General features: G+C 45.6%; 3 protein-coding genes across 6 annotated transcripts; 1 reads left to right on the forward strand and 2 right to left on the reverse strand.

Annotated features, from left to right (window-relative positions):
* Positions 1-254: 254 nt before the first annotated feature.
* Positions 255-12,449, reverse strand: MYADM (myeloid associated differentiation marker). Its single transcript, XM_035134714.2, has 2 exons — positions 12,279-12,449; positions 255-3,319 (listed from the first exon to the last, which is right to left on the reverse strand). Exon 2 carries the CDS (start codon positions 3,306-3,308, stop codon positions 2,403-2,405), a length of 906 nt encoding a protein of 301 aa, XP_034990605.1. The 5' UTR covers positions 3,309-3,319; positions 12,279-12,449; the 3' UTR covers positions 255-2,402.
* Positions 12,450-16,563: 4,114 nt separating this feature from the next.
* On the reverse strand, positions 16,564-41,363 carry ODAD1 (outer dynein arm docking complex subunit 1). 2 transcript variants are annotated; one of them, XM_035137051.2, is made up of 15 exons: positions 41,198-41,363; positions 38,168-38,247; positions 34,472-34,571; positions 32,868-33,057; positions 32,376-32,498; positions 32,175-32,288; positions 31,495-31,562; positions 29,122-29,309; positions 27,407-27,532; positions 27,108-27,190; positions 26,279-26,447; positions 23,245-23,408; positions 22,510-22,613; positions 19,310-19,388; positions 16,564-18,037 (listed from the first exon to the last, which is right to left on the reverse strand). In XM_035137051.2, exons 2-15 carry the CDS (start codon positions 38,232-38,234, stop codon positions 17,930-17,932), a joined length of 1,683 nt encoding a protein of 560 aa, XP_034992942.1. In that variant the 5' UTR covers positions 38,235-38,247; positions 41,198-41,363; the 3' UTR covers positions 16,564-17,929. The 2 variants fall into 2 exon arrangements, with proteins under 2 accessions (XP_034992942.1, XP_060137619.1); XM_060281636.1 differs by lacking the exon at positions 41,198-41,363 and adding an exon at positions 40,554-41,172.
* An 11,783-nt stretch (positions 41,364-53,146) lies between these two features.
* EMP3 (epithelial membrane protein 3) lies at positions 53,147-62,662 on the forward strand. 3 transcript variants are annotated; one of them, XM_035134616.2, is made up of 5 exons: positions 53,147-53,484; positions 57,357-57,449; positions 60,169-60,271; positions 60,384-60,524; positions 61,155-62,662. In XM_035134616.2, exons 2-5 carry the CDS (start codon positions 57,372-57,374, stop codon positions 61,322-61,324), a joined length of 492 nt encoding a protein of 163 aa, XP_034990507.1. In that variant the 5' UTR covers positions 53,147-53,484; positions 57,357-57,371; the 3' UTR covers positions 61,325-62,662. The 3 variants fall into 3 exon arrangements, with proteins under 3 accessions (XP_034990507.1, XP_034990509.1, XP_034990508.1); XM_035134618.2 differs by lacking the exon at positions 53,147-53,484 and adding an exon at positions 56,586-56,889; XM_035134617.2 differs by lacking the exon at positions 53,147-53,484 and adding an exon at positions 56,955-57,199.
* The last annotated feature ends 2,650 nt before the right edge of the window (positions 62,663-65,312 follow it).

A 65,312-nucleotide genomic window follows, 5' to 3' on the forward strand; every position in this document is an offset into this window, starting at 1 on the left:
TAAGGCAATCCTGTGAGGTGGATTCAGCTGAGAGGGAGTGACTGGTCCAAGGTCTTCCATTAAGCTTCATGGCCAAGGGAGGATTTGAACCCTGGTCTCCAAAAACTCTAACAACACAGGCTTCACCATATAACTCTGAAGACAGACCCACCTGGTGGTGGTGGTTTCCCCCCCCCCCCAGGTGCTCCAACTCTAAATGTCTGGATGTATTGTGAGCTTCTTTGCAGACACAAAAGAAAGGGGAATCGCCACCGTTTATTATATCATTGCTCCTTTATTTTATACACATACTGTATATTTAGTTACATTTTTTTAATAAAAAAACACACCACACATTCACAAACAACAGCACCGCAGTTAGGGTGAAATGGAGCAGGGAGAGCCTATATTTCTGTCTCTATGCTATATATGACATCGAGAAGTATAAAAAAGGCAAATTATGAAAATAATATTGTAAATTCATTTCTTTTAAGTACATGAAACTAAACTCTAGTGCTGAGCAGAAGGGAAGAGAATGTTGTTGTCTTTTTAGGCTGCAGGATGTGTCCCCTGGTACGTATTCTCTTTTTAAATACTGATTCAGTAACCAAAACAGAGGCATAATAACATATTTAACACTCCACTGAGCACACATGTTCAATTGTTCTATCCACCCCACCCCCCATAAGAATATATTGCTATTTTTTTTCTCAGCACAAACACTTAAAGCAGATTATTAGGCACTCAATAGCAGGCAGTTTTCAAAGAAGTATAAAAAATAACAATTAAGCAAGCTTCTTTTTCAGGAACAATATTGGCAAGGATTTTTAATCCTTAGGTGAATAATTAAAGGTGCTTTTACAATGTAGATGCTGTTTTTCAGGATAGCAAATTGTTGGCTTTAAGCCCCCCAAATAGAGTCATTTTGCTTTCAACCTCCAAGAAAATACTGCTTATTTTGCTAAAGGCAACTACAGCCAACTTCTGAATGCAGAAGAGTGAAGTCCCCTTTAGGGATTCAAGGCACTGCAATGGTCAACAGCTCGCACACAAGCACTTTTGAGAACGGTGTGCCTTTCTGTCACCAAAAACCATCAACCAGAAGCAAGCACATTGGCTTTAATCTCTCACCGAGCAGGCAGAGAAGTCTTTAATCCCCATAAATCAATAAGAATAAACCATAGAATAAACTCTCCATGGAGGTGGCAGAGGCAACTTTTGGAGAACTAGCCATGCAGCCCTGCTTCTGTGCAGCTCCTGTTCGTTCTAACATAAGCCACATGCAGCAAATTGCCCCTTTGTTTCAGAGACTTCTACAAACACATCTCAACTACCTTTCAGGCATCTGTGTTCATTAGCAGCCAACAGCCCCCAAGAGACATCTTGCAAAGTGAGACAATGCACTCGTTGCCTTTAAAGCTCATCAAAAACATTTCTTTTTTAAACTGCCAGGCAAATATGTTAATTAAAGGAGAGCTTTCTCAAGCCTTCCTGTCTGGCAAGCAGAGAGGTCTGTTCTCTCAAGGCTCTGGCAATTTTAATACCCTCAGCCCCAACCAGGATCCCCTTGCCCTTTGAAAAGAAGATGATGGTTATACACATTTGAGTAAGCCAGGATCCTCTCTCCCTACAAACACGCACACACACCCATGCAACTATCAGAAATGCAAGCTGGCAGCCTGGACAGAGAGCAGTCATGAAGGCGGCGGATTTCGTGGCTGGTGAAGGAGCATGCATGCAATGGAAGAGAAAGAGGTGTCTTATGAACTGTGCAAGAAGAATGCAGGAAGGTCTTGTGTTCATATGGCCGGGGATCAACATGGGAATACTCTGGCAATTTCCTTCAATCTAGGATAATGCCCCCCAGTGTACTTCCCCACTCACAGGGATGTGCACCTCCAGTACCACCATTAGAAAACAAACAGCACCACCCTCAAAACCCTGAACGTTGGAGCTCTTAGCTAGCCACGCCTTGCGAATGTACAGGGAGTGGCAAAGGACAAGCATGCAAAAAGGAAACGATGCTTGTGCAAAGGGCAGGGAATGAAGGGGGCAGAACGAGCATGGGAAACTTGAAGCGTGTGAGGTTTTGAAACAGACACACTTGTGCAAACAGCGGGGGGGGGGCGTGGAGAAAAGATCGAGCGTGCAACAGGTGACGAGCACAAGGCGAAACCAAAAAAGGTTAACTGGGAAGGAGGAATGTAAAAATGAGAAAAGATTAATGGAAAGAAAGGAAAACGGAAGAAAAGAGTGGAAAAGACAAAAGCAAAAAAGAAGAGGGTGAGAGCATGGGAAAAGATGGGAAGGCAATGCTTAAAATATGCCTTTGCTTTCCTCTTCTGCTCCCCTTCCCCATCTCTTTACATCCTCCCTCCTTCTTGACCTTCTCTGTCCTAACTCTCGTTGCCACCAGCTGTTCTCTACCCTTGGATGAATATCAGTCGTGCGGAATATACCAGGTCAGCCAAGTACACCAGGAGATTGATGGCTGTCAGGACAGCTATAACAACAAGCTTGTCCCAGGGACACATTGTGGTTGAACGGCAATAATCGGGTCGAGACGAAGTGCCACGATGCTTACTGTCGAAGTTATAGATGGGCCAGATGATGGTGGCTGTTGCGTACATGAGCACAGCCAAGAGCGTATAGCCACTGAGGAACTTGTTGAACGGACACGGCAGCCAGCCAGTGCATTCGCCAATGCAGAGGATAATGACCAACAGCGAGAGGATGAAACAGATGCAGTAGACGGCCATGCACCACTGGAGAGCTTCTGCTTTGTCATAGGAAATCGGAGAGCTGATGAAGACGAAGATGATGCAGGCAATAAAGGTCTCCACCACCTTGAGCAGCCCAGGGACGGTGGCCATGTAGCCAGTGACTTCTCCTGGTTTGGCTTTGGTTATGCCAACCTCTGTGGAGTATGCCAAGAAGGAGAGGCATGAGAACACCGTGGCAGAAATGAGGTACGGACGTTCCCTGCGGGAGGGATTTTGGTTCTGAATGAAGGTGACCGGGTAGATGATGGAAGCCGAGAGGCACATCAGGGTGGCATACATGGCAAATGTGATGGGGAAGTTCTTCCAGGAAACTGGCATGCGGTGCTGGAGACCAGCAAACTCCACCACCAAGATGACAATAGTGATGGCGAAGGAAGCACACCACGAGAACATGCACCAGTCGCCATTGCGACCCTGCCACCTGTCGATGTGGACCACCAGGCTGAAGGTGACACACGTGAAGAGGGCCTCCAGCAGACGGACAATGCCCAGCTGAGAGGTCAAGGCGGAGGTGTTGCCCACGGACTTTGAGCGGGTTACCGGCATCGTGCAAAGATCTAGGGGAAAGAATGCAAAACACACAATTGCAAGATTACAACAGAGCAGTTCATGGCCCAGTAGTCAGGGTGATGATCTGGAAAGTATCTCATTACACTCACTGATTCACGTTAGTTCGGGATTGGGGAACCTGTGGTCCTCCAAATGTTGCTGGGTATGGCTCCCATCACGGCTATCCCTATCTGGATCCCTACAACATCTGGAGGGCCACTGGCTCCCCATCTCTGCCTTTGATGTTGCTGTCTCTCGGAAAGCCAGTGTGGCGTAGTGGTTAGAGTGTCAGACTAGGTCCGGGGAGACTCAGGTTCAAATCCCCACTCACTGAGTAAACGTGGGCCCACAATGGTCTAATAAAAATTTTAAAACCTGGCAAGAGGACCATGTGCACCATTTCTGAGCTCCTTGGAGTAAGGATGGGATGTAACTGGAATACATACCTGTCTCGTCCTGTTACCCAATCTGTGACATGTATGTTCCCAACAGTGTTACTGCCCCTCTCTCATGATAGAAACCGAGGTCACCCCCACAAAGCAGAGAGCAACAGTTTTGGTCTTGCCATGGAATAAATATTAATGAGAGATGAACATCTTTATCAAAATAAACAATGGCAGCTGGATATATGATGCCAGACACAAATTGTGATCCACCAATGTTCGCAGGAGATATCTGAGCTGACTTCAGAGCATCCAGATCGGTATCAGATGCCTGGCCGGATATCACAGACCTCAGAACCACCACTCGCCTATGGCAAGAAAGAGGTGGCCTAAGTAAGGTTGAGGTAGGCAATGCTTGTGGTATAAAATAATGCTGGCTGTTACCAGGACAACAAAACTGTTTAGCAACGCATGAGCAATGAGGAAGCAGATGTGGGGGAAGAGTGCAAGGGGGCTACCAAAAGGCGGGTCCCTCTCACATCCGGAGCATCACCACAGGAAGTGCAACAGGAAGTACCTCAAAGAGGTCGTCGCTCCTGCTGCACGGTCTTATCGTTTCCATCATTGTGCTGCCTGTGCCAATTCTGCTGGCGTGTTTGAAAGTTAGCAGCAATCGCAACGGGGTCAGCAGTGCACAGGCATGGCGAGGCTTGCAGAGGCTGGGCACAGTCACTTCGCCAAGCCTCTCTCTCTCTCTCTCTCTCTCTCTCTCTCTCTCTCTCTCTCTCTCTCTCTCTCTCTCTCTCTCTCTCTCTCTCTCTCTCTCTCTCATACACACACTGGTCTATCCAGAAATACACCTCAAATTTATCATTTGGGTGTATTTGTCTTTTAGGGTACTAACCCTTCCAAGGCGGCTAGCAAAGAGTCCATAAACAACGTGTAACAAAATGCTTAGACCTTTAAAACTACCCAAACTGTCAGCAGTTAGGGCAAACATAAAAGCAAATGTGGAAATAAGGTGGAAGAATTCCCCCTGCCCCAAATCCAGTTAAAAGCAGCCAGTGAGGGGACTCAGAAATGGGCAGCATACAAAGCTGCCTTCTTTGGGTCCATCTGGCTGAATATTCCACTGACTGAATGTGCAACTGACTGGCAGAGGCTCTTCGGGGTTCTCCCAGTCCTACTTGGAGATGCCAGGGATTGAACCTGGAACTCTCCTACCTGCAAAGGAGATGCTCCACCACTGACTTAAGGCACTTCCCCAGGCAGGAATTCAAGCACACACACTCAAAATAATGTAAGAGTTTTAATCATCCTGTTCTCCTACTCCCAAACAGCGTGGTTAAAGAGCATGCCTTTCCAACCATCTGGCTTTCAACTGACTTTCTAATCTCCCTTAGTGACTGTGTGCTATTAGGAGAGGGGCTTGTCTTCAGCAAAGCTACTCCAGAGCCCATTGCGCCAACTGCACTGCCCTCCAGACGACGGGTGTGCTGCCCAGTCTGGCCTAAGATCAGTGAGACCTAGGTTCAAATCCTCACTCATCCACTCATCCAAGAAGTAACTTTACTTTAAGACTAAAGTAACACTTAGCAAGTCATAGACTTGCAGTCTAACCTACCTCACAGGGTTGTTGTGAAGGATAAAAGGTGTGGGGGGGAGGACCACATGCCTAATCCTGAACTCTCTCAGAGGAAGGACAGGTTTAAAACCACTGCCTTTTCAAGTCCCCCAGAACTATTTTGGAAAAATTGTCAGATACTAGATAGCAAGGGGGTGTGTGGGTGTGGGAGCACAGCTATCTTTCAAAATTCATGTTTCTCTTAATTTTGCAACGCCATTCCAAAAATAACCATATAAAAAGGAAAGTGTACGAAGATTGCATTAGAGAAAAATGTACAGAAATTGCTTGTATCAGTGAAAACAATATGCAAAAAAATGCCTGTTTGGGTAAAATGGCATACAAAAACGCTCAAAACAGATCTTTGCATGTCTTTTGCAAAAAATACAAGCTGATGTGAAAGCATGGCAAACTGTACATAAAATTATAAAAATGAAAAGGGGGGGGTGTTTTAAAAGAAAAAAACACCCCAGAATCTTTATAGACCACAGACATGCCGTTAGAGAGTGAGATAACTCTTATTTATTTTTAAACTACTTCAATGTTAAGTTCTCCTGAAGACAAAACAAGATGATGGGGAGAGCCACAGTTGCACCTCCTGAGTTTGTTTGAAAAATAGCTACTGCAGCCACAGGATATGAAGATAATTTGGATCATGACTGCAATGCAGAGGAAGGAGGATTCTGTAGTCTCCCCTCGTCTCTCGTGGAGCTAAGCATTTATCCCCCTTGGTACGTCAGCCTGTTTCAGTTAAGTCTAGCTACGAAGGACTTAGGAGAAGTTCTTCCTAAATTTTAGGCATCAAACATAAGCTTAGGGAGATGGGAACAAAACACACAGAACGTTACCATAGGGATATGTTTTAAAGGATAAGAATTTATTTTCCTTCTCCCTTGGAAGGAAAAAAAAAGGCTATAAAGTGGCCTGGCATCAACATCAGTATCCTTTAGGTGCCAGGCAGAAAGATTATTATGTACCCAGACATTTGAAATGTTAGCATTAGTCCCTTTTGAGGTTTTCTCCCCTGGCTTCCTGCTCTTTCGCCTGTTTTTTTATATTATTATTATTATTATTATTATTATTATTATTATTAATATTGCATTTCTCAGCTTTTAGGTTTTGCACATCACCCTGAAATCTACCATGACAAAGGGTGGCATATAAATGTTTTAAAATAAATAAGCATAAATAAATAATATACATAAACATAAACAAATAATAAATTAGCATCAAAAAGGTGTGTGTGTTTGTGTGTTGCTAACCCAGCCTTTGCCATTGAGGGCATCCCACGTGGTCCTAAACCACTAGAGCAGTGTTTCCCAACCTTGTGCCTCCAGATGTTTTGGGACTACAACTCCCATCATCCCTAGCTAGCAAGACCAGTGGTCAGAAATGATGGGAATTGTAGTGCGAAAACAGCTGGAGGCACAAGGTTGGGAAACACTGCACTAGAGCAGTGTTATGCAGGCATAACCAGGTATCCTGCTTTACAGAAGACGTCCTCTCTGTCTGGTTTAAAGATGAAGATATAAATAAAGACACATAAAAACAGAATAAATGCAATGCAATAAATAAATGCAATGCAAAAATTCATTTCTTTAAAAAAATCAACAGGGAGCCTCTGGACAGCACACTGAGCAGGACACACAGGAGGTCAACCTGGCCACAGTGTTTCCCACTAGGGCAAGACATTTCTCAGACCAGCCTACCTCACAGGGTTATGGGGAGGATGTAATTGAAAAGTGTGGGGGGGGGAGTCATGCACACCATCTTAAGCTCCTAGGAGGAAAGCTGGGGTATCAATGTAGTAACAGATGTACAAATCAGTAAATAGCCAGTACAGTATATGCAAATCTTATGCAAACCATCTCCTTTTATCCTTTTTTTAGCAATGCATTTCTTTTCATTTCCTCTTTTTTGGCAACACAAACAGTGGTCAATCCTAACTGTGACTTCCAAACAACTGGGTGAGAGCAGATGGGAATTCCTAGGGGAGGAGGGTCTGGAAAAGCATCTCAATTGCGTTAAAATTAGGTTAGAGGCTTGGGAGCAACATTCCCTCTCTGTCTGTCGGACAAAGGCAGAGCTGCTCTTGGCCTTTCATCAGGGGAAGACACTTCCTCATCTGGATTTCCTGCAAGAGCCGAGGCAAGGCCAGCAGGCAGAGATATTTGCCTGGAGGTGGGGGGGGGGTGGCGGGTGGGAGCCATTTGCACTGTTATCCATATAAGGCCAGGAGAAAATCCCGCTTTACCCAAAGTTGGACATTTGGTTTCAATCATGCGCTGCTGCTTCCCAGCTGGAAGGGAGGAGGAATGCTCTGGCTGGGCTCACAGCCATCTCCACTGTCTTCCTTCTGGGCCATCTCTCAAAAAGTCACAATTCCCTTCCCTACCTTTTAAAAGCTGGGGACAGTGCCCCCCCTCACCCCGCCTCCATCAGCAGCTACAACTTCCTTTCCTTGTTTCTGTTTTGGAAGCCAGAGTCCCTTTTTGTCTAGGCACGCCAAGATGCTGGTTTGGGTGGGCAAGGAGGTGGAAGGGGAAAAGGAGAAATGGCAGAAAGAGAAGGGAAGCAGCTGTGGAAGGAGAGAGGCGACAATAAAAAGGCATTTCAAACCCTGCCAGGCATGTTGCAAGAACCTCTTCTGAGCTACCCACCCTCTTCGCATTTGGGTCATTGATTGAGCAAAGGGGGTAATCAAAGCAGTTTTGCAAGTTGTGCCACAAAAGTAGGGTTGCCCAGTAAAATCTAACCAGCCTGCCCAGACAAATGCAGCTATGACAGTTATTTGGGGGAAGAGACCAAAGTGGGGGGGAATGAAGATAGAGAGCCAGCTTCTGTGACACTTTCCTGCCCAGTTTTCCAGCAGTAATGCACAGGTCCAGTTTATACATAACAGCAGAATCAAGGGGGTGGGGACCTTGAAGGACCTGCCACTGCCACACACACCCCTGGATTCCTTGCATTTAGAAAACTAATGCCTCATGGAGAGTTTAACCCTAGCAGGCTGGTTTTCTGTGTGCAGGGGACCTCCCCCCCCCTCCAAAGCAGCAGCCTAAGATGTTACTCCCTACCTGCAACCTGAAAAAGTAGGTTCCATATTATTCCCCTGTGCATATGAACTGAGTGACTATTCACAGTCCCAAATTATTCCAAGAGCATTTGCTTTACATGATCAAAACCCCACCACTCCAGCTTTCAAGGCTTTGAAGAGGGGAGGGCGCCCAGAGCTGTTTACATTAACATTATCATCACACCAACAACAGGGAGTGGCTAACCTTTTTTTATGCTGAAGGCTGCACCGCCTTTATTGTAATGTTTCTGGGGCTTCCAAAGAGTGGGCATAGGCAGCTCATGCCCATCACGCACTGAGTCCCCTGATTTGAGCAGCTAAAAATACTAAAGTACCGCCATGCTGTTGGAGGCTTTTCCAAGAACAAGAACTGGATTGTAATCTCCATTTGGCAAATGTGAGGCAGCTGAGAGGGCAGCAGGTTACTTAAGGCTGCCCTCAAAATCCATGAAAGGAGGAGTGTTTTCAAGCAGGGTTGGGGAGCTTCCTTCAGCCGGGGGCCACACTGTTGCAAGGAGAAGCTTCCTGGGGCTGCATCCCAGCGATAGGTGTGGTCAGAAAAAGGGATGTGATGCTCAGGGATGTGAAAACTAGGCTACATTCCAGGCATGCAAAGCAGGACATTTCTAGCTTCTCCGTCCAAGCAAGTAAAAGGGACTGGTACACCTCAAGACGGGGGTACAGCGGGGACGCGGGTGGCGATGTGGGTTAAACCACAGAGCCTAGGGCAGGCATCCCCAAACTGCGGCCCTCCAGATGTTTTGGCCTACAACTCCCATGATCCCTAGCTAACAGGAGCAGTGGTTGGGGAAGATAGGAATTGTAGTCCGAAACATCTGGAGGGCCGAAGTTTGGGGATGCCTGGCCTAGGGCTTTCCGATCAGAAGGTTGGCGGTTCAAATCCCCGTGATGGGGTGAGCTCCCGTTGATCAGTCCCAGCTCCTGCCAACCTAGCAGTTCGAAAGCACGTCAAAGTGCAAGTAGATAAATAGGAACCGCTACAGCAGGAAGGTAAACAGCGTTTCCGTGCGCTGCTCTGGTTCGCCAGAAGCAGCTTTGTCATGCTGGCCACATGACTCGGAAGCTGTACGCCAGCTCCCTTGGCCAATAATGCGAGATGAGCGCACAACCCCAGAGTCGGTCACGACTGGACCTAATGGTCAGGGGTCCCTTTACCTTTACCTTTACACCTCAAAACCACATCTCAAGACGGGCAAAAAAGCATTTGAGGAGGACTGGTGTGGAGTGCAGCCTGAGGAGAAAGGTGTGGCCTCAAGAGACTATTGAGGACCAGACTGAGAAGACTTGAGGGCATGGGCGTGGTCAGAATTTATGGGGGGGGGGGAGAGAACCTCAGTTAAATAAGTATTTTTATTGATTTACTTGATTGGGGGGCAGCTGCCCCCCTGGCTATGCCCATGCCTGAGGAACACATTTCACCCCTATGCCTGAGGCTCCCCACCCCTCCGATTTAAGGCAAAACTTCACATGATCCATTATCTACATGCAATGAAGCATGACGCAACCGCACACAGCTCTTAAATGCTACTATAAAGGCTCTCTGAAGAAATGGCTCTGCGGTTCCGCTAAGTGACACAGATCATTATCAAGAAAGTATTAGCTAACTCTTAGCTAGAAACCTTGAGCATACAAGGATGAAATGCCCATGGTAGGGAACTCACACACACACACACACACACACACACACACACACACACACACCGGTACTCCACTCCTGCCCACTTCAAATAAGGAAGCTGGAAAATAGTCGAGCTGTAGGAGAGGTGGCTCCTCCACCCTCAAAGTGCCACCCGGGGGGAAAAGAGCTAGGGTCTTCATGACCAGATTGTTAAAAACAAAAACAAAAAAAACCTCAAATCCCGTGAGCAGGATGAGAGTATAATGGGAAGGCAAGGTTGGGAGTTTGGGATTCTCTGTTCAAGGCATCTAATGAGATGAAAGAGATCAAGAGGGTATGGGATGGGGTGTGTGATTTGAGGTTTACATAAATAAGGCTCTCTGGGAATCTCTCCTTTTTAAGTATTAACAGCCATGAGACACTCTGAACACAGGCACCCCCAAACTTCAGCCCTCCAGATGTTTTGGACTACAATTCCCATCTTCCCCGACCATTGGTCCTGTTAGCTAGGGATCATGGGAGTTGTAGGCCAAAACATCTGGAGGGGTGCAGTTTGGGGATGCCTGTTCTGAACATTTCATCTTATAACTTCCCAAACACGATGATTTATTGATCAGCAAATCAAGACACCGGATTTGAAAAAGGGATCTTTCCATGCAACTGGAGGAGAATGGAAGAAAACCAAAGGTTAATATTTTAGAAAGTTAGTTCCAAAATCTGTCAGTCAAGGCAGTTTTCTTTTGCACTAAAGTGTGTAAGTGGAGCTACAGGTCTTCAGTATGTGCCACAAGTAGCTAACAACAGCATCCACTGGCTAGTAAAAGTCACTGTGCATTAAAACAGCCTGCAGGCTTTTGTGAAGTCTCCTTTACAAAAATGCATCGCACACTCCGAGGCATGCTCGCTCACATTGCAAAGCACGCAGTACTGTCATAAATGCACATCACACATGTATCGCCCCCAAAATGGCACAAGCTATCATTTGAGGGAAATCGGCCATCCTGCTGTGCACGTCATGCATGACATGTGCAGCACACAGACGCTGTTAAACATGACTTCCATCTTGAGAAATGCAAACACTCCCATTGTGGCCACACCCCATGGGCAAACCTGGGAATTATGGAGACGTATCTGTTACAGTTTGTGCAGAAACCAGCCCCACTGTGACAAATGAGGCTTGCTTTTGAGTATTCGGGATTGCAACTTATCCGGGATAATTTCCTGCATGCGTTCCAGTGAGACAGCCATGGTTCTCTTTGGTTTCTTCCTTTGCTAATAGACTAAAAGCCTTCTGGCAACAAAGGTGGACAAACTACCCCAGAAGGAGTACGGCACATCCCCCCACCAGAGGTACTGACCCTCCCCTTCTGCATGGACTTGAGTATATTTATTTGCCAGGCTTCTTCCTTTAATTGTTTGTTTTATTTTGTCCCTGAAGTGTTTCTGGTGCAAATTGCTTTCACTGTCAGAGCCCTGTGGCACCTTAAAAGTCTTGTTGTTGTTCATACCGATATCCACACCTTCCAGAACACACCCAGCCAACATGCCCTGCACTGGCATCCCTACACACAAACAGCTGCCAAAAATTATGTTCACGAGGTATTCCATTGTTTCTATTATTGCTACTATTTTTAAAGGAATGAGGAGGTGGAAGCAGAGGCATCAATCAAATCCCATTAAGTTCCAAGTCGGCCACACCTACCCCTGCAAAACTAACCAAACAGTAAGTACTGTAAGTGGATCACTTAAAAAAATTCAAGACGGAGAGGCGTTATTGGCATGGTGTGGTACCCCCAAAATGGTGATGCGCCAAAAGTTCATAAACAGAGCAGCATCTTAAGGAAATCTCACGGGGGTCACGCCCTTTTCCCAAGTTGGCAGAAGCTGGAATACACACCATTCCTCAGGAAATCCAGTAAGCTCCCAGCCACCCACTCCCCCATATATCCTGGCTCCCGGCGCTTCTTGGGTTTAACTTCCCACGGACTTTCCTAATGAACCCAGGAGTCCGGGCGGGTTCCCTGATGCCCCCCCCACCTTGTTTTAACCCTCTGGAACCTCCTCTCGGCTCCCCATCTCTCTCTCTCTCTCTCTCTCTCTCTCTCTCTCTCTCTCCCCTTCCGTTTCTCCTACAGAGAACCCAGGAATTCTGGCTCGAAGCCCTTCGCCCCCACCGCAGCAGCGCGCCTCCCTCCCTTCCTTCCTCCAGTACCCAAGACTTTCCTTTCCTGAAGAAGCGACTTACTTCCAGAGCGGGGGGGAGGGTGCACGTCTGAAAGGAAGCCTGAAGGTAGGTGGGCACGCACGTTGCAGCAACCGAGGCTGGGAGAAGATGCTCTGGTCTGATCACGGGAAAACGGCAAGGCGAGGGACTCGTGGCTGGGACAGGAGGAGAGAGGAGTGGGGGACACGCCCACACACAGACAGGCAGACGCAGGAGGTTGGGAGGGGGTGGGCCGTGGGCGGAGACACGGAGGTAGTAGAGGAGGAGAAGGCAGGCGACGTTGAGGGGGGAAGATCCGGGAATGCGGAGAGTGGGCGTTGTGTTATTGCTGTTGCTGGGAGCCAAAAAGTACACAACGATACACACACCACCGGACCCGCAAGGAGGGTCCCCCCCCCGGGCTGAATCAGACAGAAACGATTCACGGTTGACGGTTCTCAACCCGGCTACTCATTACTCAAAGCGGCCGGCCAGACGCGTCCAATACGCTGGTTCAGCAGCTGCAGGGTCTGCAGGCTCGTTGCGCTCCCAGCGCTCAAAGCAACAGCGTTTTGCAGGCACGCTGCGCCTAGCCATGGAGGTTCCATTTAGCCCGCGCGGACGAGAGATCCAGCCCTCCCTACATTTTGCTTTACTCTTTAACCACGTGGCAGTAAGTTCCGTAAGCCACCTGGGCACGCGAGACGCAGAGATGGCATTTCCCTGCTTTCCTCCCCCCCCCTTTTTTTACGTGTTCTGACTCCTGACCCTCTGCCTTTAACACCGGGATGATTTAGCCAGCGGCGAAAGCCCTCGATCCCCAGTCGCCGTGGAGACAAAAGTACCGAGAGGAAACGTCGTCTGCCAGATCCGGGTGTTCAAAAGGCTCCCTACGCACGCAAACACGCACAGCAAGAAGGCTGGAATCCCCCCACCCCACCCCCGCGCCCTACAATTCCCTTCACCTTCAAACCACAGTTCCCATGATTCCTTTTGGACCGTGTGTGCTTTATATCCAGGGTGCATGCATAGTCCAAAGATCTTCCTTGCCTTATAAACAGATGCTTCTAAAACGCACCCAAAGTCAGGAAAGCAAAAGGCAGTCGCCCCTCTCCCTTTGCACCCACACCCGCTGTCAAAAGAGCTTCTCTGCAGAGGCAGACTGAGAGATCGGTGTGATAGGGAGGACCAAGTTAAAAAAATTCATTCTATCTAAGCTAGTGGCACGTCCCCGTCATATCCTGAGGCAGCGAGTTCCATCAGTTAAATATGCATAATTTAATCCCTTGTTCTGAATCCGCTGCCACTAACTCCACTGGTTGGTCTCGAAGCTCTTACGTTATTATTTTATTAACTTTATCACCACCACTCATTGTTTTATGAACTTTTCTAATACCTCCCCCTTTGGTAGCCTTCCCCACTACCCCACCCCCCTGCCCATATTTATATCCTTTCCCTGTCATGCTCCAAAAAAAACCCTGCCGTGATTATTTTCACTGGCATTTTCTGTTTCTTTTCCAGCTTTGGGCTTCTTAAAAAGTGCCTGCTGAAGGTCTGGCTAGGCTGCCACGCCCCACTGTTACAGGCTGATCCCATTACAGCAGGCCTGTCTCCTCCTCCTCTTCCTGCCATATTTCCACTGCCCATCTCTGCAGAACAGAGGGTTCTTTCACACCTAACCTCTCCCCTCCTTTTATAGAAAGGGAAAATCTAATTAGATGGCCTCTCCCATGTAAACACAAAAACAAAGAACAGCCTTTTTTAGGGCTCATGCAGCATAGAGGCAAAGGGAGTGCTAGCATCCCATTTGAATATCACCTCTGCCATGAACTCAGTACAGTACACAACAAACAACAACAACAACAACAACAAACATGGTGTTAGGGCAAACTACCCTTGGCTGCCTACACTCCATACTTTTAAAGCACATGGCTTTCATTCAAAGAATATTGGGAACTGTAGTTTACCCCCAGAGCTACAGATCCCAATACCCTTAAAAAAACCTATGGTTCCCAGTATTCTCCTTTTTGTGTGTGCTTTAAATGTGTGGTGTGTATGTGGCCTCAGTCCTCCCCACACCATTTGCAACATGGGGGATAATAATACTACCTCATGAGAATACTCCCTGGAAAAGACCCTGGTGTTGGGAAAGATTGAGGGCACAAGGAGAAGGGGACGACAGAGGACGAGATGGATGGACTGTGTTATTGAAGCTACGAACATGAGTTTGACCAAACTGCGGGAGGCAGTGGAAGACAGGAGTGCCTGGCGTGCTCTGGTCCATGGGGGTCACGAAGAGTCGGACACAACTAAACAACAACAAAATCTTACAGCGCTGGTCTTCCACTGGTGGGACACAGCCTGATCCAAGCTGGGTGGCCACAGGGGCATCATGAAAATAAAAAGAATTTGGAATCAGAGCCTTTTGCGAATCACCTAGAAACCTACCTGTAAATTCCTAATCTGTCTTTTATTCATCCTTTGTTCAACCCCCACCCACAGAATGCAAACCCCACTGCAGTGCAAGTTCATCTAAACACAGGTTACGACCATAACACATTTTAGCTACCTTGCCAAAGGTCTCTCCGCACCTATGCCAAAAACACCCTTATTAGCAAAAGTGAGGATTCTAATATGCAATAGTCCAGAACAAACAGGTAGCACTTATTCTGGATCGATTCATGCAGAATTCAGCAGGGCAATTACGTATATGCATCATTACAAAAAATCCGGGGATTTTATCTACTGGACTTCACCCACTTCGACTTTCCCAGTAAACCCAGTCTCTCAAGCTCCTTGCCTTATTTATTCCAATCCCCAGCACCCCACTATCCTCCCATGGCTCTTCCCTTAATGGTATGCTTTTCCTCTTTTTGGGACACTGCTGACACCTTGTGGCAAACAAATGGTTCCTTAAAAAGCTTAAGTAAGACTTCCATGAAGGGACGCGGGTGGCACTGTGGTCTAAACCACTGAGTGTAGAGCTTGCCGATCAGAAGGTCGGCGGTTCGAATCCCTGCGATGGGGTGAGCTCCCGTTGCTCGGTCCCAGCTCCTGCCCACCTAGCAGTTTGAAAGCACTTCAAAGTGCAAGTAGATAAATAGGTACCGCTCCAGCGGGAAGGTAAACAGCGTTTTCATAGTCATGCTGGCCACATGACCTGGAAGCTGTACGTCGGCTCCCTCGGCCAGTAAAGCGAGATGAGCATCGCAACCACAGTCGTCCACGACTGGACCTAATAGTCAAGGGTCCCTTTACCTTTACCTAATTTAAGACTTCCATGAAGGCTGGTTGGGCTTTTTCTCCCACAACCAAGTCTCCAAGGCCAGCTCTACCATTAGGCAGTGTGAGGCAAAGCGCTTCAGGCATCCCACTCCTAGCTGGTCCACTGGCTGTATCCTTCTACTGAAGGACAGGGTAGTCTGCTACCGGTATACGTCCCATCCTGCAACTTAATAACTTCACAGTGGAGGACAGTCTCTCATTGCTGGTTATGATACTAAGATTCAGCTGCCAGGCTTGTGTGCATACCTGCAATGGCTGGAGTGGGGACATTCTGTCTCTCACCTCACACTGAAAAAATGTATTTGGGGAGTGCGGTGTAGTGGTTAGAGCATGGGACTACGCGTAACCTGGGAGACCAGGGCTCAAATCCCTACTTAACCATGAAGCTCACTGCCTCTCAGTTTAATCTACCTCACAGGGTTGTTGTGGGGATTAAATGAGGAAGGGGAGAACCATGAGCATCACCTTGCGCTCCTGGGGGGGGAGGTGAGTTAAGATTGCAATAAATAATAAAACAACAAATTTCCAACCTTATTGTTTACTTCCACACTAGAGCCCTTAAACACAAGAGGATTATAGAGGCACAGCTTTTCTATGCTTAGGTTGGACGTTGAGTTTAAACTACAACCATAAAATATATTGTTGTATGTTGCTGGACTACAACTCCCATAATCTTTTGGCTGCTGGCCAGGCTGGCTAGGTCTGATGGGGTTGTAATCCAAAATATTTGGAGGACATCACATTGGCTACCCAACTAGCAAAGAATTTTCCCATGACCAAGATCTTCTGCTACTGTTTAGCAAAGTTCACCTGCAACGTTGCTGAAAAGATTATTCCTTGGAGGTCCTGTTGCATTACTGTTTCTTGTTCTGTTTCCCCTCCCACCGTCTCAAATTTCTGGGAGACGAATTTAGATAAAATTCTTTAAATTTGGATGGATGATAGACCTCTGCCTCATCCAGAGGCACATTCAACCTGCATCACACTATCTCTGGGTCCAGTTCCCTCTCCCCCCCACAAAAAAAAATCCAGTCGTTACCTCACCAGTTAAACATTTTAATCATTTTAGTTTCCAATTTACACTGATAATCAAAAACCGCGATAGCTTTTTTCCCCACTTGTCACAGGAACTGTGCACAAGTTGCCCCCCTCAGAGGGCAGGCCCTACCCACTTCTGCGTCCTCCCCAACACACCGCTCCCACATTCCACACCCACGGGAACTACCCGAGATTTTTTCCATGATGATTATCTTTGGGAGAGGAATGGATTCCCCAAGATTATTCTCTGGCAACACTGTAGGAAGAGGGCCACTGCAGGGGAGGGTTTGGGTGAGGTGAATATGATGGGAATATCACCCTTTCTGAGGATTAATAAATTAAATAAATCATTCATGCTAAAATCAGGGCTAAAAGAACTAAAAAAAAACCCACAACCCACACCTTGAGGAAACTGCTCCTCACCATAAAAAGCAGAATTTTTGCATACACGTTTACATGTAATCTTCAAAACTCCAAGACTCTGCAGTTTAGCAGTGGTAAACGAGTGCTCTGGGTGGAACTGACACAGTCTCATATTAGATACCCATGTGGTAAAAAACACACTCTGAGGAACAGGCTAGTTGGTTAAAAAAAAGAAGAAGTTAAAACATGTGGCCAATGCTTTGAACACACCCAATTTCCTCTCACACAGCAGAGCAGACACTTTATACCCTTCATGGGCCTCAACCACTCTGTCTAAGAGAGCGAACAAGACTTCATTAGACTCTGACAATTCGTAGCATGAGGGAGCTAACATGCCGGTTTCCTGACACAAGATGGCTGCTGGGGAACAGAGCTGAGTTTTAGTCACCTACTTCCAAGCCCAATGGTGAATCCTGTTAGGACAGGGAGCTGGGCCCCCTTGCTCCAGAAGGCTTCTAGAAGTACCAGCTCACTAAACCAGAGACTCAAGGGATAGATTCCTTTATCGGAGAGGTCGCAAGTCGATGTACCATGACAACAGGCAGAGGTGTTTTCTTAAAAAAGATGCATTCTCTCTTTGCAAGAGGATCTAGAGTCAAATTATGAAGAATATAAGCAAGTGGGCAGCACGGGAGTGAAGAGCGTTGTTGATATGGCGGACCATGTGTTACGCATCCTCGGCACAGTCCATCTGTCCTGATCGAGCGAGCAGCCAAGAAGAGGGGTGTTTCACCAGGAGGGGGGGGAGATCTTTGGAGATCCACGGCAGGATGGAAGCTACATCCAAGCATGCCGATCATCCCAAACGGGAAGGAGGCTGCAGAGGCTACAGGTGTAAAGGCAGTGGCGCAGGACCACACCGTAACACAACCCTGCCAGTGACAAACTTGGCTTCCGTCTTTTGCGTGGCACAGGACACAGACCGCGTATATAGCTTCCTACTCCAGTCAAGAGGCCTGAGGTTGTTTCTTGGCCGCACTTAATCCACCATGCTCATCCGCTAAATCAGGTTGTGTGTTCCTCTTTAGGGAAAGCGCTGCTGTCTTGCTTGCGATCTGGAGGCCGTGAGAAGAGAAACCTGAGTTACTTTTGTGAAATGGTTTCGTAATCACATGCATCTGTGGAAAAGGCTCAGGGGAAGACTCTTCGGCATCACATACAAGACTCTTGAGATCAGAATACCTGGATCAGTAACTTATTGTATGCCTTAACGGCTACTGTATGGTGTCAGAGGTTGGCATCTTGGGTTCCCTGCAGGGGACCCTCTGCCGGGTCCCGTAACCTCTGGGGGCCTGCCGCTCCTCCTTTTCACTGTTGCTGCCAGTTCATTGCGCCTCTTTGAAGATGCAAGTAAGGGCAAGCGTAAAGAGAAGGAAAAGTGTCCGTCTCCACTTGCCCTGTGCTCTTTCTCTCTCTTGACAGAGAATAGAATCATAGAATTGTACAGCTGGAAGGGACCCAAAGGATCATCTAGCCCAGGCATCCCCAAAATTCGGCCCTCCAGATTTTGGGCTACAATTCCCATCTTCCCCGACCACTGGTCCTGTTAGCTAGGGATCATGGGAGTTGTAGGCCAAAACATCTGGAGGGCCGCAGTTTGGGGATGCCTGATCTAGTCCAACTTCCTGCATTGTGCAAGGTGCGCCCATAGGAAGGAGAGGGGAAGCTGCAGCAGTAACAGTGGCAAGAAGGGAGGTGGGGAGATGCTGAGGGTATCTTCCCCAAGGCCCCCCCCCCAAAACCTGCTATTGACTAGATGGCGAAATACAGCAAAATCCTGAATTTGTGTTTCAGTATTGATGTTGATAAAAGTTTCTTCCTTTGCTTCAGGGGCTATAAGAGACACCAAATGTTTGTATCCAAGCGCGCCCGCAATTGCTTTTAGGGATTTTGTTGTCTGCCGGCTTGTTTTATGACTCAAGTTATTTGCATTTTGCCATGACCTTTTGGCTTAGACAAGTAAACTAATCAATATGCCAAGAGGTAGGGAAAATATCTGCCCCTGTGTGAGGATTGTTTACTCCGACTGCCTAACTGCTTCTCCATGAAAATGTTTTTAGAGTAGGGGCCTAATCTACTCGCCCCTCCCCTCCCCCAAGAGGTAAGGGGAATTGCAGAAAGCAAAACAGAAGAGGAAATTATTGTATGGCTGTTCGGAATTAATTTTGCTGTACATATATATAAATAGACTTCAGTCACAAAAGGTATGTAAATAATAATCCAGTAAAGAACTTGCTTCAGAAGACCCCGATCTGAGTAATAGCAATACAGTAGTAATAGTAATATTAGCTCTGCATCCAGGATTCTGTCTGGCCTTTTGTACTCACGTCATTCAAAATTTTTTGCTTGAGCTCTTCATGAGTTAAGGGTCTCTGGTCTTCTTCTGTTATTGGCTCATGGCCAGTTCTGCAAAGAGCAAACATTGAGATGATAAAAATGAAGGGTGTCTTTTGCACTAAGTACTGCAAACTAGTCCTTTTAAAAACAGTTTTTTTCAGGGCTCCTGCTAAGACCAATTTTTATTCAGTATTCATTCCAATTTGTTCATGAGGGATTTATATGACAATAAGCAATCATCCTGATGTACACATCTTCCTGTTAATCATTCGTTTACCCCACAACTTTCAGTGCATTTCCCTGTAACTTTCTAAGAAGTCCAGTTTTGTGGGTTTTTTAAGTGGATTTGTTGTGCTAGAGTGACAGAGTGCTTTAACCTACTTTAAAGGCACAAATCTAAAGTTTTGGTATGCACTTGAATCCCTCCTGCAAAACAGTGACAGTCTGGAGGCACCCAGAGAGATGGAATATGCTGCATCTGTTGAATGTTCTGCCCGTTGCCAAGTTATTCAGAGTACAAATACATTCTGGGAAGTGGGCAGCTGGGTCTAACCCATTGCATCCCAGTCCAACCCTAAAATTTCTTTAAACCTTTCTGCTCAGAAAATTTTCTGATATTCTCCTCTGCATGAGTGCTTTTCCTACCGTGTGTGTGTGTGTAAACCAAGGCCTTTTATGGCATTTAGTCTTGATTGCATTTTTAAAATATTTATCCAACCTTTCTACCACAAATGGGCCTCCAAGGCAGCTTCAAACATAATTAAAACCATCCATTTCAATATAACAATTAAAAAATTATTACAGAATCAGCAACTCACAAACACATACACAAAACAGAAAGCAGGAAATCAGTTAAATGTCACAAAACAAACATGTCTCTTGAGCAAATAAGAACATGCAGAATTGGCAACCACAACTTAATAATGTAGGCACCCAATGACAGAAGCTAGACAGGGTGCATCAAAGAGCAGGGGCCATCCTAGAAAAGGCCCCGTTCTCCATTCCTTCTCCTTTAATGCTGAAGGTGGGAGCAGCCAGAACAGAGCCACAGTAGAATTATTTGTTTCACCAGCTTTTAATGGATCTTATTTTACAGAAAGAAAAATACACTATACATTCTAACTAATGATCCATATGTCATCTATCAACATTATGCCATTGCAAATTAACATTGTTTTATAGAATTCCACAAACGATCTTGATATCCTACCAGGGGGTTTCTCTATATAAATAATGCATTCCTATACAACAGAAGGCCATAATTGCTTTATAATTAATTAATTCTTACTACTGCAGTTCTTTCTTTTACAAATTAGGCATAATTTGAATCTTATATTAATTTCCAGTAGTGTTTTCCAAATATTTTATATTGAGTTTTACAATTCCAATACAAAATACATTCATACTAACACTTTAAGGACTTTATCATCCAGATTGTTTTATAGTAAAATATTTTATGCATTAATATTCTATGCCAAATATCTTTTTTCTCAGTCCCACACAGATGGCATTTGCTGTTTCTTCCGGTGTCTAGCTATCCATATCTGGGGACACTGCCAACATATTGCCCACCATTTTTCTTTCCTAATAGCATAATCATAGGATCCATAATTTATTCATATCCTATGATCTCATCATTTTTCCTTGTAATTTTTTTAAAACTGTAAAACATTTTCTGCAATAACATTCCATACCAGATATCTTTTTCTCATTCCCGTAGATGTTTCTTCCAGTGGTTAGCTATCTGTATATTGGGGTGTTACAAACATATTGTTACGCACCACCCCAATCTCCAAGCAGTGAGAGATTCCAGGGGTTCCAAGTGCTCACTTGGGGTTTGGTTTCCTTGGAACAGGGGTGCCCACTTGAATAAAATGGGCAACGCCCATCAATATTTTTTTGGGGGGGGGGTAGCTCCCTCAAATATTTTATGGGGATGCAAAAGAACTTTGGCCCCTAGGAGTTGGCTCCTAAGTCTTGGAATGAAGGTCAGTGGAGACTGAGGTGTCTTTAGGGTATATGGTTTTATATGCACATGTGTACAACCTGGATAAAGGATTCAGGGGCTCACAACATTAGCAAATGGGTCCTACATCCCCTTTAGGTTTCCAGAGAAGCCCCAAAGTCCAGGACGTGTTTTTGTTTCCCAGCTTCCAGCTCTCGCACACAACAAGTACTCTGGCTATTGCTCTTCTGCCTAGGCTCACATGGTCTCCAGCCAGTTGAGGGGAGTGCGGGGGGTGGGGGGGTGGAGATGGAGACGGGGACACACCTGTCAATTTGCATTTCTCAGTACAGAAAGTATTGATCTGGTGCGTAGAGATCTTTCCTATTCTACTTAGTTCAAGAGTGTTCTGGAAGGTTTCTTTCTATGTGAAGGAAACAGGCAGAAGGTTTCTGTTTGGGTGATTCCTTCAGGGAAGACGAGTACAGCTGGTTTAAAACTGGTTCTGTTATCTTTCTGTCAAGGTCATCATGCTGACTATAACAGTCAGGCCAGGAAGAGCCTGGGTTTCACACACTTTCTTTTTCTATCTCTTTGTTCTGGTGTGGTGTTCTGTATGTTATAGTGTTAAGGTTTAGTCTTTTTATAAGTTCTTTTAAAGTTTAAGTTAAGTCTGTTGCAACTGGATTTCTTGTGGACAGTGCCAATCCTGAATGTATTGGATTTGTGACCATTATGCTCATTTGCCTTCAGTAGCAGTAAAGCTCTGCTGGATGAAATACAATTGCCTCTGGTCTATTTTGGGGGAATTTTGCAACGTGTTTAAGTCCTCCACACGCACGACAACACCTACCCCATCTTCCCAGGCAGAATTATCACTTAGCTCATTCTTTGAGATGCTGACGAGTAGTTAAACTGGACAACTAAAGCCATTACAAAAAGAATACACACTCGTAACAATATTTTCTAACATCTTCCCTTAACATATGCTCATTCAGTTTTCCTAATAACATAACCATGGGGTCCCTCATAAACTCATATCCTATGCTCTCCAATTTTCCTTGTTACCGCAACCCAAAATATCTGAACTTTCCATGATCTCAGTATAGAACACCCTTTGCCAACCTGGTGCCCTCCAGCTGCTGGGCTGGCAGGGGCTGATAGGAATAGTAGTCCAAAACAGGTTGATACAGAAAATCTTAAACATACGGGCAGGTTCATGTGGGGTTAGGCAGGTCTCCTTACCCAGCAGTGGGTGGCCGAACAAGCATAGGCTGTGCCCGAATCTCAGGTTTCTGCCCCAGAATCAGTTGCACTGTCTCCAGAGTGTCGTAGGGCAGATCATGTTTCTGAGAAAAGAAGAGGCAAGGTTTATTGATTGCTTCCCCTCCCACTAGAGATTTAAAATAAAACACCCTGATGTCAACTACTCTGCCCCACCTATTAATCCAGATCTATCTATTCTTCCTACTAGATCAATTAAAAATCTGAGTGACATCACTGGCTGCAGCTAATATGAGAATTTTGGTTTTCAGTTTTTTTAAAAAAGGTTACTAACCCTCACAATTGCAGAAATGCATTTGATAAAATAAAAGTAAATGTGTTAAGGGATTTGAAATGAGGCTGGCAAAGCAAAAGTAATATCACGCTTTCAAGCCCTGTGGACTCCACTGCAGAGTTGCAAAGTAATTTCCCCCTGCACCAGGACATTTTGAAAAGAACACATACGAACAGTTATATCAGAATGGGATTAAAACCCTAGACTATTCAACAGGAAAGATTTGCAAGCAGGTTTGTCTTGGAAAATCGATAGGGGTTTTCACTCTCAACAAAATACTTTTCACACGGTAATTGCAGCAGGGAATTGGGCTCAGAGAAGAGAGTCAAAAGGTTGTCTCCTCCTCTCCCTTTCTCCATGAGCCCTGATCCATCCCTTTCTCCTGCCTCTGTTGTTGTGTTCTGCCCATCCACCCTGCATACCTCAGACTTGACGACAGAATACATAGCCAACAGCTGGTTGGTCTTTTGTTCAATCAAGCCCAGGTAGATCGCAACATTCTCATCCAGGGCAGTCGTCGACCCCCCCAGCTTGTTTTCCAGCACTGAGTAGTCACACTGCAGTTTCCAAAAGAGAGCCTCGATTGCTTTGAGAGGAAAGAAAGCAAAATTAATGAACCCCTGCCCACCTACACAGCTCTTAACTTTAAGCACTCATTTCCACTCACTTCCTAGAGAGCCTGGAAGTCTTGAGGTCAACCTGGATAAGCATCAGGGGTCAGCCCAGCGAGTGGCACCCCTTCCCCAATTCAAGGTGCCTAGTACCTAAGGCTTGCCAAATTATCCTGCACATGAGACAACACCCTGTCCCCCAACATAAATACCTCTCCCTGGGAGCAGAAATACAACAAAACAACAACAACAACAACAACAGATTTATCATTTTTCTGCTCTTTCATGACACACAGAATTCGCTGCCCAAGGCAATGGTAGCTCCAGCCCTGCTAAGAGTCAACTTGATAAATGGTGGCCTGGTTTGTATGGTCTTATCTTGGGATTTAATGAGCCAGGATACACATGAGCTACTGCTGCATGCAGGTGCAAGGCAGCTCCTTTGCTCAGCCCTGCAAGCAGGCGGCTGAACAAGCCAGGACTCAGCTGTCTACCATAGCTGCCCATTATCTGAAAACCCAGAAACTATGGTGAATGGCTTACAAACCAGCCAGGGTCTTAAAATCACCTTTAAGCCATGGCTTAATATCCTGGCTAGTTTGTAAGCAATTAACCATAGCTTCCAGGTTCGCACATGTCAGGAAGTGAGGAAGAAGCCATTGATTTCCATTCCAACCTGCGTTTGCTGCATGCAGCGCTGTTTCCATTCCACTGCAGTTTGGCTTCTGACAAAAAAAAAGGCCCTAAGTTATTCAGCTCACTGTCCACTGTGGTGGAACTTGACAGAACTTCTGACATTATTTCACACCATTCGCTGCATGATGCAAAGCGGGAGGGAGAGTCATCAATTGTGTTTCTTTTGCAAGCTTTAAATGGCAGCAGCAAATACCACTCATATTCACTAGATTGCTTTCCATCCCTGGCATGGGATGTATAAACGAGCATTGGCAATTTCCACCCCCCTTCCCATAAGAATTCCTCAACAGCCCTATGGGAAGCTATAATTGATAGCCGAGTCCTGGCTTGTTCAGCTGCTCACTTGTGGGCAGAGCGAAGCAGCAGATAACACTCATTCACATCCTGGCTTACTGAGCCAGGATATGATAGTGCAGATTTGCCCTGCATGTTCTGTACTTTTTGTCTACATGGCTCTTTGGAAGCTATCTTCAACTGGCCAGCCATCAGCCCATCTTGTGACTATGAATTCCAAGAGACAGGCTGGAGTCAGGTGACAGCTTTCTTTTGTCTGTTTTCCCAGAAAGCTGAAGGCAATTTGAAAGAAGGGTCCGTTGGGAAAGGAAAGCCTCTTAAAATCACTCAGCTTTTTTAAATGCTGCATTTTGTCTTCAGTTCTAATTACACATTGCATGGAAAATAAAAATAATAAAATAAATTATTTCCTTTGTCCCACACCTACTGGCAACCAATTCCACAGGATATACTTGAGTATTACTATTTTGACAAAATGATATTCTCTCCCTTTTCCAATTTTGCCTTTCAGACCTCCCCCCTCCTCAAGCTTATCTGTCTGCTGAGGATGGTACAACCAGGATCCGTGCTATTTTCTGTGACTATCTATGCCTGTTGGCTCATCATCCTGTTCCTCAAGGGAGTCTGTGGACTGCATCAGGCCCATACAGCCTTTTCAAACCAGAACTCAGAGCCATTTCGCTTCCCACCACTATCTCAGCTACTGGCAAGGAACCACAACCGCTTCTTTCTTTTAAAAAAATAATAATGGTGCTGAATGTAACAGGGCCTGGTGACTAGGGCTGGGCACCAGCATTCGGTGTTAGAATGTGAAGCCTTTCATCCTCCATGATCTGTGTAGTGCTAGCCTAGCACTCAAACCTGCCCAATAGTGAGAGCCAGTGTGATGTAGTGCTTAGAGTGTCAGACTAGAACATGGGAGATCAGGGTTCAAATCCCTCCTCTGACATGAAGCTCATTGGGTGACCCTGAGCCAGTCACTGCCTCTCAGCTTAACCTACCTCACAGGAGTGTTGTGGGGATTAAATGTGGAGGGAGTGAACTGTGTGTGCCACCTTGTGCTCTTTGGAGAAAAAGGTGGTATGTAAGTACAGTGGTACCTCGGTTTAAGTACACAATTGGTTCCAGAAGTCTGTACTTAACCTGAAGCGTATTTAAGCTGAAGCGAACTTTCCCACTGAAAGTAATGGAAAGTGGATTAATCTGTTCCAGACGGTCCGTGGAGTACTTAAACTGAAGCGTACTTAACCTGAAGTGACCTTTCCCATTGAAAGTAATGGAAAGTGGATTAATCCGTTCCAGACGGTCCGTGGAGTACTTAAACTGAAGCGTACTTAACCTGAAGTAAACTTTCCCATTGAAAGTAATGGAAAGTGTATTAATGTGTTCCAGACGGGTCCGCAGAGTACTCAACCTGAAGCGTACGTAACCCGAAGTGTGAGTGTAATTGATTCTGGAAGTCCGTACTTAACCTGAAGCGTACATAACCTGAAGCGAACTTTCCCATTGAAAGTAATGGAAAGTGGATTAATCCATTCCAGGCGGGTCCACGGAGTACTTAAACTGAAAGTACTCAAACCGAAGTGTACGTAAACAAGGTATGACTGTACAATCAATCAATCAATCAATCAATCAAGTGCTGGCCAGATTCCTGCACTGCTGCAACCTTGCTGTGAGAGCTCAGCAACTGCTATGAAAAGTGGCACCCTAAGAATCTAAATTTTCAGTGCAAAGACAAAACCAAGCCCCAAGTTCAGCAGGCTGCAAAGGAAAGCTTCAGAACATGTTTCCAATTCCTACGATAGTGCCTCCACCATCTTTCTCTTCCTGACACACAAACACAGTCCCTGCTTACCGTTCTTGAGCTGCTCCCAAATCTTGTGGTGACCCTTCAATGCCAGCTCAATCCGGTTTCCCTCTTTCACAGCTTCCTCCTGCTGTGCTTCAGCCTCCTTGAGCTGCAACAGCTGCTTTCCCTCTTCCTGGGCATCGTGCTTTTGTGCCTCCTGTATCTCATGGTAGAGCTAGAAGAGTGGAGGAGCAAGATGGAGAAAGCGGGGTGTGTGTCATTCGTTTTACTATTACAGGAAGTTGGCAAAAACAAGGCGCACTTGCAAGGGATGCGTGGAAGAGATAAGAGGGTGGGAGGGCATCGTTCCTGAAAGAAGCTTGTGCAAAAATAACACTATGGTGCTAGGACATCTCAAAAGGGGGAAAGCCCTGATGCAATGTGGTGCAGCCCAAGGCTTATTTGGGTAAGCAGAGGACACCCACAGCATACATTTAAAGCAGATTCAATGCACATAGCTTTCCACAAAGAATCTTGGAATTCTAGTTTACCCCGGCACCCATAACAAACTACAGTTCCCCCCAAGCTACATGCTTTAAATGTATATGGTGGGGACGCACACTGCTTGTTTCTGCGCTTGTGTTGAATAAGGAACTGGGAACCAGGAAGCAAACTTCAGCCTCGTTCAGCAAGACGCGGCAGGAATCCCTGCTTGCTAACAGCAGCAAAGGTTGGAAGAATTGGGGAAGAGGGTGGGGAAGTATGGGCTGGCATTGTGATGATGACAGCATTGTGTAGACTGCAAAAAAAACTTGCTTGCACGAATATCACTAATTCTGTGATAAATTGCAATATTTTTTTGGGGGGGGGGGAGGAACCAAGACACAGCACTCACCTCAGTGATTTGTTCCCATAACTGCTCCTTCTGATCGTTTTGATCATTGACGTAGTTGAACTGAGCAAAGTTCCGTTCCTCATCTGAAGTGGGGAAAGAAAAACATCGGTATCAGGTGTTAACTCGCATCCCACTGCCTGAACCAGCCAGTACCCAAACTGCTTCAAGGGCAGCCCCTATGGAGGGTAAGGTCCCAGATCTCATTCTGTTCTTCCTGAGCCAAAGAGACCCAGAGGACAGCCACGGTTCAAAAGGAAAATGGACCCTTTCCCATTGCAGCCCCCTGCCTTGCCCATCACCTTGCACGTATACATTCAATGCAGCATCCAAGGTTGGAGCGTCGGTGAGTTCCAGGACTTGATCCACAGTGGTGTGTAAATTTTCAAGCATCTCCTCCTCGGGGTCTTTCCGTTTGGACTCTTCCTCTGATTGAAAATAAAGAGAATCTAGGAGCCCCGGTTCCTAGGGCAACCTCAAAGTCATGTGAATCCCCACCTCAATCAGAGACATACATTAAAGGAGTGGGAAAGCCGCCCATCTTTTTAATCACTTGCCTTCACCAAAGCTGCAACATTTCAATTATTATAAACCGCAAGAGGAAGCAAGATGTGACGTGCAAACCAGCGCTCGTGGCTCGATTCTCCTCCAAAAAACCACACGAGGAAAGCAAGGTGGATGTCCCCCTATGATAAGGTTGCCACATTGGGGGCTTTTTAGCTTAGAGAAAATGGGTGCAAGAGGCGACAAGATAAGACATTTATAAAATTATGTGTGGCATGGATAAAAAGGTTTTCTCCCTCTCTCATGGCAAGAGAAATAGAGAAATCCCCATGAAGGTGAGCGTTGGAAGATTTGCATGGAGAGAAACAAACCGTAAGCGCTGGTTTGTTGCTGCTTTTCAGTAAGCCATAGCAATGGCTTGCCATTGACCCAATTACTGTTAATAATTGCTAAGCCAAAGGAAGTAGGCTGATTGCTTTAGAAATACTGTTTTACCCACATGCAAATTTAAATCAAACTCACATGATAATTTATTAAAACTCACATGATAACTTATTAAAATGTTTTAATTGGGCTGCAGCCATACTCTTTAGCCAACTATTTCTCTGAATACAAAAAAAGTTGATTAAAATGTGTGTGTGTGTGTGTGTGTGTGTGTGTTTGGGGGGGTAACTTAAGATTACACAGATTAATTAGGTATTAACCCCCAAGATCCTCTGCTTTAAATCACAGAATTCTTCCCAGAGAAGCCAGCAGTCCTGGCTCTGAGCTGTCCCACTAAAAACCACGACATACACTTGCCTCCCAAAGGCCAAGGAATACTTCTGGCACCAGACAAAGAAGCAAAGACTGGCCCTTTTCTCACAAGCGTCTGATTGTGCAGTTTTTGGCTGCTGGTGATATTTGCTGTTGGTAAGTTATACTGTATGGTGATCTTGCTTCTGTAGATCCAAACAGATCTTGCTATTGTGGGGGGAATTTACTACAAGCTTTTGTGGAATTTAATACATAACTTTTAGTTTTGCTCATTACTAATTCAGGACATCTTGATTTTCTAACTGCCTTTCACAGGCATGAGTTCCCAGGGCAGGTTACAACAATTTAAAAACACAACATTAAGAACAGTTAAAGCAGAATACAATTAAGAGAATAGGGTGGACCCTGAGATATGTGGGCCAGGATAAAGAGGTGCATCTTCAGTAAATGATGAAAACCACATGGCGAAGGTGCACGACACACATCTGTGGAAAGGGAACATAGTTTAGGGCTGCCACAGATAATGCCCTCTCCTCTGCTGTCCCCCTCAACTTTTGAAGATGGTGGAACTACCCTACGACATTCTAAATCCCAGAGAGGGTCTGTAGGGAAGCAAGTGGGTCTTTCATATATTTGGTGCCTAAGTCATTTAAAGCTTTCAATCCTAGCATGAGCACTTTGAACTCTTGCCACAAGACCACTTCTGGGCGTGTGGGAATGAATGACTAGCCCCTAACCATACATCACACACACAAACCTTTCTTTTTCTTGGCCTTTAGTGCCTCCTCCGTCAATGTTCTCTCCTGCAGCTTGATGGAAACGAAATCATACAAGCGCTGGTCATTCTCTATCTGGCGGCATAATTCTTTCATCTCCGATTCATACTGTGCTACATCCTTCTTTGCCTTGTCCTGCAGCTGGCCTAGGCGCGTATTTGCCTCATCCCTATATTTACCCCAGTAGACAAATGGGATGGGGACAAGGTTTGGATATGTGTGAGAGAACCACCAGCAATTCCACTCCCCAACTTTTTTTCATGCTCTTATCCCCATTCCTCCTCCACCCCTGAAATCTAGCACAACAATGAGGAGTGCAAGTGACAGGCAGGAAGTCCTTGTTTCAGATACAGTATTACTTTCACTATTTAGGAGAGGCCACAGCTCCCTGGGCATAAAACATATCTGCATGCAGAAGGTCCTATGCTCAACTTCTGCCATCTCCAATTATGGAATCTCAGGTAGAAAAGGCTGGGAAAGGCCTCAGCCCATGATGCTGGAGAGCAGCCGTAAGTCAGGACTGACAGTGCATTGTGTTTGATGGGCTGATGGTCTGGTCCACTCTAATGGAAAGTCTTATGGGGAAAGGCAACAGCACATGTTTTCCATCCAGCAGTTCTCAAGTCTGAGCCTGGCCTCCACCTCCAGCTAAGAGCTCCAGCTACCGCCAGCTTCTTCATGTGCCTCCTCCATGAGAGGTCTGGAGGGTGGCAATGCGAGAACGGGCCTTTTCTGCAGTGGCTCCCCGTATCTAGAATGCTCTCCTCAGAGGCTTCACTGGCGCCTTCGTTGTACACCGTTAGGCGCCAGGGGAAAATGTTCCCCTTCAACCAAGCCTTTGGCTGATAAGACATCCAATGCCCTTTAAAAATGTGTTGGGGAAGGGGGGTTATTGGGTTGTCCTTGTTTTTATTATGTATTTTGTGATTTTATAATGTGATTTTATGTTGTGAACCGCCCTGAGACCTGTGGGTATAGGGCAGTATACAAATTTTAATAATAATTAATAGGCTCTTGGACAGCAAGGCTGGGGAAAAGCCTGAACCAGTTAGGAACAGACAGGACTGTGTTGGATGGGCCAGTGGTCCGACTCCTATGGCCAAATGCCCAACATCCAAGTCAGGACGCTGGGAGTGTGCTTCAGCGCTATGCACAGCGCCTTTCCCCTGCCCACCATTGGCAAATATAGCTATGCACCATTGGCAAATGTAGCTATGCAAAATTAAGCATAAATGCTGCAGGTCTGCATACATTTCTATGGGGAAGTAGTGGAGATTAGTGGAAGAGCCTCTGCTTTGTGTGCAGAAGGTTCCAAGTCCCATCTCCAGGCATGGCTGAGAGATACTCTGGTCTGTAACCCAGGAGAGCTGCTGCCAGTCAATGCAGGCAATATTGAGCTAGATGAACCGATGGTCTTTATGGTCTGACTCAGCAGACGGCAGCTTCCTACCTTCCTCCTATATGACACAAGTGGGAAACCTCCAGCCTGCAGGCCACACCCACTGGCCCCTATCTGATGTCCTATGTCATGGGTAGGCAAACTAAGGCCCGGGGGCCAGATCCGGCACAATCGCCTTCTAAATCCCGCCCGCGGACAGTCCAGGGAACAGCGTGTTTTTATATGAGTAGAATGTGTGCTTTTATTTAAAATGCATCTCTGGGTTATTTATGGGCATAGGAATTCATTCATCCCCCCCCCCAATATAGTCTGGCCTCCCACAAGGTCTGAGGGATAGTGGACCGGCCCCCTGCTGAAAAAGTTTGCTGACCCCTGTCTATTTGATGTCAGGTGTCGGGCAGGTAGAGATGCAGGTGCCAAAGCGCAATCGAGAGCCTCAAAGTGCACTCCTTTGTGCACTGGAAAGGGAAAGCAGGCTTTGGCTCTACCACCCCACCACCTGATGGTTTGGTAAAGCCTTGCGTTCCTTAAAGCACCATGCAACACAAGCTTTGGGTGGTGCTGTGAAGTCCCAACTATGTGACATCAGCAGCCCTGACCGCATGTCAAATTTGGCCTGTGTGGCTGCTTGGGTCTGGCAATGATCTGACCTACAGAGCCGAAAAGGTTCTTCAGGCTTGCTGCACAGGTCACAGAATCCTGCTTTTCCTGGTGCAGAATTTCCATTTTAGTGCAGAGGATATATAGCCCTGTCTTTTATATTAGAGCGATGCTTAGAAGCTAGGACTTGGAGGGAGTATGGCTATTGCTGATTAAGTTGTCTCAGTGCCATGAATGGATGGAGGCATCAGGACAACGGAGGAGCAATGAAGAACCAGGGCATGGACATGAGCAAGGTTTCTGCAGGGACACTCCTCCCCGCCCCACCATGCTTGAGTACTCCCCTTCCGCCAACCTTGCTTCGTAGGCTGCAGAGGATGCGCTGATGACTGTGCCAATGGCTCTACGAGTTTCCAACAGCTCCTAGAGGGGGAGAGAGGAAGCCTTCAGATCCAGTCCCTAATTGCCAACGCAGCCGTACCATCCTGTTCACAAAGCTCTATCTCCTCACTGTAGCCCAATCACAGCTCTTCCCTTCTTCCCTAACCATTGTCATCCACACCATAGCAGGAGCACAGTCCATAGATTTAAACTCCACATGAATCTGCAAGTGTTAAAGAGGTCCTGTGAACTGGCCTTCAGAACCTGCCCTGTCAAACCCAAGAATCAGAAATCCTTCGGTCCAAGTGGCTAGGAATAAGGCAGGGGGCATCATAATTTTTGTTGTCAGAATCTAGTTGGTCAGCTACAATCCCTAGTTTAATAAGAAAAAAAACATACTTTCCAAAATGCATGATTTAGCTTTGTGGTTCTCTCTCAGTCAATAAAAAGCCTTGATATTTTTTTTTATTACCACCCTCAACAGTCAATCATATCCTTCCATTCCATGTTGGAGTTCTCTCCAAGCAACCAGATCTCACAATTCTATAACAGAACCTTCCTTAGTCTATATCATGACTCCAGTCCCTCTCAGAAACTCTCTTGGGCAATTACATCCTGTCAACTCCCCTCAATTTTCTCCTAGTGTGAATGTACCGTCTCTAGACGTTTATGAAGCTGTTCAAAGCGATCGTGTTCAAGCCGGAGAATTTCTAGATCCTCACGTAGCTGTGAATTCAAGACGAGCTGAGAATTGAATTCTGTGGTGGTCTGGAAATAGAAAAGTGGAGTGAGAAACTGAAGACAAGCCAAGAATCCTGGCTCTCAGCAACCCTGGGCACTTGCAACCATTTTTACCCGGTCAAGCTGATTCTCAACTGTTCCTATCCGCTTCAGCAAGTTGCTCTTCTGTTCCTGGATCAGGGTCCCAGTGCCCACCACCAGCTTCTGGTCAGTTAAACGCTTGTTCCAGTTTTCGATCTGTCAGAAATGAAGAATGAAAGGAGGGAAATGGGATGAGAAACCCAATATTTGGGATAGAATCCTTGGCTCTCGGATCCCCTGTTCTAAGGAATTTGACCCTCAAGTCCTAGCTGCCAATTCCCTCTGCTTTTTTAAAGCCCTCACACCCATTTTTAACCCAAAAGATCCTCCTCTCCTTTCTAGAGTTTCTCTTCAGCTGGATTTTTTTTTTGGGGGGGGGGAGACAGGTGAAGGAAAAAATCTTGTTCTTGGTACCTGCTATTATACTCCACCCCCCCACCTGGAAGGCCTCAAAATCCTACCTCAGGACACTACTTCACATCAATAAATGCCGAGCAACTTGGTACTTAGCTCCCTTCTCCATACCTCTTTATCAAGCAGGGCTATCTGCTTCTTCTCTTGAATTATTTGCTTCTTCACTTCATCCCGCTGTCCCAACAAGGAACGGAGAGTTTCACCATGGGCCTTTTCCTGCTGTGCACTGGCCTTGCTCTCAGCCACAGTATACCTCTGCAGGAGCTCTTTGTTATCCTTCTCCAGGCGCTTTATCTCTGCCCTGTCCAAGAGAAGCGGCCCAGAGACTCTGAGGGGCGGCAGGATGACACGGCGAGACACAGCTGCGTGGGCACGTATGGGAGCGTCATGGCAGCAGGTGTGCTGGTGAGTTTTGGTTGGGATTGGTGGCAGCGCCAGCTCAGAGGAGCTTTTGAGACACTGCTACAGAAACTCCTGGAAAGCTGGCAATTTGAATCTGAGCATGCTCACCAACTCTGGATGGGACAAGATGGAATGGGGAAGGGGGGGATATACTCTCAAAAGAGAGCAGGCTTCAACAGTTCAAAATTAGCAGCTCTGCGTAAAAAGACACAATAAATTTCAGGGCTTAGGATGACTTATTGTGCCTTTACATGCCTATGAAACAAGCAGTGTTGGGAACACAGAATTTCTGATTTCCCCACAAAGCAAGCACTATGTTTTGTGGGTCAGGGTAGAAGGGTAGAAGACTTCAAGGTTCTCAGGGGCAGGGATGATGAGTAACGTTCGTTAAGTGATCTAAACCAGAGTATGAAGAGAGAGAGGAATCCTAAATTCCCTGGGAACGTTTTGTACTAAAGGGGAAGGAAGAGGTTGGACACACAGAATCATGAGCACAAGATCTGAAACCATGCCAGCATGCAAAACCGCATAATGGCAAGAATCAAATGTTTGTACATGCATGTACACATATGTGATAGATTGTGGGGAATGGAATTTGGCCGCATGTGCTAAAGAAAGGCAGGTTATAGGCACAAACATGCCTACACATGATGTGACCAAACCAATTGTCAGCTGTGTGTTGCCAGGAGCATATCAGTTGCTATGTGCCCTTGTGTTAAGTCAGTATCTGCTTCAGTATATGAGGTGGGGATTATTTCTTAATGTTCAGCTTACAGCTCTCTCCTTGCAGGAGGATGTACAATATTCAAACGCTCCCAAATCCAAAACTGGATGTTTCAGAGCAAGAGATGACAGGCCCCTGGCCCCCAACTCTGTGCCAAGAAAAATGGACAGGAGATAGCACCCCCTCAATGTGATTATATACCGCTCTCTTATCAAATTGTGGCACAACTGAAAACTAAAAGTTAGACAACTGGTCCAATGAAAGCAATTAAAGGCTGGTGATAGGCAACAGGCTTGTTTCTCTTAGAAATCTGAATATGATGTAAAAGAGGGATCACCTCATGGTGCACGCACAACTCATTCTTGCGCCCAATAAAAATATTTTGCAGGATTTGGTATAGCCTCCAAAACCCAAATGCATACACTCTGATGGTCTCTCCCAGACCATTTCCAGCTATCTAAATAACTATGTCTATCTCCAGCATAAGAGCACAGTAAAACCATGACGTTCCTGCTGTGAACAGGGGAAAACAAAATGGATCTCCAAAATGGATCCAGAATTTTAGCAAGGATATGAGATGGATACATACTTCTGCCTGCGAATGATTTCATGGGATTCGAAAGCATAGGCATGACGGTTGCCTTCTAGGAGACGAAACTGGCGCTGGAGTTTGGCTAACTCGCTTTCGGCTAGTGGAACACAAAGCCAGTGAAGCAACAGGTGGTTTGGGAAGAGAGAGGAAAGAAAGGTGGTTAGAAAGTCCAGCCTATCACACCTGGAGCAAGAATTAGGGCAGATACTAATGTGGTCAAGGATTACAGAAAGAAGGGAACTTCCCTGCTGTGTTTGGCACAGATTGGATGAGCACAATCATGAGCAACTTAATCACTACCAGTGTTGTTCCATTTATAAAATGAGCTCCAGTTGGCTTTGTTAGGCTTGAGACAAACAGATGTTTTTAAGAGAGCCAAAAGGGGTTTGAGAGAGGCTTCGCTTTGCATGAACATGCCCCCAGGTTTTGTCCCAATGTCACTTCTGAACAAAGAGGTTTTGCAGGTTCCTGCAACAATAAAAAAAAGCCTCTAAGACCTGCCTGCCAGAGGACAAAACTGGTGGCTGTGCAAACACTATGACTTTAAAGCACATGGTTTTCCTCATAGAATTCTGGGCAACGTGGTTAGTTAAGAGTTGCTGAGAATTATAACTCAGTGAGTGCAGACCCTCCAAGTGTCCCTATTTTCCAGAGATGTCCCCGATTTAGAGAAGCCATCCCGGTTTCTGATTTGATCCTGGAATGTCCCACTTTTCCATAGAATGTCCCTATTTTCACTGGAGAAATGTTGGAGGGTATGGTGTTATCTGACCCCCAAGCCATCTGAAGGCAATCCTGTATGAGGAAGTTTTTAAATAATGTTTTATTACGTTTTTATGTATGTTGGAAGCTGCCCAGAGGGGGTGGGGCAATCCAGTCAGAAGTGTGGGGTATGAATAGTAAAATTATCATTAAGGAATGGGACATCCCTATTTTCAATGGATAAATGTTGGGCGGTATGCGAGTGCCCAGAATTCTTTGAGGGAAATAATGTGCTTTAAAGGTATGGTGTATACACAGCCTTCATGTACACAGCAATCCTTCTTTCAAAGAGCCTTCCATTCTCTGAAGAAGAAACACACACACGCAGGGCCGGTGCGTCCATTTACGCGGACTAGGCCATTGCCTAGGGCACGAAAATGGAGGGGGCGCTGCCGAGCCTGCCCCGGAAAACCCCCTCGCCGGTAGTGGCGGCAAGCACTCGCAGCCGAAGCCTTCAGCTATGGGCGCTGCCGCCACCCGCCCGCTCGCCAAGGAGCCCCCAGCGTCCCCAAAAGGAGAGCTCAGCGCCCTCCCGCTCACGGAGGAGACGCTGTGAGCTCCCTAGCGGCTGCAGCGAGCAAGTGGCAGCAGCGCCCACAGCTGAAGCTTTCAGCTATGGGCACTGCTGCCACCGCCACCACTCACTCGCTGCAGCAGCCGCCGCCGCTGAGGAGCTCAAAACGTCCCCTCCACAGGCGGGAGGGCGCCACGCTCCCCCCTTGGCCCGTGCTCTTCCCGCCAATGGAGGGGATGCAGGTGCATCAGCGGTGTGTGTGCGTGTGTCATGACGCATGCGCCAGGAGGTGTTTTTGTCTAGGGCGCAAAAAGCCCTAGCACTGCTCCTGCACACACGTGTCAATGACCTCCATGTAGCCAAAGGATAGGTCTCTTTGGTCCAGGCACACCCAAACTTCAGCCCTCCAGATGTTTTGGACTACAATTCCCATCTTCCCCGACCACTGGTCCTGTTAGCTAGGGATCATGGGAGTTGTAGGCCAAAACATCTGGAGGGCCGCAGTTTGGGGGTGCCTGCTTTGGTCACTATCAGGTTCCTGAACCAGGGAATCCTTGAGTCTTCAGAGCTTGGTCAGTTCTGGGAGGAATTGGAAGAGCTGCTTTTGCACTCCTGATCTAGGCAGCCCTGATGTGTGGCATGCTTTGATTGGTGCCGAGCCCAATCATTCAGTGCAGTTTATCAGGAATGGATTGTGGGAAGGACTGAGGAACAGAAGAGGCTGTGTTGTCTTTCAGGGGAGGCAGCCAGGGAAGCAAAGCAATACCTGTTCCCTCATCATCAGGACATGATTGCATTTCTGATCAGGTGGTAATAGTGCCAAGAACGGACAAACCCTTATTCTACACTCCAGCCTTATGGACTTCTGGTCCCTTGGCGACAGACAGGCTCGTTTGGTTCCTCGACTGCCATTTTTTGTTCACTCCCAGCAAAGCGAATGACTCACGCTCTGGATCCTCACAAAGCCACTGACTCATGCCCACATGTGTCCCCCGTATGCTAGCAAGGATTTGGACAATTTGTACCTCCGCTACTTTAATTTAGTCCCTGCTGCTTTTCAAAGCCAACATTCACTTAAGAGGCCTAGTTCAAAGAGTAATTCTTACAAGCTAACCAAGACATGTGGAAAACAGCCAAGGCGCCCAGGTTCTGTCTCTTTGGCCTCATTCTTTGGATACAAAGGCCTTATTTCTCATCCCTCTGCTCCCTTTCAAAAGCAGTCTCCTTTAGCAACATTTCTGCTTGGCTTGAAAAATATCCCCCAACTCCTTCCTAGTCACCCTGGCAAAAACTGAAAGGAAATAGATATTATTTCATGTAGCTGTCAAAGAAGGAAATACCCTCCTAGCTTTATTTTTTTAGCAGATTTTGCAGAACTGTCTGGTACCTTCAGTTTGCTTCAACCTGGGATCAGTTTCAGTGAGAGTCTGATTTAGTTATACACATTTCACTGCAGAGTGTGAGCTACTAGCACAAATCTTCTCAGTAAAAATATTTATTATTGCTGCTTTCATAGCTTTTCACATACATGCACTGGCCTACGACCACAGCAATATTGTCCATGAAAAGCCTTTATAAAAAAATACCAAGTACATACATACATACATACATACATACATACATACATACATATGATGACATGGGTGCTTTATAGTAGAGACTTAGGCTGAGAAGTGTAATGGGAAGTTCCCTAACCACAAGAACGTTTGCCATAACCTCAGCTGAATATCCACATGTTGTCAATGCATTAAAATGCATTACAACATGCAGCAATTCAGAGAAGCCTGCACTAACCCCAAACAGCAAGAGTGTTCTGCTGATATTTCACAAAGTTTGGGGGTGGAAGGATGGCGTGAGGGAAAACAGCAGCCGCTAAAACACTATGGGAAGAGCAAGAATATATATGGATTTCAGTCTGGAATAATCACATTGGTGGAAACAATACTGCAGTGAGCTGAGCGAAACCAGGGCAGGCCCTCACCAAATCCAGACTTCAGCCATCATAGCTAAAGGATGCCTCCCTGTTCAGAGACAGTAGACCTCTAAATACCAGAGGTTTGGGGCTAAATGGGGACTGCCACTTCCACGTTCTGCTTGTGAGTTTCCAAAAGCATCTGGCCAGCTGTCAGAAACAGAATGTCTTGGATCCAGAGAGACTTAATCCAATCCAATGAGACTTTTATGTGCAGAGACTTAGTAAAAGCAAACTGAATGGAGAAAGTGGGCCAGAGAATGACCTTTTCTGTTTCCCTATTCCAATGTGTGTGTGGGGGGGGGGGTGATTTTCCATTCAAATGACAAGCTCCATCCAGGGAAATTAGTGTTACAAGCTTCCCACACCAATATTCCCAAATGCAAATTCTGGCTATGCAAGTGTTCCTACAGCGGTATCCTCACTTCCCTCCATAGGAATTTACCAAGGCCTTCCAAGTCCATGTCACTGCCATCTGAGCGGAGGCTTGAAGCAGATTTGTAGAACGGCATCTTCAGTTTCTTCCTGCCGGTGGAAAAAAATGATAAAACAAAGAGGGAGGCTAGCAGGTGAGAATCACTGTCATAAAATAACTAATTCATGGAAAACAGTGCAGCATACTGCATAAAACATTTGAACGGGGAGACCCAGGTTGGAACATTGCTTGCCATGACATTTCCCAGTCTGATATTGCGCCAATCACATGAGCTTAACTAAGGGGGGCGGGGGGCAGCTGTCCCCCCAGATCAAGTAAAACAATAGAATTACTTAACTGACCAATCACATCAGTTCTCCCCCCCCCCAACAAAAATACTGGCTACGCCCATGACCAGTCACTACATCTTAGTCCAGTGGTTCTCAAAGTTTTTTCTCTGGGCCAGGCTTTCAGAATAAAAATTTGCTTGCGCCACACTGTTGTTTTTTATTGATAAGAAATACAATGGAAAACAAAAAGAAACAACTCCTAGCAGTGCTTGATTTATAACACTGAAAACTACATTATGAAAAACCATCCATATTCTGCAAATTAAAAAACAAATATTTTGATACTAATCTACACTACACTACACTGAAGTGTTTAATCAGGCATCTCCAAACTGTGGCCCTTCAGATGTTTTGGCCTACAACCCCCATGATCCCTAGCTAACAGGACCCGTGGTCGGGGAAGATGGGAATTGTAGGCCAAAACATCTGGAGGGCCGAGGTTTGGGGATGCCTGGTTTAAATGTTTCTTGGATTGTCCACGAATCTTTCCGCCACACTTGCCATCATCACTTGCCACACCTCAGGGGTGCTAGGACAATTAACGGCAAGGGAGCAAGACATCTCTATTCTGTATTCTGAGCTCCCTAAATAAAAACATAAATAAATCCAAATTAAAGCACACATATAAAATGGCAATCCAACATTTTCTCCCGCCAACTGACATACATCCTATCAGTGTGCACGACACCACAAAAACCTCTAACCAGCTGCATGCATCTAAATCAGGGCAGGGCTCAGCTTTGTTCCTGGCAATTATATTTTCATGTGTTTTAGAGTCTGGCAAACTGCCTTGCAAGGTCAATGCACCCTGAAAGGCAGGTTTTAAAAAATAAACTTCATTCTAACTCAGTACTTCATATCCAGTCTCTTCTGCTGCAATAGCCAACATCCATTACACAGTATCATAGAGTTGCGAGGGATCCCAAGAGTCTTCTAGTCCAGCCCCCTGCAATGCAGGAATCCTGCTCGCAGCTATCATTGGGTGGGTTCAAACCACCAACCTTCTGGTTAACAGCCAGGTACACTGGGCCCATTGTGCCACCTGAGGACATTTTGTGCCTTCAGTATTTCACCTTTAAGAAGCTCCCATCCATCTTGATTTATCTTCTCTTTGAGTATTTCTGACCTAGTAGTTCCTTTAGAAGTACTGAAAGACTTCTGAAGGTACCAAGACTGTTCAAGAGCCCAGACTTATAAATATAATCATTTCCCTGCTTGCCTGAGGTGGCAGACAACTGCCTCAAGATCCCTATACCTGGGAAGCTTCACAAGAATCCCCTCTTTCTTTCAGTGTTAAGACATCAAATCTAGGGGGCATTTGGGCTCAAAAGGCAATATATAAATTACTTTAAACAAATGATTAACATAGGTGGTGGTAGCATTTAAAAAAGTTGTGGGCCAGAAACTTGTGCAGACTTATTTGCATACCTTCCAACATTTCTCTGATGAAAATAGGGACAACCTGTTCAACAGCAACAACAACAGCAACAACAATAATTTTGTTATTTATACCCCACCCATCTGACTGGTTTGCCCCAGCCACTCTAGGCTGCTTCCAACATATATAAAAACGAAACAAAATATTAAACATTTAAAAACTTCCCAATACAGGGCTGCCTTCAGATGTCTTCCAATAGTTGTATAGTTACTTATCTCCTTGGCTCGAGGGTCGCATAGCTCCACACCCTCCAATGAAGATAGGGACATCCTACCACACCCTCCAATATTTCTCCAATGAAAATAGGGACATCCTAAAGAAAAGCGGGACATTCCAGGATCAAATCAAAACTGGAACGGCTCCTGTAAATCTGGAGCTATCTCTGGAAAACAGGAACACTTGGAGGGTTTGTATTTGCAAGGATGCAAAATACAAGAAAGGGGTAAGCCATACAGTGTGGGTGATATGATCACTGGCAAGGCTCTCACATGATACAGCTGCAGAGTGAAAACTTTTAAGCAGTCTCCAATGCAACAGCCAACCATGTAACAACAAGCCCTTAAAACTAGGGTCTTAACGGATCAACTTCTCAGTCACACAGAGGATGCACAAACCTTGTAATGCCCACCTCTTTCTCCTCGAATTTGATTGGCTGAAAAACTATGCATGTAGTTAGCAGGCTGGGCTGGGGCTTTTTGTGGGTTTGTTTGTTTTTACTATTCCACTGTGGTTGCCTGTGTGGTGAAAAGGAAAGTCCACTTTTCATTTTAAAAATGAACATTTAAACTAAAATCAGGTGTGCATACAGCATTTCCCTTTGTTGCCTTTATTGCTTTCTTGTGGTCCACCTGAATAACCACAAAAAAGCTGTTGTTGTTAGTAACATCTTAGTAGAACCACCCTTCCTGAAACAGAATAACCTCTGGTACTTAGCACAAGACACACCGACACACACACCATGTTAAAGTACTTCTTAAATATATCCCATCCAATAGTTTCACGACCACAGCAAGCAGAATAATGCATTAGCACTCACTAAATTGTTTCCCAAACTTAAATCTGCTCATCTTTTTTCAAATCACACATCTCCCACAACCTTCTTCATATACATACCATTCCCCCCTTTCCATTCAAATTCATCCCATGCCTTTTCCCCCTATACCTAAACACCCTCTTATCCAAAATCTGTATAAAAATGCAGCTTTCTCAGCATCTGTGACCTGGATTAAATCAGCCCCACCCACCTGCTCCAAAAGCATTAACTAGAAGTACCTTTGCTCTCTACTGGAGAGCCACTCTGACAGCTATGCACTTTATAGGCAATCAGTTTGGGGGATGCTGTGGTGCAAACTCCTGGGCTCTCCTGCCAACATCACACGTTGCCTTTGTCAACTCAGTTGTTAGCAACCGTCTCCAGGAAATGCGTCAGCTCTTCACCAGTCCTAATGAATGAGGAAGGGCGGGGAGAGAAGAAAAAGAGAGCAGGTTACATACAACTAATTAGGAAGGCATTATGAGGATTCCTGGGTTCTATAAAAGGGTAACCTAGGGGGCCAGCTAAAACAGGGAGCAAAAGTAGAAGAGGACTCCAGAGTTTATTTGATAAGGTAAAGCAGGGGTTGGAGGTTATGGTGGATGGACCTGAGATCCAAATGTACCCAAATGAGACTGCTGTCTTACACTTAGAGCCCAAGAAAGAGCAAGTTATTTTGAATTCTCAAAGATAAAAGGAGGTTAAATTTGTATGAGAGTTATAGAGCAATAGCTTTGGAATCTACTGGGAAGGTAGTAGGGTCTAATGAGTTATAAGTAAAGTAATGAAAGTAAAACACACAGAGAGGCGGCTTATCTAGGAACACCTGGTTAGTTTAGACACATTTTTCTCCTTTTCCTACCCTTTGGTATACTTTGCAATCCCTGCCCCCCAGCCCTACATACAACAGTCCTTTAACTTTCCACCATGTCACATAGGGCCCTAATACTTTCAGATGTACCTAAGGCTCTACCATGACATATCATCATAATTGTCAGGTCATCTTGTTCCATGGATTTCTCAAGTCGGAATGTCAGCTGCCTACAACTACTGCTGCGTGCATTTCTAACCAACAACAGCCCGAGAAAGCAGGAATTTAGTATACAGGTATTTCCATTTACTCCCCCACCCCCTCCTCAGGAAGTGCTTCATCTGCTTAATTTCTGTGTTCCATGCCACAGGAACAGTTAGAAAGAGATGGCAACCTCACCTAGCATATATTGCTGGTGGGCACAAAGTAAATGCTCACATAATCCCAAAGGTCCTATCTGCTTCCATGAGTTATTGCCAGCATGTTATGCCAAAGCTTTAATGTACCAGATCCAGGACATGAGAGTTCAGATATCAACCAAGTGAAGGGTCACAGCTCATGCCAATATAATTGAAGATCATGCTAAGAGCCTGTGAGGGCATATGATGTTTAGCAGCTCCAATGACCCTAACAGGATGTGGCAGTGTGGTGTAGTGGTTATACTGTAGGACCTTAAGCCAGCCATTGTTTTATCAATCTAACCTACCTCACAGGGTTGCTCTGAGGATTAAATGGGGGCAGGAAAGAGCCATATACACCACCTTGAGCTCAATGGAGGAAAAGTAGGATATAAAAGGAATACTAAAATCCCAATACTAATGTGTTTGGAGGTACATGCCTACCCCAAAGCCCCAGCAGGTGACCGCAAAGCCTGACCTCACCAAAGTTCTCTATAACCATGCCAAGGGACCTGAACCACCCCCTAGGTCCTGGTAGGTCATGCTAAACCCCCATGTAGCCATGTGGCTATGGGGCTCAGTCACACTGCAACCCCTACAAGTCATGCCAAATTCCTTTGAATGTGCCAAACCCCCCATGTCCTGAAAGGCCACAGTGGCAGTCCTGCAAAGTCACGTGACTCTGATTTAAAGCCGTGGGTCCTATCAGCTCACAGTCACACAAACCCCTCAAGGTCCCCCTGCTTCCCCCTCTCCAGATTTACTCAATACATACAGAGGATCCCAGCAGTCCCTAAGCCCCACCCCTTCTGGTAAGCCCTTCCCTTTACCTTACAGGCCTGCATTCCCACTGCGCATGTGCGAATTTAACAGTTCCTTCCTCCCTCCCCCCCCCCGCAAGCCTCTCGTTTTACCACCCTCCAAGATTAGTTCTAAGCACATGCGCAGTGTAAGTCTTCGTAAATGCCCGGCGCGGGGCGACGTACGTAAAGGATCGACGACGCGGGAGGGTTGCCATGGCAACTTTCCATCGCCAATGGCCCTTGCCAAACCGCATCCCTCCCTCAGTTTGTCCCACTGCTGCTGGTTGCCATGGAGACTGTTTCAGAAAGGAAGCTCGCGAGCGGTGGGACATAATGAGGCACCGCGAAGGGAAATATGACAGGCTTTAGATGGGGCAGGAAGAGGGCTGTTTCGGAAAAAGGGGGAACTTTGCACCAGCCCCTGAGGGGAAGTTTTGTACTGTATGGAGAAATGACTAGTAATTTTGATTTATTTATTTTTTGCTTGACTGGCCAATTATAAACTTCCCCCGCTGCCTTCCAGTTAATACATTCATAAACTAGAATGTTATGTTTTTATTGAATATTCTTTTTTTTACTTTTTAGTGAAGGGCAGGATATAATTCCCATATTGATATGGGGAAAATGCTGGGTTCCATGTCTACAAGTTTATCAATTTTTATTTCTCATTGCATTTATAGCCCATCTTTTCCTCCAAGGAGCTCAAGGTGGCCTTTCTTGGTCTCTTCATTTTATCCTCACAGCAACCTTTTAGGCAGGTTGGGGTACACTAGTGAGCTTCAAATCCACATCATACATTTAAGGCACTATTATACTAAATAAATTCCTTCCAGTAGCACCTTAGAGACCAACTAAGTTTGTCATCGGCATGAGTTTTCGTGTGCATGCACAGAACTATTATACGTACTACTTCAACTGTAATGGGGAATCTTAGGAACCGTTTTCTTAAGGGTGCTGACCTCAGAGCCACAATCCTCGGCACTCTAAAAAAACAACACTACAGTTCCCAGTTTTCCCAATAACTGTTAAAATGGTAAAATTGTGCTTTAAATATATGGTGTGGGTGTGACCTTATAGCTGTGTAGGAATTTGAACCCTGGCTTCCCATATCCTAGTTTGACACACTTAACCAGACAAGTTATATTTTTAGCCTTCATGGTTATGGATGAGGAAAGGGGTAGTGGTTAAAACATAAGTTTCTAGTCCTCATGGTTGCAAGGAGGCAATCTTAAAACAGAAAATGCACACATCCTTGGGAACTGGGAGATGCAATAGCATTATAAGCAAGTCTTTTCCTGTGTCTCACCCTCCCACAGAATAAATCAGATTAACATAAGAGGGCAGCCTCAGACTATTCAGATAGCTGCGTGTTCATTACTGCACTGCAGTTTCTGGTTGTGGATGGCAGCTCTGCTTGGGGAACCTCACAAGACTGCAAGTCTCTAGCTCTCCCTTTATATATGTGTGTCATGCAAAGTGTCATGCAATACTTAAACCCATGTTCCAGTCAAGGTGAATGAGCAGTATTTATATTTTACTAGCACACTTTCATTAGGAGTCACACCTCTGATGGGGTTGATCTGTCAAGAAGACTCCAAAGTGTAGAACTTTGGCTGAATTTTGCCATGGCTTTGCTTGTATGCTCAGAGTTTGGTTTTGTAAAGTGGATTCCTGTAATGTTTTTGGTGTCCAAGAATCAAGTTGGGGGATCAGCTGAAATAAGGGATAATTAGTTCTATGATAGTTTTGCTCTGTGCATGCAGGGTAGCTGGCATTCTGAGGTGATAGAATGGACTATAGAATGGACCTTCTTCACCGTCTCCATCGCATCTGCAGAAAACAGCAGCAGGAGACTCTTCCAGGTGGTTCGCAATTTAGCGGAACCACCTGCTCCATCCGGGCCCAGTACGGGCCACATGATCTCCTGCAATGATTTTGCAAAGTTTTTTGCAGATAAAGTCGCTCAGATTCGGGAAGAGGTAGACTCCACCGTGGGGGCAGGGCCGGGGCAGGGGAGTGCTAGAGTCCTGTCTAGTCAAGTTTTGTGGGATCAATTTCAATCTGTTACCTCCGAGGATGTGGACAGGCTGCTTCGACGAGTGAAACCAACCACCTGTCTCCTTGATCCTTGCCCATCCTGGCTTATAAAAGCTAGCCAGGAAGGGCTGGGCGATGGGCTTCGCGGGTTGGTAAATGCTTCTCTCCATGAAGGAGCCTTCCCAGACCCGCTGAAAGAGGCGGTTATTAAACCGCTTCTTAAAAAACCATCTTTAGATCCGGCCAATATGGCCAACTATCGCCCAGTCTCAAATCTTCCATTCTTGGGCAAGGTGGTTGAGCGAGTGGTTGCTGAACAACTTCAGGCACGCCTGGAAGAAGCGGACCATTTGGATCCCTTCCAGTCAGGATTCAGGCCTCATCATGGGACTGAAACTGCCTTGGTCGCACTGGTCGATGATCTCCGGCGGGCTAGGGACAAAGGTAAGAGCTGTTTCCTTGTTCTGCTGGATCTCTCAGTGGCTTTTGACACCATCGACCATAACATCCTTCTGGATCGTCTAGAGGGTTTGGGAGCTGGGGGCACTGTCATGCAGTGGTTCCGCTCCTTCCTCCTGGGCCGTGTTCAGAAAGTGGTGGTGGGGGATGAGTGTTCGGACCCCTGGGCTCTCACTTGTGGGGTGCCTCAGGGTTCTGTCCTCTCCCCCATGCTTTTTAACATCTATATGCAGCCGCTGGGAGAGATCATCAGGGGGTTTGGGCTGGGTGTCCATCAGTATGCTGATGATACCCAGCTCTACCTCTCTTTTAAATCAGAACCAGTGAAGGCGGTGAAGGTCCTGTGTGAGTGCTTGGAGGCGGTTGGAGGATGGATGGCGGCTAACAGATTGAGATTGAATCCTGACAAGACAGAAGTACTGTTTGTGGGGGACAGGAGGCGGGCGGGTGTGGAGGACTCCCTGGTCCTGAATGGGGTAACTGTGCCCCTGAAAGACCAGGTGCGCAGTCTGGGAGTCATCTTAGACTCACAGCTGTCCATGGAGGCACAGGTCAACTCTGTGTCCAAGACAGCTGTTTATCAGCTCCATCTGGTACGCAGGCTGAGTCCCTACCTGCCCACTGACTGTCTCTCCAGAGTGGTGCATGCTCTAGTTATCTCTCGCTTGGACTACTGCAATGCGCTCTACGTGGGGCTACCTTTGAAGGTGACCCGGAAACTACAACTAATCCAGAATGCGGCAGCTAGACTGGTGACTGGGAGCGGCCGCCGAGACCACATAACACCGGTCCTGAAAGACCTACATTGGCTCCCAGTACGTTTCCGAGCACAATTCAAAGTGTTGGTGTTGACCTTTAAAGCCCTAAACGGCCTCGGTCCGGTATACCTGAAGGAGCGTCTCCACCCCCATCGTTCTGCCCGGACACTGAGGTCCAGCTCCGAGGGCCTTCTGGCGGTTCCCTCACTACGAGAAGCCAAGTTACAGGGAACCAGGCAGAGGGCCTTCTCGGTAGTGGCACCCACCCTGTGGAATGCCCTCCCACTAGAGGTCAAAGAGAACAACAATTACCAGACCTTTAGAAGGCATCTCAAGGCAGCCCTGTTTAGGGAAGCTTTTAATGTTTGATGGATTTCTGAATTTTAATGTTTGATGGATCTCTGTATTTTAGAATTTCTGTTTTGTTGGAAGCCGCCCAGAGTGGCTGGGGGAACCCGGCCAGATGGGCGGGGTATAAATAATAAAGTATTATTATTATTATTATTACATCTGAATGCTGATGGAGGATCCTGCACATTGTCAAAAAAATCCTGCAAGTAGAAAAATAGTATACCAGGAAGCAGACATGCTTAGGGGGTGGCCCCATGTCCCAGGTATTTTTTGTCAACATAAGAAGACCTACCGAGTTCATCATTCTGTTCCCACAGTGGCCAACCAGATGTCTAGGGGGAAGTCTGAAAGCAGGACTTGAGTCCAACAGCACTCTCCCTCTCCAGCTGCCATCAACAGTGGAGAGAACATGGCCGTCATGACTAGTAGCCAACCATTGATCTCCTGTGGGGCTTTGGATCTGGTCACCTCTCCTGAAAAAGGATATTGCAGAGTTGGAAAAAATTCAGAAAAGGGCAACCAAAATAATCAAGGGAATGGAGCAACTCCCCTATAAGGAAAGGTTACAACATCCTTGGGGCTTTTTAGTTCGGAGAAAAGGTGAGTAAGAGGTGAAGTGTACCGGTATAAAATTATACATGAGAAAGTAGATAGAAAAAGGTTTTACTCCTCTCATAACGCTACCAAAGTACCTAGCAGTGCCCTTGCAGCCTGGACTATAAGCATCTTCTCTTTACTTGTAGGGAGGCTTTTGGTTGGTTTTTGTTTTGTTTTAATGTAGGAGAACATTTAAAAAATGGTACACCCCCCCCTTGCAGCCTGAATTCTACTCTACCACTTGCATGATTCTGCCTATTCATTCTGATGCCTCTTTGTAAACCAGGCAATTAGTGGGAATCCGTCTGGGACTATTTTTAAACTTGTGCTACAATTTCCATTTTTGCCCTTGAGCTTCACTTTACTTTCTGGATAAATAAATACTTTCATTGAAAAGGCAATTAATCCAGTCACTCCCTGTTCCAACTGTTCTCTTGCCAGTCCTTCCTTTCCCCGTACCTCTCATCAACTCTACTCCAGAAGAACATATATACGTGATCACACACTCTTGTACTCCTATGTTAATTATTCTGGAATAGTGAACAGACTCTGGTCCCGTAACCATGGCTATCTCGAGTGCATATGCAGAAAGGTGAAGTAGGTACTTTAAAAAGCATCTACCTATTTTTAAAGTGCCCAGCAGGGTAGAAGCAATCCTGATTTGCTTATTTATTTATTTAACCCCTGCTCTTCAGGATCCTTCTGGATGGAAAAGAGAGGTTGAACTGAAATAAGTAAACAAACTATTATAGTATTGTTGTTATGGTATAAGAGATAGAAGATAGGGTGCGGCAGAGGGGGAGAAATAAAAACACCATGGAAAACAGAGTGGGAAGTTGACAAAACAAAACAAAATTTATTGTATATTCAAGTGTATATGTTAAACTTTTGAAAATTTAATAAAATATAATTTTTAAAAGTAAGTAAACAAACAACTGTCATAAATAACTCCACCCAGAAAGGTATGCAAAAAGGCAGAAGAAAATCCAACCTTTTACCAAATTATAGACATCATGACTATAAATATGGCAGGGAGCTAAGTGGGTATGAGCTCACCACTAATCTGGGTTAAGTGATCTTGAAGGTGTACTGTGGAAATTTTCCTGAAATTTTAAATCTTAAATTGTTTATGGATCGTATACTTTGCATTAACAGTACATTTAAATATTGCTATAGGTTCTGGGTGCCAGAGTTTGTGAGTGTGAGTCACACATAATTTTTGGATTCAGTAAAAGTCAGAATTAAATTTAGTTCCTGCTAATGAGCCAGGCCAGCTCCCGCAGAGCTAGCTGGATGGGGGCCATTGGAAGAACAGGCTGGTGGTGGCCTGTCATTAACCCATCAATTAAAACCATCAACAATGCAAAATACTCTGATACAGAGAGAAACCACTCCACTCTGATCTCTAGATAGTACCAGAGTTGGGAGGAGAAAGTTTCCAGAGTTGCAGTGGGCAATAATATAAGTGAGGGATGTCCAGTAGTTCATGATCTACCGGTAGATCCCCGGCTGATCCTGGTAGATTGTGTGATCCTTATCATGTATAAAAAGTTAGAGGAAAACTCTGGGCACTTCCATCCTAAAAAAAGCTCGACAACTCTGGGCAATCCACCTACCCCATGCACACTCCTCCTCCCTCCAATGACAATGGGTAGATCACTGCCAGTTTTTTGTTTTGTTTTTTAATACTGGGAGTAGATCCCAGTCTCTTGGGCGTTGGACATGCCTGTTTATGAGCAAACAGGATAAAAGTGTCCCTTTTGCAAGCTGGAGGGGATGGGGCAGACTCAGAGCATGAGGTGGGTAATCTGTTTCCTGCTGCAGAGAGGGTGAGACACGATGTTTAGGGTCTCTTGGAATCAAAGGCTGCAGCAATGGAAGGAACAGGGCTCTTTTAGGATATGAATACTCTGCACTCTCTCCATCTAGGCTCAGGTTGTGTATATGTGTAAATAAACCAATCTATATAATAAAGTGCAAGTGTCTCTGCGTCCAGTCCCTGTGTCCGTGGGATTGTGCTACTGTGCATGTGCCCCACGGACAGCCGTTGGGACTTGGAGCGCAGAGACTTCGGACGGGATAAACCAGGACCGTGAGAGAGATTACATGCTTGCATATACACAACCATACAAAAAGAAAAGTGTGCGGCTTTCCCTTGCCTCTGCTGCGCTGCGGAAGGATTTCTCTCTTTCCTCCTGGTTTCTTCTCAGTTAGAGGGGAAGGAGAGGAGGCAGGTGTGTGCCGGCGAAAGGGAAAGGGAGGGTAGGTGGGTGTGGATAGAGAGAGAGCACGAGCCGCGAGTGATGCGGCTGCTGGGCTGAAGGATCGTTTAGCCGTTACTGAGGGGCGAAAGCAGGAGAGCGGGCGGGCGGGCGGGTGCACCCGCGGGGGAAGGGGGAATTAGTCCCTGGAAGTGTGTGTGGATTTTGGGGGGGGGGGTTGGAAGGGCTGCTGCAACTGGGACCAGCGAGGGGAGAGAAAGAGAGAGAGAGAGAGAGAGAGAAAGAGAGAGAGAAAGAGAGAGAGAAAGAGAGAGAGAAAGAGAGAGAGAAGAGGAGTAGAAAAAAGAGGGTGGTAAATGGGGAGGGAGAGAGGAAGCTGAGGAGGCAGATGGCTGGGGCGGGGGGCGGGGAAGGGACTGCGTGAGGGGCTGAGGTGGTGGCGGTGGGTGAGTCACGGGGGGGAACCCCGCTAATTAATTCTAGCACCCATTAATTTAACGGGCTTCATGATACTAGTATATCATAAAGACGCCACAGTTTTTGCTGTGCCTCATTGTCCAAAAGGAAAGACAGACCCTGGTAAGCATGCCTAGTACCCCTGGAATCTCACACCGCTCAGACATTGGGGTGGTGTGTAACAAGATGTTGAACCATTTAATGTGGGTGGGAGGGAATCCTTTCTTTGTATTTTGTTTCATTACAGAGTTTTCTGCAATCAGTTAGCTTCCCATACCTTGGTCGCTTTCAGATTACCTGTTTATTGAGCACTCATCCTGATTTGTGTTATTGAATCCTACAGTCCAGTTTCTCACCTCAAGGGTATGTTAAAAATATTTACACATTCCGGAGTAGTGAATATGCTGCCAGAACAGTCCTCCCTTTTCCTTTTGTGGAAAATAAAGTACCCTAAACTGCAAATAAATTGTAAGTAATCTGAGCTTTAATTTCTTCATGATTTTTTCTACCATTGCTAGGAACCAGAACTTGGATTACAACTGTTGATACTATTAATCATGCAGCTATCCACATACAATAAATTAATTACTTGTGTTAATGTCTTTGTTAATGCCTCCCAAAATGTTTTAACAGACTGTGTACACACCATACATTTAAGGGCACACACATGAATTCTGGGATCTATAGCTTATCCCTCACAGAGTCACAGCTTCAATTCTTAGCACCTTTTAAAAACTATGGCTCCTAGGATTCTTTGGGAGAAGCCATGTGTTTTAAATGCTGATGTAATATTTACATTTTGTTGCATGATACAATTTATTCTTTAAATGTCAATTCCCAGAACAAATAATTCTGCCCCATTTGTATCTTTTCTTACTCTCCCATTAATAAGCTAACAGCAATGTACAGTGGTACCTTGGGTTAAGAACTTAATTCGTTCTGGAGGTCCCTTCTTAACCTAAAACTGTTCTTAACCTGTTCTTAACTTTAGCTAATGGGGCCTCCTGCTGCCACCGTGTTGCCGCCATGCGATTTCTGTTCTCATCCTGAAGCAAAGTTCTTAACCGGAGGTACTATTTCTGGGTTAGTGGAGTCTGTAACCTGAAGCGTCTGCAACCTGAAGCGTCTGTAACCCAAGGTACCACTGTACCTAGGTTTCTAGTGCAATACCATGTACATTTAAACAGAAATGTTCTAGGGTATTCAGGGCAGCGTACTCCCTAATAAGGGTATTTACTATTGCTGCTCTAGGTGTGCCTTTAGATTTCCACCTGATCTTGGTGCCCCATTGTATAAGTTGTTGATGTGAGGCAGAGAAGTATCAGACTTGGGTAGGATGACCCACTGGTGAAAGTGAGGTAGTCTACACATGCTTGGGGACACATTCATTTTATTAATACTTTGGGGCTGGATCACCATAATTGTTTTGGGAAGGAATTGTGATGAGCCTTGTTACTTCATGGGATGGATGGATGATGAGGCCCAGGCCCAGTAAATTTTAGACTGTCCTAGGAATACAATAATCCAGATAATTGGACTAATGGTAGAATCAGGACAGATTGTAGAAAGCACTTCTTTATACATTTTATAATTATTATATAAAATGTATAATATCAGGGCTTTTTTCAGATGGAACTCACCGGAACTCAGTTCTGGCACCTCTCATGTGGGCACCATTGCCATTATAAGAGAACAAGGGAGGCATTCATGGTGAGTTTCAGCACCTCTTTTCCCAGAAAAATAGCACCGTATAATATGTACGCAGTGGCGGCCACTTAACTGTCCTAGGACACTTCCAGAGAGTCACTGTGGGACTCCATCACATACTAGCAAATTCAGGTTGTGCAGTTAAAGCTTATGTCAGGGGTCCCCAAACTAAGGCTTGGGGGCCGGGTACGGCCCAATCGCCTTCTACATCCGGCCCACGGGTGGTCCAGGAATCAGCATGTTTTTACATGAGTAGAATGTGTCCTTTCATTTAAAATGCATCTCTGGGTTATTTGTGGGCATAGGAATTCGTTCATATTTTTTCCCCAAAGTATAGTCCGCCCCCCCCCCCCCACAAGGTCTGAGGGACAGTGGACTGGCCCCCTGCCGAAAAAGTTTGCTTATGTGGTGGAGTCCTTGCACAACAGACCCCAAACTCCAAAAAATCTGATTGTTTTTATAATAAGGAGAATGTGGAGAAAATGCACTGGATAGTGTCGGGCAAGATTTGCTTAACCTCACCACAGACAAGGCAGAAGAGTGCTCAATCAAAAGATTGTCTGGAAATGACTGTAGGAGAACTTTAAAGGGAGATTTATACAAGTAAATTGAGCATAGGTCTATCAATGGTCATTAGTAATGAAAGCTGCTCAGACACAGTGGAGAGCCTGCCCCCTGCTTGTGGTCTTCCTAGGGGCATCTGATTGGCCACATTCAGAAATGGGATGCTGAACTAGATAGATATTTGACCTGACCCAATAGGACCCTTCTTATATGCTTTCCAGCTTTTCTCTCCTATTCCAGTAAACATATTTTCCTTCCAAGGCTCCAAGGTTGAATGTGATTGCAGTACTTCATTAAAGATTAAACGGAGACCAGGTTTTCATCTCCCTCTACAAGTAGCATAGCAAAATAAGGAAGATGTCGTCTTTCTACCGGTATGGACAGTTGTTATATACTACTTTTAAGCTTTGTAATGGAATGCCAGAGTGTACCTATTTGCCTTTTGTGACTTTTTGGCCCCTCTTTACATTTATGACCCCTCTCTGTGGGTGCTTCCAGACTGTTGCTAAAACGAAATTCAATCACAAACGAGTAAATTCAGGTTGTGTATTTATAGCTGAATGAGAGGTCTTGTGCAGCTTCTTTGAGTCCAATCCCCCCACCTTTTCTTTCCAGTAAGGTGAAAGGGAAACTTACTGGAAAGTGTGGGATAACACTTGTTTTTGCACAATGGTCATCCCAACCTCTCCTCCATCTAACCTCCCTGCAAACAAATCGGGATGAATGTCCAAAAGCTGGTCTGGCAAGTCCACACAGAGGATAATTCTGAAGACAATTCATTTGAAGAAGTGGGCTCCAGTCCACCAAAGTGCATGTCACAATAAAATTGTTGTGCGGCATGTGTGTGTGTGGGGTCAGTAATAGGAAAAGACCCCCCTTTTCACCCGGCAGTGCTTCTGTGTCTTAATAGTTTCATGACAGGCAGATTAAGGTTCTCCCCACCCCACCCCCTTTCCGGAAAAGAAAGTGAAATGGTGAAAAAGACTGAGTAGTTTCTTCCTTCCGTGCAGTTGTTGAAGCACAGACCGAGCCCTTGTCAGCCAGGAAGAAAAGCGGCAAAAGAGAGACACGACACAACTGGAGGAGGGGCGCTACAATTTTCAAGAAGTCGGGCCCTCCCAAATGAGCCACCCTTCCCCAACTCTGTTCTTCGGGGCATCTGGCCAGCCACGCGCTCTCTGGTCCCACCCACGTGGACATTTGCCAAGGGCAGGGCTCGGTGAGCCTGGTGCGATGTGGATGAGCTAAACTGGGGATTTTTGGGTTTTTTTCCCCCAAGGAGGGGGTGAAGAGAGGAAACTTCAGGAGCAACAAGAGCAGCAGGAAGCTGCCTCCGTCCTAGACCCTCCATCAGCACCTCCAGGTACCTATCCAACGGGCCAGGGGGAAAGTTGGGTGCCAAAACTCCTGGGTTCTCGAGGGAGAATTTGGGAAACGAGACCTTGGGAGGGGGGATTAGAGCAGGGTGCTAGGTAGGATCCCATAATGTTCCCGTTTGGGGGTGGGAAGAGAGACCTAGAGATCTTACCAGTTAGGCTCGGAAGAGCTGACAGCCAGATTTTTTTATATATATATAAAGGAAATAGAAAGGGATTTGAGAGAATTGAACGGGAGATGCATCAATTTGACGCCTGCGGCTGGGGCTGGGGGGAGGAGAAGCCTTAGCAAACCACTCCCCTCTGTCAGATTGCCAGCCCCTCCCCCTGCTCTAAACCTCTGGACCCTGCGTTCTCTCCCCAAAATCCTCTCTTTTTCATCCGCTCGTCGCTATGATCCATTTCCTTCCCCGAGAGAATTCAGGCAGCCTTGCTTCGGACAGACGATAGCCCCAATGTCCCTTAGCAGCGCTTTTTATATGGAGTCCGATAAATGCATTGCTTAGGCCGATACACGAAGGTCGTTGTAAAAGGCAAATTTTGCAAATGGAGGTCCCCCCCCCATAAAGCTCACCCGCTCCACCTCCTGAATCGTCCACGTTTTAGCCAACTCATGGCGCACCATAAAGGGGTAGCTGCGAAACTTAAAACAAAAGCGGGGGGGTGTTCCCTCCCCCCCCCAGACCCCTGTCTGCCTTCAATAACAACGTGCTTGAGGTTTTGGAAATCAGGGAACCTCTCAGATCCCCAGATGCTGCCCCTTCTCCAAAGTAGCGTGTATTGCATTTTGGGATAATGTGATACGTTATGGGGGTGCGTGCTCCTTCCAAAATGGGTTTCCTAGCATCCTATATACTTCAGTTATTTACCTAAGATCAACATTACAGCTGACAAAATCCAGCCTAGGTTTTTAAAGGGACTTTTCATGTATGAGGTTTAAGATTAAACTGGATGGTTACAATGGAAAAGTAAATGCTGTTGTTGGTCTCTCTTCCAGTTTTTTAATTCCCCATTTGCAATTTTCATATGCAGCAGAAATGAGATGCTGAAATGCCTTTAATTGTGTGAAAATTACCCCAGGCCTTAAATTGATGGAGATATTCATTCCTAAAGATATATCTAGGACAATGATTTTGTTTTTTGCATTTGTTTAAAGGATTTTGTATCTGTTTAAAAAGTAGACACCGCAATCCTAATCAAGACTTCTCAGAAGTAAGTCCTGCTGAATTGATTGGGACTTATTCCCAGGCAAGTGGGACTATGATGCTGCAGTCCTGTGCACATTTGGAAGTAGGATAAATCTCACTGAACCTTGCTGAGTAAAGTTATGCAGGATTTGTGCTGCATTGCTACTGTCCTAAACAAATTTTCTTGGATTCAGTCCCATCAAATTCAGTGGCGCTTGCTTCTGAATGTGCATACTTAGGATTGTATTATATTGTGCCCTCCCCATTTTGTGAATTCTAATATGTTTTTATACCCATTATTTTGTGGATGCTTGTTTATTGTTAACATTGTTTTTAGTATTCTCACAGAAAAACTAAGCAAGTTATTCTAAAGAGCTCTTCTGTAATCAAGCAATTTAGGTTGCCTATCCATGCATTCTGACCTCTCTGCCTAGGAGTCAGATGTTAATTGCCAGTGTCAGAAAATTTTAGTGACATATGTGTATGTGTGTTGGCAGTGTTCAAAAGAGGAGTGCGTTTTCAATCTGGAATGAGTCATTTGCAAATGTTATTCATAGGAAACAAAAAGCAGAAGAGAACATTTTTTTCTTTTTTAAAAAAACCCCAAATATAAATTCTAGACCATATAGCGTTCGTATCCAGTTTACAAATTAAGGGCATGCACACACAATTTTAAAAGTTGGTGGAAGCTAGCATAATTTTGCAGTTTTGTAGAGGAATTAGAATAGCGTGAAAACCTAGTCATGTGGTGCATGGTAAGATACCCAGATAGCAGAGAAACAGATCAACCCAAGCAGATACCAAAAGTTCTGTCTCTCACAGCTAGCATACCTTCTCCACCCTATGAGCATGGCCCTGCAAGTTGCTTTGAGTTTAGATTTTAGTAACAATTTTAGCTACAATTCTCAGCATGGTTTAACAACCCAATACCCTCTTCCCATGGAACTATGGGAATTGTAGCTCTCCTAACAAGCACTTGGGAAGCTGTGACCCTTTAAAGTGCTACTGCTTCAAATGAGAGCATTGAAGTTTAACTGTAGGAGCTAGAATCTTTTAAGTTTTCTGAGATGGGATCTTTTTGGAGACAGATGAAAGACCAGGAGGCAGCATTTGTGGATCTGGAAGGAGAATGGACTGGGCTTAATTTGAACCAGGATTCAGTCCAAGCACTTGTTTTCAGTACCAGGCCATGATATAGGACTTCAATACTTTACAGTGGGGTGGGTGGGAGGGATGTGTGTTTCAGACATGGAGGCCAAAGCTCACCTTCTAGACCGCTCTATCTGGCCCCTGTGACTTTACCGAGATCACACCCTTTTTTTAACCTCAGGCCACACCCTCTCACTAACTTTGCTTCACATCCCTCTTGACAGTTTTTGCCTGGCTGGAATGTGTCATTGAGCTCTGATAATGCCTCTTGCTTGCCTAGGTGGAGGCTGGAGCAGGATGTGAGGGTCAGTGCAGAAAGTAGCTTAATGTACACAGGTGAAATTTACATGAATATCTCAGCCACTTTTGCTTCTGGTTCCACGTGGCACTGGCATGTGGTCCCCAGAAAGTTGCCCAGAAAAGAATGTGGCTTGGCGGCTGAGAAAGTTTTCCCATCCCTGTTTTATAGGTATTGACTGTTAAGCCACTCTAGGGATTGTAGCTTCATGTGAGAAATATGGGTCTCCTAACAACTCTCAGCACCCTTAGCAAACTAAAGTCCCCAGGATTCTTTGGGGAAAACCGTGACTGTTTAAAGTGGTATGATCCTGCCTTAAATGTTAATTTAAGAAATTAACTACTGAGAATATGTAGTCGGAAACTGTAGAATTGTTGCTGCTGCAGGCTGTTGTTGTTGTTGTTGTTAAAATTGACCTCATGTTTGCAACTTCATTTTGCCTTTCTTGCTGCTCTGCAGTTTCTGATGTATACCATCAGGATTCCCTTGCTGCTATTTGAAAGGCAGGGCCCCTTGGTGGGACTGAAGGAGGAGGCAGCGACACAGCCAGGCTGTTGCTACCTCCACCCCTGGCGTGCCCAGGGCTCACATGACTCTGCAACATCTGGATCACATTAGGGCAAAGCCTAAAGCCACAGGAATGTGCGCTGGGTGGATGAGCCCAGCTCCTTGCTTCTCTGGGCTGGAGGGGGCTGGGAAATATGGCGTGTCCAAGGAGGGGCTCGGAGCTCTAGATATCCCCAGACAGACCCAATGAGGTATGGGTAACAGCTAGACAGAAATGTACAGTATGTGCTTAGAAGCTGGGGCTTGCAAGTCCTCTGGGAGTGATGCAGTGGGTGAGAATAGTGGGGCTGAGCCTCAGGACTCCTTCTGGCTTCTCTTAAGTGGCAGGGGAGACAGGCCTTCTGCAAGTCAAAGACTTTGGGGGAATGGGTTCTACTAGTCTGAGGAGGGGAGGGAGTTAGAATGGGAAACCAGGGGCCCTTACATTCCAGAGGAGGAACAGAGTGGTGTCTAGTTGCTCAGGCTGGAGCTGGAAAGATTTCTGAGTGAAGAAGGTGGGAGGTATGGAGTTGGAAAGTCTGTTAAGATTTAATCAGATTTTAGACACCCTCACCTATCCCTAATATTAAGTGCGGGAAACAGGTTCGGGTTTTTTTCTCTCCCCCCCCCCCCCGTTTTGCAAGGGTTTGTTTAATGCTGCCCACCCTTCTCTCCCCAGCATCCAGCTGCCAAGATGGGTTTCCTTCTCTTCGCAGTCACTGCCCTCCACGTCCTCATTCTCATCTTACTCTTCGTCGCCACGTTGGACAAGGTGAGAGAACGCAGAAGCTGTCGCTCCCGGTCCATCTTGTTTTCCTCCTCTGTTATAGGTTTGTTCAGCTGGTAGCCTGTTGTGAGCCACATCTGGCTCTTGGAAGCAACTTTTTATTGGCCCCGTGCCTTAGTGGGCATACCAATCCTTAATCCAGGTGTGGTAAACAATTTCATTCACCCTGGAAGCAACCAATCTCTGTGTGCTTGTAATGTGATTCTTACTACGTACATTGTTCTTGTGGGCTGCCTATCCGGGGAGATCTTTCATAAAGCCCATGCAGTACTGCTACGGTAGGTGGTGCTGAATTTATTATTACAGAGCCCACCATCTGTCAGGGACCCTGGAGCTGGTCTGGAGAATAGAGAAGCCCCGACTGAAAGTGTTGGTGCTGGCTGGCTCTTCCTGCTCTGGATACCGAATCCTCTCCAAGGGCCCAGCCCAGCCCTTAAATTTCTCCATAGTCCTCCCCCGCCCCACCCTCACAAAAAAGGACAGTCAGTTTCTGAAGGTGCTGAAAGGAAAATGTTGATTCACTGAAGCTCTCCAACTTATTGGATAGTAGCATGTTTCAAGTACATGGAACCCATCAGAGGGTTGTAAGCCACCCAGAGTGGCTGGTGAAACCCAGCCAGATGGCTGGGGTATAAATACCGTATTATTATTTATCACTTCCCTCCTGAATGAGGCATTTAATCTTTGGGAACACAGAGTTAATTTATTGTGGAGGATAGCTTTCTTTAGAATGGGATTTCTGCTTTTGACATGGCATAAAATAGGCTGCAATCCCAACCCCACTGACTTGCAGGCAGTGCTTTTTTCTGGGGGGACGCAGGGCCGTGCATACCCCTAAACATTTTGTGAATCTAAGTTTAGCCTCATTTAGGGGCAGTACAATATGAGTAGGAAAATGAGAGTACCCCTAAACATTTTTTTTAAAAGCACTGCTTGGAGGTATGCCTCACTGAATATAATAGGATTTACTTTTGAGTAGACATAGTTAGGACTATGCTGATAGGTGAGAAATTGGAGCCAATTTTCTTTAGTACTTTTTGTGCTTTGCCTCCTTTATTTTGATCTCAATATTGATTTTTATTTTTATTTTTGGTTCTGTACTGCTTTATTCTGGTCCCTGGGGACAAAAAAAGGAAAGGGAAGAAGAGTCCTAATTTTATTTTGGTGTGTCTTAATTTGGCAGCTGTAGCCTTGGAATCTTTTTGTCGCTTCTACTCCTGACTCAAGGTGTTTTGTTAACTTTTTAAACTGATAATTGTGCTAGAGCCTGCATCTTCAGCCAGTGTTGGGGGTGGACTGACAATTTATTCATCAACTGTGTCTGTGTGTACTTCACTGTCTTCGTTAAGCCCTGACACGCATTTCCGTGAGATGACAGCTTATTGAAAATGAAAATGGAATGGCACACCCATTAACATAAGTTATGGGCTGTACTGTAAGTGTGGATGTTTCTTCTGCTTTGCACAGACTACTTACATTTGTCATTATTCTTTTATTCGTGCAGATACTTCATATTTGATAGAATATGACATGCTCCTTACCAAAAAAGGAACAATTAAAACTCAGACTCTGTATAGCTGAATCCCCAGGTTTTCATGGTGTATCTGGGAGTGAAACAACACATTATGAGGCTAACTTTGCATTTGCTTCATCATTGGAGCCAGCAGGGTTTGCAAGGGAGAATCTGTAGGTTAGATTCCTATCCATTCCCCAATCTGTCAGCTCTCCCCTGCAGCCCTTTGGCTGCCCCCACCCCACTCCCTTGCCTTAGAAAATAAGGTCCTGCAAGAGAAGCAAAAATAAATTATGGAGGAGAATCAGTGAATGAGACAACGATTTAAAAAGCTTCCCCTTCCACTCACTCATTTTCCTTTCCCCACTTCTACATTACTTTTAAATAGAAAGATTGGGTTTGCAATCATGTGTAATTCCACTCTGAGCTTCCCCGAGACAGACAGACAGACAGACAGACAGACAGACAGACAGACAGACATATTTATTTATTATATATGCAGTGTAGCTTATTAGGAGGTCTCAGGCAAACCGCCCTCTCTCAAACTTGGTTCCCTATCTGCAGCAGGGGGATAATAAAGCACAGTAAAGAAGGGCAGTGCCATTAGCCCTGGGAATTTAGGCACAGTGAGTTACTGACCCCATAAATAAATACTCGATTGGGAGTCACCCAGAGTGGCTGGGGAGACTCAGCCAGATGGGTGGGGTACAAATAATACATTATTATTATTATTATTATTATTATTATTATTATTATTAAGAATAATAAACACGTTTGGAGACACACATTATCATACAAATCATAGAGATACACTTGAGAGCCATGGTTAATGCTAGTTCCCTCTTATGTGGTCCCAAACTCATCTCATGTTTGTTGGTACGTTAGGTGTGGAAAGGCCTTGAGAAAACCATTACCTTGGTGCTTATCACTTTCAAGATTGCTCTCAAAAGCAAACTCCCTTTGAACTTTGAAAACTAGTCTTCCAAGCATGTCCAGTAATGTTATCAGCCCACTGGCCACACTGACCTGTGCAAGCCATTTGTGGTGGGAAATAACAGGCTTTTGTAAAGTTTTGCTGACTGCTTGGTTGGAGTCAGTTCTTACTTGGCTTCCCCAACAGAAAAGCTCAGCCAGCCAGCCAGCCCTCCTTGGAGGCCTGCTTCTAAAATCTCCGTTGCAATTCTCTTCCAGTCTTGGTGGGTCCTGCCTGACAAGGAAACCGTGAACATCTGGTATGATTGCTTACATAATAACCACAGCAGCGGCTGGGACTGCAAACCTGTCTCTGAGAGTGGTGAGTACCGCAAAGGCTATTGCACATCATATTAACTGCTGCTTCTCTATTGCATGTACAGTATACAGTCTCCTCCTCTCTCACCACCCCCACACTTATCTTTCCCCCACAGCATGGCTTCAGGCAGTCCAAGCCTTCATGGTTTTAAGTCTTCTCTTCTCCAGCTTAGCCTTCATTATCTTCATGTGCCAACTCTACACCATGAAGCGGGGAAGCCTGTTCTACGCCACTGGGATCTTCCAGATACTTACATGTAAGTATGGTGTGGTAATTTGCTGTTTAGAGACCAGTTTAATTAGCTGGCGGCGAGTAGTAAATCTCACAGGGAGAGATGCAGCATAGGGGCCAGAAAGGAAGTAATACTTTGGATGGGGAGAAGTATGAGTGCAGCCCGGGGTAAAGCAGTGTGATGGAGGGGGACATGTATATGTGTAGCAGCTGCTCTTGTGAGGAAGTGGTGAGGATATGTAGGAGGAAGAACCATGCAGGTATACCACAAGATCCAGCAACACCAAATTACTAACTATGCTGCCACTTTTGGGGTAATTCTACTGGATAAATCTGAAATATGTTATAGTTCTCTTCTCTTCGATGCTGAGACGCAAAGTGCAGATACCAATATGGATGCCGGTGAGATTTGTCCCCTGGGATCTCATTGTCATGTTGCAAAGGGATAGTACATTTAAAGCGCTTGGCTTTAATCTATGGTTTACATCTCAAAGAGCTACAATTCCCAGCACCCTTAACTACAGTTCCCAGGATTCTTTGGGGGGAAGCCAGGAGCTTTAAATACCTGGTGAGGATGTGAGCATTGAATGCAGCTTTAGGCAGTCAGATGTAGCCAGGGATCCAGTGCTAATTGTCTGCTTGGATCTGTTTCCAGCTATCTCCGTGTTCACAGCTGCCGTGATCTACACCACCCACGTGGAAGAGTTCCAGCATCACCGACCATTGGGTGGGTCTTTTGGTTACTGTTTTGTGCTGGCGTGGCTGTCCTTTCCTTTGGCTCTTATCAGTGGAATCATTTACATCCACCTTCGGAAAAAGGAGTGACCATCAACTGGATGATCTCTCCCACTTGCCTTGGAAGGAGCCCTGTTCTCCTCTGAATTTAGCTATGTATTAACTCTTTGCAGTTTTCAAAGGCAGTTACGGTACAAAATCCTATGCGATACATGGATTGGTCCACTGGGATTCTGCATTGTGAGTGTATTACCCCTTGTTTGCATGTTATCGGGTACTTCCACATAATACAGCAAGTTAAAGGGGTGTCATCTTGCACTTAGCATTTCCTAGGGCTCTTTGATTTTTCAGATTTGGCAAAAATGGAAATACACATTAAAACTCAAACTTGCAAACATTTCTAGCATTCTTTTTTTCTTTTAATCCCCATTTTTAAAAATGGAGGATTGAATATGTTTCTTGTGGGGTTTTTTTAAAATAAAAAATAATCAGTGTTCTTTCCACATTTGCAACTTGGAAGCTAAAATATCAAACGTGGGGGGAACCTAATAAATTCATTGAAATAACTGAAGCCACAAAAATAATAGAAAGTAGGACTTATATCACATTGTCCATACAGAACTTTTTGTCATGAACTGAAAAATCTGCAACTCTCTCTTGTTTCTTAACTGCTGGGACATTATGCACAGAGCCTGCAAGATAGCAGAGTTTGAAATTGGTCATTGATATCACCACAAAAAATGAATTTCATCTTCTGAATTTCAACCATGAAAGATAAGGGCATTTTTGCATGTGATGTTACGCACACTTAAAATCATGTATTTTTAGGTTTTCACTTAAGACTTTAAGCGGCAGCCTAAAAATGCGAGTTGTGATTTGGACAAAATCATTTGCTAATACTTGCAAAATACCTGCCCACTGTTCAGGGAGTCACAAGTGATTATAACTCCCTCTTGAGTCCACCTTCAGTAACAAACCCCCATTTTTCTGCAGAATGTGTTAAAATGACCCTGGTGAGAACTCAGCATCACTTTCTTCTTCCCCTCCAGCCAGTAACCACTTTAAAGGAGTACCTCACCCCCCACAGTCTGAGGTTATACTCTGTACTTTCCCCCAAAACAGCATAGGGTGGGGGATTAAAGCTAATCATATCCACCATTTTTCTTAAACTGGGAGGATTAATCCTGGCTTCCTGCCCCATAGTAATTATGCACAAAATTATTTGGAAAACATGGGAAAGATTTCGCTTCTCCAGTAGCAGCCTGCTTGCAAGTTATTAAAAACTGGTTCCTTCCAATGATATTTCTGTAACAGTATTATATATGTGCTGGCTCCCCCAAAGTCCCCTTTCACCTTCTTGACCTGGCCTTTTAATATTTTATATGCATTTTAAGAATAAAAGAAAACCTAATAAACAAAATTCAGCAGAGCCATGTGTTCCTTTGTGGACTCAAGTGTTTCACATTCTTGTCTCACATTCCCGTAGTCTTCACAAGGAAACTTTCCTTTGGCGAACAGAACAGAGTATCTTTTCTAATAATCTGTTTATTTACAAACAGTGCAGGCTGAGTGGATGAGAGTGCAGAAGCAAACATGCTGTTCCAAATCCACAACACCCAACATCATTAAAAAAAGCTTTCCTCCTTGCAGAAATGCTTGTGGCACCTCTTCCAGCCAACTCTGGACTGCTGTTATTCATTCAGTCCCTCCTTGCCCAAACTCTCTGCCTTCCGACTGAGCAAACTTGTTTTTATTGCATTTCAATCTCCCCTTCATAGAAGCTTCCTCCTCCACCCATGTTATTCTCAAAACAACCTGTGATATCGGTGAGGCTGGAAAAGATGGGGATCTGCATGGCTGAGTGGAGACTATGGTTGGAATGCAGCAAAGTTTTACTTTGAGTAGACTCAGTGAAATTAATGAACTTGGCCAAGTTGCATCATTCACTTCAGTGGCTCTGCCCTGAGTAAAACTTAGTTGAATATAAGACCCTACGAACCTTGTGTTCGCTGGTCCTGATCTGCCAGCAACCCCCACCCCCACCCCAGTTCCCTAGGTACAGCTGCTTTCCATCCTCACTGTGCACTTGGGCTGAGATAAAAGTGCAGCTTAATGCCTGCCAAGAGCACTAATATACCATCTGCTGATGCAGAGATCTGGGCACGTGAACCAATAAATATTTAACCTAATTGAAATCTGAATGTTTAACTATCCACCAGCCACCCTAAAGCTTGTCTTTTCACAAGAGTAGAAGCAAGGGAATGCAGCTAGAAAAAGGCAGCTGACACCACGGCGGGTGGGAGTAAGCTAATACCGTAGGACAGGTGTTGCTAAACTACAACTTCCACTAGCCCCAGCAAGTCAGTGGCCAGGGATGGAAGTTGTAGTTCAGCGACACCTGGAGGGCCAAAGGTTCCCCACACCTGCCTTAGAAGATGGTGGGCTTTGCTTTGTTACAAAGTTTTAAAGCAGAGGCTGGATGGCCACCTATCGGGGTGCTGTAGTAGTGGATTTCCTGCATGAGCTAGAGCTTGGATTAGTTGACCTTTGATTCCCTTCTGATTCTGGTTCTATGCGTCTGTCCTAAATAGAGGAAACGTAGCCGCAGGGAGCAAAGCGTATCTCTCACAAGTACAAAACACTGCTGCGTATCCATGGTTCATCTGACGCAGATTGCCAGCCTTTTCGAAGGCATGCTTCTAGTCCTCAAGTTAGTCATGAAGGCAACTGGGAAACAAGCAGGCAACATTAAGGGGTAGAAGGGCAGTCCATTCTGGATTTTGCATACTCAGCGGGGATTCTCAGTTGGGGGAAAAGAGGGGAACTCCTAATATTCTGCTACCAGCCACACTGGCTGTGTTCTGCCTCCACTGTCAGAGGCATCATGCCCCTGAATACCTATTGCTCAGAATCACAGGTGGGCAGAGTGCTGATGTGTTCCTGCCCTTACAGGCTTCCCAAAGGCACCTGGTTGATCACTGTGGAAACAGAATGATGATGTAGATAGGCCTTTGCCTGACGCAGCAGGTTCCTTATACTGTAGGGCTGAGATGATTACCATAACATGCAATCTGTCTGACCTGTAATCTTCCATTTTAATTAAAACAAATATAGAATTACATTAGGGGTGGGGAACTTGCGGCTCTCCAGATGTTGTCAGGCTACAACTCCCTTCATCCCTGCCCTTCAGTCCTGCTGGCTGAGCCTGATGGGAGTTGGGAGGCCGCCAACATCTGGAGGTCCCCCATCCCTGAATTAGAGGCTGTGCAGCTGCTAAAAAGAGCCCATAGCCCAGGGATGGAGAACATGCTTAACTTAGGGGAAATCAGACTCAGTACCCTGCACCTCTAATTGAAAGGGGGCAAGGCTGGGAAAGATCCCTGCCCGAGGCCAAGGAGTGCTGCTGCCAGCCCATGTCAACAAAACTGGTCTAGATTGACCAATGAGCTGACTGCCACAAAGCAATGTCCTGTGTAGCGCCTTTATCAAGGAGACAGTTTATTAGTTCCTCTCAAATATCTGTTGGTGTCTAAGATGAGGGGCTGGTAATCTGTAGCCTGCCCACCTCATTTCAGAAGTCCTCTGCAAGCTGTGTGTTATTATCTATCTATCTTCTGGCAACCGGCTGACTGGGGAGACAGGAAGAACATGGCTTCAGCCCTACCTCCTGCTAGTATGCTGCCTCCAACTGATGAGCACCTCCAAAGGAATGTGGTCTTTGACAGGGGGAGCCCCTTCCCCGAAGGTTTTAGGTGGTACCTCCATCATTAGGCAAGGTCTAAGATCAGCAATCATGTACATTGCTCAAGAAGCTATATGACTGCAACAGAACCTCTCCGGCAACTTTCTTCTTGAAGGAAACATCAAGATAAGAGAGCTCAAGTAATTTTTTGTCAGCAAGTGGCAGGATACTAAACAATGAAGCAGGCTGTTTTATTGTGTCACTTGTGCTAGTTTTCTTTTTTAAAGCCATAATTGGCTTTTTTCTAAGCTTATCACTGCTGAAAAAGTGATATATTAGAAACAGAATCTCCCCTCCACCAATCTGCCATAAAATGTTCAATGAAGCCAAGAAAGT

Source organism: Zootoca vivipara, chromosome 13, assembly GCF_963506605.1.
Source record: "Zootoca vivipara chromosome 13, rZooViv1.1, whole genome shotgun sequence".
Lineage (NCBI taxonomy): Eukaryota > Metazoa > Chordata > Lepidosauria > Squamata > Lacertidae > Zootoca > Zootoca vivipara.

What these genes read in the sequence shown, in the direction of transcription:
- MYADM (XM_035134714.2), bottom strand. Translation starts at nt 3,308, where the DNA reads ATGCCGGTAACCCGCTCAAAGTCCGTGGGCAACACCTCCGCCTTGACC.
- ODAD1 (XM_035137051.2), bottom strand. Translation starts at nt 38,234, where the DNA reads ATGCCGTTCTACAAATCTGCTTCAAGCCTCCGCTCAGATGGCAGTGAC. An exon ending in TTCATAAACGTCTAGAGACG is followed by an intron (nt 31,563 to 32,174) that starts GTACATTCACAC and finishes CTCCCCCTCTAG; the next exon opens with GAGCTGTTGGAAACTCGTAG. An exon ending in GTTCGGCCACCCACTGCTGG is followed by an intron (nt 19,389 to 22,509) that starts GTAAGGAGACCT and finishes TGCTCTTTGCAG; the next exon opens with AACTGGCCATGAGCCAATAA.
- EMP3 (XM_035134616.2), top strand. Translation starts at nt 57,372, where the DNA reads ATGGGTTTCCTTCTCTTCGCAGTCACTGCCCTCCACGTCCTCATTCTC. An exon ending in TCGTCGCCACGTTGGACAAG is followed by an intron (nt 57,450 to 60,168) that starts GTGAGAGAACGC and finishes ATTCTCTTCCAG; the next exon opens with TCTTGGTGGGTCCTGCCTGA. An exon ending in GATCTTCCAGATACTTACAT is followed by an intron (nt 60,525 to 61,154) that starts GTAAGTATGGTG and finishes ATCTGTTTCCAG; the next exon opens with CTATCTCCGTGTTCACAGCT.